We start from the raw sequence: 72,089 nt of genomic DNA on the forward strand, positions 1-72,089 counted from the left end.
ATGGGATGTGTTGTATTGTGTATGTCGTGATACAGACAATGTGATGTGTTGTATTGTGTCAGACAATGTGATGTGTTGTATTGTGTATGTCGTGATACAATGTGATGTGTTATATAGTGGAAAGCTATATGTAAATGTGAGTGAGTAGAGTGAGGGCTACTCCTGAGGTGACAGTAAGGAGTGTGCAGGCAGGTTGAGGCAGGAAATGCCAGGCAGTGTGTGTGAGTCTATAGCTGGGGCTAGGAGTCCTGCTTTTGTGAGTCTCCTGCTAGGAAGCCATGTTGTTTAGTGGCACCAAAAGTAGCCTGTGACTCAATCCTAAGGGAAAACTATGTTTGTAGAAAATTGCACGCAAATCCGTCCAGGCGTTTTAGCGTGATTGAGGAACAAACATCCAAACTCACAAACATCCAAACACACAAACCTTCACACTTATAATATTAGTAGGATATATATATATATATATATATATATATATATATACACACACACACACACACACACACAATATATGAAAACCAGACAGAAGCTAATTTATAGGGAGTACCTCAAGACTGAGGGAACTATTATTTGGGGATGGGGGGGTGGGGGGTAATATTTTCCCTATCTTTATTGACAATAGTTGATATGAATAGTTCCTACAGCCTTATTACTACTAATAGTTATAAATAAATAGCATGTTATTTACAATAACTATTAATAATAAGGCTGTAGGAACTATCATAAGGGTGGTATGTATAAAAAGGAACTATTCATATAAACTATTGCTACTAAAAGGTAGGGGAACGATTCCCCTCCCATCCCTATATAATAGCTCCCCTAGAGTTTTTAACAATAAGTCCGCCTTATAAATAGCCCCCCTCCCCATATAAAATACCCTGGGGACTTACTAATACTAATCCCCGTTAATAAATATTTGCCACCCTCATCAGTAATAAAGCCTTTTAACTTGTCAGAAAACAATAAACCTTTTACTTACCTCACCACGCTCCCCCACTGAGCCCTGATGCTGAACAATCTCCCTGTATGTGACCTCTGCAGCAGATCCTGTGCACGGGGCGCGATGACATCCCTAGATTGCGCCCTGAGCACAGGACCTGCTTCGGTGGCTTCAATGTAGCGATCTATGTTAGCGCAGAGACTACAGCTCCCTAGTCTATCAAAGATGGCCATAGCACGCGAATACACTTGTAACTATGACTCCCCTGATGCGGATCAGACCAATAGTCTGTTGCTGTGGATCCTGGGGGCCCTGGGCATTTACCTAGTTTGCCCTCCCTTACGCCAGCCCTGCCCATTGATAGCACATTTGTGTTTTAAAAAAGCTGCATAACTCTTAATGTACATACAGAACTCAAGTTCTATATTAGACACTGAACATGGCTAATGATATGGAGATTTGAGGAAAATTGATTACCACAACAATAAGTAGATTTAATTAGTATAGATACTAGCAAAAGTACCATGGGAATAACTCAAGGCAGGTCTCATGCTTGGCTCACATCTGCGTTTGGTAATCCGTTCCGGCAGTCCGCATGGGGACCCCCTGAACGCATTTGCAAGGGGTGTGCAGTGAAAGTACACAGATCCCCATAGACTATAATGGGGTCCATGTGCTGCCTGCACGAATCATGTGAACTGTAAAGTAGATTTGATAACTATTTTCCTGTCCGCATGTTCCCTGTGGAGATCTGGCGGCAAGCACACAGACCCCATTACAGTCTATGGGGATCCGTGTGCTTTCACTGCACACTGCTTGCAAATGCGCTCAGTATACTGTTCGGGAGGTCCCCATGCGGACTCCCCCGAACAGAATATCAAGGAAGAAGTGAACGAGGCCTCATACATATTGCATAATGCGCAAATATAATATAGCACCATGCATCCCTGGGATACAGCGAGTTTGGGTATCCAAACCTACAGGTAGAACAGAAATTGCAGCCATAAAATGGACACTAAAATGTAGAAGCATTATGCCATTTGATCTAATCCTTAAGACTACATGGACCTCGTGCACTAAAATATCTGTGCCAACCTTGTGGCACTTATGGAACCATTATTCTTCCCTAGAATCAATACTGCCAGGGTAAAATACCTTATAATATGGCATTTAAAGCACAGACTCTACAGAGATGTATTAAGACACCTTTGTATACATAGATCTATCCATCCATAGATTGTAAAAGTATTCACACATTGTGCATTTGCTGCAGGAATAGGCTCAGAATGGCACAAATCGTGCTCTCCTCCAGCAGTGCCATACCACTCAAATTCGAACACATTTCTCCCCTAGTAGAAATAATACCGGCCCAAAATAATGCACTACAGAGCAATACCTGGCAGCAAGTGGAGACTTGTTCAATGAGGTCTTTGTAACACTAGTAGTAATTGTGACACTTGAACAGAGTTTTAACACAAACTGGAGTAAAATAGTGTAGCTGCAATATATTGCACTATCACGGATAAAGCATATGACTTCTAGGACAACAGATTTATAAAAAAAAAAAGTTACAGATTTTCATTTTAAAAGTTTATTTAATAAGTCGACTAATATAAATGCAGACGCTGCAACTGTAAAACCAGGACGTACCTCACAGATACTTAAACCATTGAACATCTGCTACATGATGCAGCAAACCATTTTAACATAACAGGATTAAAGGCAACAATTAAAATATGTACAGGTCCAGATACAATTTCATACAGTTTAATAAAAGTGTTTAAAAAAAAAAAAAAAAAAGTAGTAGAATTTGCCATGGGCCACATCCAACTCAGTCATGTTTACTTGAATAGGTCTGAGCAGCAGTGCCTAGTTAAGCCCATGGGCAAGAGATGTGCCGTGTCTGCAGGAAGATCTCTTTGATAGTCTCATAACCCCATGAGTGTCATTGTGACAAAGCATCAAAAACAGGCTATGGCTACTCTCACATCTGCACTGGGTGTCAGTCTGGCTCAGATCCATCAGGAATCACCAAAGAGTGCTTGCAAGCCCAACTTTGCAGATGAGGACTTCAGTTAAAAAGAAAAGGACACCCAAAGAACCCCATCATAGTCAGGTAGGTCTTTCAGGCTCTGCTTTTGTCCACTTTTTTGGGTCAGTTGTCAGTTTCTCCAAAAATAAAAGCAGACATGTGAACACAGCGTAACACTTAGCATATGTGCACACTTATAAAAGATCAATACCTCAGTATGCTCTTAGCAACTTATACAGTTGTTCCCATTGTCCTATCCCATAAAAACAAATAATTAACTCTTCATTGTTCACATCATTTGTCATTGTTTTGAAAAAATAAATATCTCCTTAAAATATCTTAAGAAAACTCGAAAAATACATTAAAAAAAAAAAAAAAATTAAATCCCAGCATGTAAGACACTTCCAATTAACACCTTGTCTTTGAAGGCATGCTCTATGTCGTGCTCCTCTATCTTTAAAGACACCTAGAGAAGCAAAGATACAAGAGTTAACCAATGTGGTCAGGGGGAAAAAGATACAAAACAGATTTTAAGTTTAGATTTAAAGGATGTTTCATCAGGGTGAAGCATATTAAACTAGTACCACAGTTAGATAATGTCAAGCTCATCTGAACATAATACCATCTCACCTATGAAAATTCACTCCTCCATTGCAGAGATATTCATTTATATTACAATCTGCAAATGAGCAATCTGATGCATAAAGGGCAGCTCCACTGATCCAAACTGCTATACCCTGCACCGCACTGCTCCAATACGCTGATGCAAATGTGAACACATGGCCTTGTGAGATTTCAGAATTGCTCCCTGATCCTGTCAGGGTTGGTTCACATCTTAATTGGTAATCCGTTCAGGGAAGTCCGCATGGGAACCCCCCCAAACGGAATACCAAACGCAATTGCAAGCGCTGTGCAGTAAAAGCACACGGATCCCAAAAGACTATAATGGGGTCCATGTGCTTGTTGCCAGATCTTGGCACAGAACATGCAGACAGGAAAGTAGTTCACAACTTTCCTGTCCGCATGATTCGCGCGGGCATCGTTATAGTCTATGGGGTCCGTGTGCTTTTACTGCACAGCAATTGCGCTTGGTATTCCGTTCGGGAGGGGGTTCCCCATGCGGACTCCCCAAACGGATTACCAAACGCAGATGTGTACGCAGGGTCACTCAAAGGAGGGAAGAGAGAAATTACAGCATTCCTGGGCAGCCTGGGGTGTGGTAGTTTGGAGCAAAGAAGCCATAATATGTGCTCCAGAATGTTCATTTCCGTATCGAGAAATAGATTAATATCTTGGCAATGGAGACAAATTTTTATGGCAAAGGAATTGCCACATTCAGATAAGGTGTGTTACAGGTTTGCATCACCCTGATAAGAGACTCCCTTTAAGAAATATACAGATACAGTTATGAAGTGATCTTATGTGAAAAAAACAACAAACTTTCTATGGATTTATTGCCATCTGAAATACCTTTGTGAGGCGGGCTTCTTTCGCTTTCTTGAGACCCATTATTCCTCTAGTCTCTAAAAGCTGGCAGAGGGACAGGCATTCTGACTGCCCAACCACAGCCATCTGCTGTTTCCGGCACACCTTGCTGTAAGTGTCATAAAGCTGCAAGACAAAAATACAGTCTGGATAAGTACAAACTGGAGAAGATAAAAAAAAAAAAAAAAAAATACACCCATTTCTCTGTGTAATGTAAGATATTGTACATTTTACTCACCTTTCCCATTGTCACCTCCTTGATTTTGCTCTGCTGTGTAAGTAATAAGAGGGAGCACACTACAAGTTTTTGCTGCAGAGGAAAGGTCTCATCCCCTCCATTATTTCCTGACATTTTATCTCCATACACATCAGAGATAACTCTGGAGATGTGTGGCAAGCTAACCTTCTTGGGCACAGGTGCAGACACTGCTTCTTTAACTGGTGAAGCACCTATAAAACAAAATAAGAAGCCAATGTTTCAAAAGTGGAAGTTTCAATCACAAATCTATGGAGCACCATTTATCCCAGACTGCAGTTTTACAACTACACCCATGCAGATGACAAGCATGTCACTAAAAAACAAGAGGAGGAACTGGGAAAGATTTAAGCAGCTGCAAAATCCATAAAGAAATCAAATGAAGATAACCATCTACTTACATTCAGTTTGTGGCTTCAGGACAGTCTGACTCCTTACATCTGATTCTACTATTTCTACAGCACGCCTGCAAGTGAGAAGCCATACTTAATAAATGTGAACACATTTAAAAATACTTTATTAAACACACAAAGACATTGCACTTTCAGTATCCACTCCCTCAGTACAGCCAGCGTGTGCATCCAATCAAGAAAAGCAATTACCTGCAGATGTCCAAAGCTTTCCGAGCATCTCCAGAAACTGCAGAGACTTTTCTGGCACAAAACTGAATGGCAGCATTATCTAGAACTGGGTCACCAGCGACCTGCAGAAGAATAGGCAGAATATTCAATAAGTCACCTTTTCAGAATAGACTGGAGTGAGTGAAACAAAGAGTAAGTTTTTACTGCACATCTGCAGTGGACATTTAATGGAAAAGTCCCCAATGAGGACAATAAATGGAGTGATAGGCCGCCTTATACCAACAGAGGCCAAAAGAGCATTCTGGGAATATACTTCAGAGTTTATAGGTTTTTAGTATTGCAAGGAATAGCGTGGTAGACTGGAGTATTACATACATGCTAACACTAGGTTCACACGTGGGTTCGGGTTTCCGCTCTTTGGGTCCGCTTGAGGATCCAAAGAATGGAAACCTAATCCGCTTAAAAGATTACTTGCGGACCCCATAGACTATAATGGGGTCTGCTGGGTTGTCGCCTGAAAAACGCAGAAAAATACAGAGAAAATTCCTGCTTGCAGGACTTTTCTCTCTGCCGTTTTTAAGCAGATTCAGGGATGGAAATCCCAAACACAGAACAGAGTTTGTTTTTTAAAACATGGGGCCTATGGGTGACATGTTACTTGATGGCATCCAGAAAACATACATCTCAGCTTTCCATCATGAAATAGATTTGACTACAAACTGCAAAAAAAGATGTTCAATAAAGATGGGCTGTAAATAGTAAGCAAAGGGCTCACCCACCATATGAATATAAGAAATGGGTGGAAGGATTAGCAGTGTTTCCTGTCACAGTAACCCCCCTGTACTTCTAGGTACATGGCTGAGCTACATTGCTGAGAAGACATCCTAAAGGAAGGTTGCCGAGTTTACAGATATTGCCATTACAGGGGAATATTTGGTAATAAGTGACAGCTAAGAATTATTCATTCACATTTCTATAAGGCTCGTGCAAATATGTGAACAAAAATAAATAAAACAGGTACCAACAATATGCAATGAAAACCAGACAAGGTTTGGCACAATGTATTCAGTCATATTAAAGTCAAAATTACACATGACCCTTTAAAGTTTCTTACCTGTGCAAGTCTGTCTTGCAATATTGTAGCTATCTGGTCTTTTGAATAGGGAGGGAAATTCAGTAACTGTGGCTTGCAATTGGGCCGTGCTTGCAGTCTAGGCAAAATGCGGTCAGTCAAGTCCAAGGCGTTTGCAATCCCTGTGAAGTAAATACAAGTGATCAAATTTCAGAGTTTAAAAGGGGAACATCGCATGCAAGTATTTTGAGGAATGAGGTTTGGAACCCTACAAAGGGTTATACAGGAAACTTGGGAAGCTCAGGATTGCCTGGGTTGTGTGTAAAACCAGGCAAACCATGTGGACCAGCAAGTCTTAACACGGCAAAGAAAAGGGAAGCGGAACTGTGCAATGTACAATGGAACACCGGGGAAAGAAAAATAGGATTTTTTTTAATTTTTTTAAACTCACAAGGGCCACCCTATGCTTCCAATGATTTCTGGATAACCCCTTTAAAAGCACTACTTACCAATAAGTACAACCCTGGAGTTAGTAAGCCATGGCCACTCAAATATGGTGTATAAGACATCATGTCCTTTGGTGTCCAGTTGATCCATCTCATCTAACACTAAAAGGCTGCAAAAGGGAGAAAATTAAAATGATCAGAATCCTATTTTACATGAAAAATATCATTTATCAGAAGGATTTATATATAAAAAATGCAGAAGAGACTGAATAAATAGGAGTCAAATATAACTAGTAAACATACATCATAGGTCCTTTGGATGTGACCAGTTTCTCTAGTTGTCTGACAAAATCTTTTCCAGAAAGGGAAGGCTTTCCATTGACAGAGATTTCTTCTGCAATGGCAGGGAAGATAGCCTGCGAGTTACGTATGGACATGCAATTGATATAAACAGCCTTGCAGTCCTCCAAAATCTCCTGAAACACAAATCATTAAGAATAAGAAAGCAAGTAGGGCAAACTCAGAGCACACCCACTACAAGTTACTTCCCTGGTCTAACCCGAGGCTGTTCACCCATTTTATGAGTTACAACACAAAACCACATAATATATCCTTGACAAAAAAAAAATAATCGTAAAGGGAGAGCGAAAATATGGTTGTACAAACCTTGTTCTCATGGAGTAGCTTGTTCAAGCAGGCAGTTTTGCCTGTTCCTGGAGCACCAGATATGTAGAGGCTGCCAGGCTTCTGAGAAGATACATGGGTCTTCAAGAAGGAGAGTATTGTTGAAGTCTCCTTCTCACGTGCTAGAAGACGTTCAGGCACAGCCGTGTTCAGGGCACTTTTGGCTTGCTGATAGCAGGATGCTGTGAAAAGGAACACAGCAAGAATGTTAACATCTGAAGTTCACAATCATCTCATGTGAAGGGCAGCCACCCAAGATGTCGCCACAAGGGATGGCTAGGGCTAATGGTACATGGGCTTTTAAGGTCTGGAAAATAAGTTTTGTAAATCGGCCATATTTTATGACTGAAATATTTAAAGGGAACTGGACTCAAACCATTATAGTTAAGTTTCACAGTGAAGCAGTGACTCCCAGATAACTATCTGGTTCTCTGAACACAGTGCAGTCTGGGAATAAAGGCATATACACAGAGTAGATTTTCTGGACCAAAATTGCTGTGTGCAGCTAGACGAAATATAGCTTCTGTCCCTCTTCCAATTGAAAACACACGCATGCTCAACCAATTGTGTGTATTTGGGGATAAGAGAAATGGCAAATCCACCAATTTGAATAATAGCTAATGTGTAAGGTAAAAGCTTAATATTAAATAGGTCTCACCTTCCTGCTTAAACAGACGGGTACCCACACTCTTTCTCTCATGTGGCACACGATGGGAAGAGCTTGGGGTTTCCTGACCTCTTTTCTGAGGAGATAACACAGAGTCTTCTCTCTTTTTGACAGGAGATAAGGGAGTTGCAGCAGGTTGGTTCTCATCAAAAATAAGTCGCCTCCCCTTGGCTAGGCTCAGGGGACCATTTGCATTCCGACTTTGTTTGGGTGGGGAGCATTGAAGAGACTGTGGGATGTTACAAAGATTATCATCACCTAATAGAATAAAAGAAGAACTGTAAGATGCTGACCTAGAAAGCAATATTTTATACCTGTGGTCCAAAATATGTCGATTCTCAGCTGTACAAACCTAAAACTCCTCACTTTTGCGAGCTATAGCTTTGCAACAGTTGAAAAGCCACAAGCTGGAAACCACTGATCTCCCCTACCAGTAGAATGAAAGGTTCATACCAAGCCTCTTCCGAGGACTAAGCGGCAACTCCTTGGAAGCAGGTGGCAGTGTCACAGAAGCTGTAATTTCTGATTTGGGCCGAACACGCAGTCCTCCTTTGGCTTGAGTCTTGGCAGTCTTTGTCTTAGGAAACTGAATTGAGCTTTGAGACTGGGACCGTGTATTTGGCATTACTGGGGGGAAAAAAAACAAACATCTTTTACACAAATCAATGATTATTGGGGTTTCACAGAAAGTCACTGAAACTCAACAGCTGGCAAAGCACATGTTTTCTACACATCCCGCGTCAGTGGTGCGCTGTATTTAACAGTACAATGTCGAGGCCTCACTACTGTAATGAGCCCAGTCTTCCCATTAGCAGGCTTCTGGGAAGCTCACGATTAAGTCATCAACAGGGAGCAGTTATAGCTTAATGAATGAGACAGCGAGGGCAGCGTGCAGGTTAACCAGTTTAATCAGTATGGAGCTGAAAACAGCTGGCAAGTCTTAACCCTTACACATCCTAAAAGGAATCACTTTTTTTTTCTTTTTAATAAATAGAAATTAAGTTCCAAGATTTCATTTCAAAACACTTCAACCTCATAAGAATCAAGCCACTGCCTTTATTGAACTCCGTAACCACAAGATTACTGCTTAACTGCAGAGCTGCTGTATCTTGTCAGACCCAGAAGAAACCTGTTATTGGCTTGTCACTGCTGGGGTCATCCTTCCCCTGTAACCAGGGCTCCCATGGACGCCAGTTATACTAGAGAACTGCAGAATACATAATAAAGCTTAAATGTGTCTCATATGAGTCTTTTATAACCTCTTAAAGGAGGTTAACAAAAATATATATACACAAGTGGGGGGGGGGGAATCTGTATAGCAATCCTGTTCCCTCAAGTCTATAAATATTGGGGGAGATTTATTTTAAGCAAAACATGCTGATAATGCTTAAAAAAAAAAAAAAAAAAAAAAAAAAAAAAAAGAAAGAAATGGCCTAGTCGCATGTGCAGAAGTCGTAGTAGAAGCAGCATGCTACTCAGTTCGCTAGCGCCATAGGAAGACGGGACCCGAGGACACTGCAGGAAGAGGAGGCGTGGATGAAGAAGACGGAAGACCCTGAATGCCCACCCACTGTGCACGATGGGCAAGTTTATCACATTCTGTTTTAAGGTTTTATTTCAAAATGGGGGGGGGGGGGGGGAGTTTAATATAACATTTACGGTGCCTGAATAGCCTTTTTAAAGGCTATTCACGCATATGTGGCGCTCTATCAGCATGATTTTGCTGATAGAGCCCCTTTAAGCCAACTACTAAGAGGTGCAAACTGACTATAGACAGTCTAAGAAAGTGCCAGTTTTATTAGACATTTTAAAACTCTCTTTTAGGCCAGGGCCCATGTGGCGTAAATGCTGTGATTTGCCTGCCACGGAATAAGACGCGGCGTATTACAGTCAGAGCAAAGTGGATGTGATTTTAGCAAGTCCCACTGCGAGATAAAAACCGCGCTGCAGACACGCGACGATATCAAAATACGGCGCAATTTTGTACATCGCAGCTTGTAAATTATACCTACGGAAATGCCGGTGGCTTCCCCATAGATATAAATGAAAAAGTCTGCAGAGAAAACCTAAGCAAACTTTTGTCTAATGCGCTGCAGGAAGAACCATGAAGCGTTGCAGTCTCCGTTTTTCCTGCATCGCTTATTGGCTGCAGGGCACCACATGGGGCCTTAGTCTTAAACTGTATTAGTTAATCTGCCACATTGGGTATTAAGATGACAGACAAAATAGGAAATCTTTATTCTTCTCACTCTATTTTGATCGCAATTTGAAATTTAGCAGTGAGTTCCTGAATGGCCAATCCCTTCTGTACTGAACACACAGCTTTATGTTAGTTTAGTGCTGTATTCAGGAACTTAGTGCATCACAGCTCACAACTAAGATAGATAGATAGCCATTAAGGCCCTCCACGATTTTCAGATTTTAATTTTTAAAAAGATGTATTGGGGAATTTGATAAATGACATTAATTTTCCATTGATTAGTAAATTACAAAGTCTATTACCAGCAGAGCTTTTTTATTTATTTTAAATGGCTAAACTTCCTGTCGTATGACTGGGTGGGCGCCACTGGGGTGCATTCCAATGTAGACACAGGATGGAAGGGGGCATGCTCGAAAAACGTTAGAAAACACTGACTTGTGTATTTGTAGTCGGGGTGGATTGAAGTTTAATATATAGTAACCTGAAGCTCCTGTGACCCATCTACTACACACTGGAAAGTAAACTACCAAACCATATATATTGGACTGGCTCAGAACAGTACGCCGAGTATGACAAATTTTCTTTAGCATGTTTTTGGGGCTAGAGCTACAGAAAGATAGGCCATGACATATGTTTTCAGCACCAGTTTCCAATCACCTGCTTTAGACTCACATTGAAAACAACAGAATGCAGAATTGAGGTGCATAATTATATCTAATAAAGGAAACCATGTTGGAATCTGTATGAACAGGACCTAAGAGATAAGGAAGCCGCCATGGAAAACAAGAGTCAGATGAGAGTACATAATGGGGGCACGGCAGGCTGTACAATAACCAAGTGCATAAGGCCTAAAGAGCAGAAGTATTTGTCAATGTGATCAGAGTGCCATAAAGTCACAATCCCCATGTGTCCAGGGATATGGGAGAAAGATCTGTTTGGTGAGGGTCAGCTGATGAGGACGAGGGGGAGGGGCAAAAGGCACCAGCAAAGCCTTGCTAAACATATGGGGCCCTACATAAAATGGAGTCACTACAGCATGTGTATGTATATATAGCACTAGCTACAGAAATAATGTTACATGCACAATGCTTTGTACACAGGGTGCATGCAGGTAGGTGTGTATACATATATGTGTATATATAAATATATACACACACATACCCTGTGTAAATAGGCAACTACATATCATATATAAGACTTCCAAAGGAAACTTGATGAATTGTAAAGGATTATCCAGATACCCCAAACCCACACAAGATAAGATGAATCTGCTGATGCAGCGTATAGATAGTATATATTTGCTATACCACACATTAGGTTGCACCTGGTTGATTATCATCATTAACAATTTCCACAATACATTTACTCCTAGAGCTATAACAAACATGGAGCCTAAGTACAGCATAAGCATTATATTGTATATACTTACTGGAACTTGAGGGGGAAAAATAATTACTAGACGTAAGACCTGACGAAGCTTCCTCACAGAGCGCCAGCTGCACACTGAACTTCGCGCGCCAAACTCTTGCACCTGGTTGTAACTCGCGCTCAGAATCTGGCGCCAAGCTCTCCGATTGGATACCGTTCGAGCTCAGTAGCGCTATGATTGGCTGTTTGACAAGGGCGAGAGTTGGTTATTTTCCCGGAGACTGAGCCGAGTGACGTCACCAAACCGCCTACTGTAAGCCAATGAGATGGTGTCATTGGGCGGAAATGATGACGCCCCTTTTACCCTTAGAATTCGTTTTTTTAAATATCGCAGAAATAGAAGGCGGCCATTTCTTTGGTGGGCAGAAACCAGATCAGCGAAACTGATATGTTAAAACGAAATGTGATTAAACACAATTGGTGACTAGCAAAGGAAAAAATGCTGCTGTATAGAGGGGAGATGTCCATGGTCTACATACAAACGTTTAGTATTAGGTGACGTGGCTGGCAATGGGCACACATGAGAAAATGAGTTTTGAACTCAACCTGAGCTATGAGCTAAGATGAACATCACACACATTACTTACTTTACAAAGGACAAGTACACATTGGAGAACCATGTTCCCCCTTTTTTGATTCCCCAACTTTCAAAGGACTGTTCACACTGCAGTTTTTTTTTTGTTTTGTATTATAAGGCAAAGTTCACATCTACATCAGTTTCTGTGGGAGACGCTGTTATAATATTCACCTGAAAACAGCAAATGAAAAAGTCCTAAATACACAAGTTCTTTGCTGGTTCCAGACAAAACCAAAAGACCATATTATAGTCAACGGTGTCTGCTGGATTCCGTATATGTCTGCACTTGTAGCATAGATGTGATCTGTAGTCCTGCAAATGTCCAGTGTAGCTTCACCTATTATTATAACATCTATAAGGGAGGATTCACATCTGCGCCCGTTAACACTGTGTTCACACCAGTGTTTGGTCTCTGTCTGTCGGGTTTCCATCTTCTGCAGACAGAAGATGGAAACCCAACAGACGGTGTCCGACCGTGAGTGCCAGTGAGCGTTTTGGGCTCTCGCGGCAACATTTTTTTTTTTAAACGGACACAAAGTCCTGCACGTCCGAATTTGTGTCCAGTTAAAAAAAAAAAAAAAAAATTTTGGTACTATTCCGTTATCGGGCCAGCAGCAGCGCAGTTCAGCAGCAGCTTTCGGGACAGCAGTTCAGCAGCGGGAATTACAATGACATCCGAGGACTGCTGGCCCGATGCTTGTGCCCAGTAACCAGTACATCGATGACCCCCCTCCCCCATCCTTCTCCTCCTGCCAGTGCTGCCCCCCAGCTCTCCTTACATCTTCCCCGTACCCTCTCCCCGCCACACGACTAGGCCTCACCTCAGCGCTAGTACCGAGACCGAAAGGAAAGACACCGGGGCTCAATCCAGGCCCTGACAAGAAACACGCCGACTATAGGAACGGTGAGCTACAGCGAGCCGGAGGGACAAACTTTCTGCAGCGTCCGGCGGCTATCTAGTAGCATTCATTGCTCAAGATTTACGGTGAGGCCTATTACAGGGAGAGGGTACGGGGCAGATGTAAGAAGAGCTGGGGGGCAGCACTGGAAGGAAGAGGAGGATGAGGGCATCGATCGATGTACTGCCTACTACACACAAGCACGGCCTCTATCATCGGGCCAGCATCGGCTTAGTCATGTGGCGGGGAGAGGGTACGGGGTAGATGTAAGGAGAGCTGGGGGGCAGCACTGGAAGGAGGAGGAGATGGAGGGGGGGTCATTGATGTACTGGCTACTGGGCACAAGCATCGGGCCAGCAGTCCTCGGATGTCATTGTAATTCCCGCTGCTGAACTGAACTGCTGTCCCGAAAGCTGGTGCTGAAATGCGCTGCTGCTGGCCCGATAACGGAATAGTACCAAAATTTTTACCGCAGAGAGTACAAAACACTCACCGGCGGTCACAGCCGGACACTTTTCAAACCCATTCATTCTGCAGGTTTCCGTCTCCTGCACAGTTTTGGGCAGGAAATGGAAACCTCAAAGCGGAGACCCCGGGCGCAGATATGAACGAGCAATCTGGCCGGTTTCCGTCATCTTCCCCATGAAACTGGAAAGGAGATGAAAACCCGTTGGTCAGCTTTCAAACCCATGCACTTGAATGGGTTTGCAATGGTGACCGCCCATGTGCGTCTCATGCCTGTTTTTTTTGTTTGTTTTTTTTAACTGGAACTTCCACTAGAATCTTTGTTTTAGCAAATCCAAAAGAAAAATTGGCATTAAAAAACTAATCTTTATTGATATTTTTAATGGTAATATTTCCCTGGGTACAAAAATTTTTTTTTCATAAAGATAGTCTATTTTATGCACCATTTATTTCTAAACACCAAGGGGTATCTAGTAAGCGTCTAAGAGCCCCTCTATTCAGTGGGTGTTTAAAAAAAACAACTATAAGACATTGCCTGTAGATAGCATGGCTATAGTCAAGGACTATTGAGTGGGTGCTAGTTCAAATCCCCAATCTATCTGTTTTGAGGATTAGTTAGATACAATTAATCTCAGACTAATTGACTGCTGAGTTGTAATATATATGACTGCTTCTAGCTCTTAAGAATTCAAAGAAGCATAAAGTAACTTTGTATCAATATTGCCATGAGTTTGTTCATAGCAAATATATATCCAGTTACTATGCCTCTATATTGCATGCCAGCAGAACGATAGGTTAGCTGATGGCATGGTTAGGATTTAAAATAATAAGCAAATGTCTAATGAATAGGCGTCTCTACGCGTTTCCCCCCCTGTTTACGGGGTTCCTCAGGAGACCTTTTGTATAAATACACCCCACGGTTTTGATGCGATACCGCGTCGGTAATGAACTCCTATTCAACTGGGACTATCTGCAATAACATTCCCTACAGCAGATTCTACCGTCCCCCAGCTTACTGAGTCCTGCTAATCCTGCTCTAATAGCACAGCCTAGATGTTCATTAATGGCGGTTATAACCACCATTCTCCGTGCCTTGATGGTAGGCACGGATAATTTTTACCAGCCGAAGGCAGAGCGCCGCAGCGAGTCCCTTTATACCCAGGACAAGAGGTGCGTACTTACCCGCCTTCCCGCTCGTCTCCCATGACTGAGGGTGTGTCAGACTCCGCCCCCCGTCAGTGATTGGTTAGCGGGTAACTATGGTAACGGAGACGCTCATCTCCGTACCCGGCCAGATGATTGCCAGCCTGCAGCAAGTCGCACGTCTCCAGATCTTAACCTGTGTGTCCCTTAGTACAATCCAGCTCTGGGTGACGCTTCAGCAGCTTTAGAATAGACAGTAACACACCGTGGTCATGAAGATGTTACATTTAAACCCTACTTATAGGGTAAGAAGGCTGGTACCTATCATTTTCATAGATGACCCAATGTTGGACGCAAATGGAAAATATACCACATCTGCCCTGCAGTTTGTCAGAAGTGCAGGACTTCCTAGCTATTACATACAATTTTTAGTTAACCCCAAATTTGCTTATTGACTTTAAATAATTGTCCCCAACATTATCCGAAATTATATAACTTATCCAATAATCATCTTTCAGATGTTTCTAAACATGACCTACATAACCTGAATAACTGTCAAACTCTAAAAAAGCGTCTCACATCTACTTGTGCGATTTTATCACTACAGACCCACCCTATCCTTCAGATAACCCTCACATAAAGTAATATTAGAAAAATACACACATATCCCAGGTCACGAAGGTCTTACCGCACATACAGACCAAAAATCTAAGATTAACCCTGAACGCTAGCTTGTTATAAGTGTCCATTTTTGTTATTATTAGGGGGTACCCGCCATGCATAATAGAAGACCACCGCGGTATATCGGTAAAACGATCAGATATCGCAGAACCATATCTACCATGCACTATATTATGAAAAAATACCCCTAATACTTAATGACAGGAGCATATTAAATGAAGGACGCGTATGAAATGATCTCATTCAAGCCATCCGGCTTGACACATTGTAGGCGGTATGTCCATTTTGCCTCTTGTTTGTAAAAGTTTGCGATCAAAATCCCCCCCACGTATGGAGGGCTTTACCAGTTCTATTCCCTGAAAGGACAGAGCCCTGAGGTCCCCATTGTGTTCCTCCCACAGGTGTCTGCTTATTGGTTGATCCTCTTTTCGATTCACATAACCAATGTGTTTTTAACTGGACACAAACTTCTGCAAGTCCAACTTTGTGTCCGGCTAAAAAAAATTTCCCTACGGACAGGCAGAAGACGCACACAGACGTCACCTTTGCAAACCCATTCAAGTGAATGGGTTTGAAAGCTGACCACTGGGTTTCCGTCTCCTGTCCAGTTTCGCAGGGCAGAAGACAGAAACCCGCGCGGAATGTCTAAACCGGAGACCGGGCACAGATGTGAACCTGCCCTAACCGACATGTAAGGCTACAGTCACACCTGTGTTCAGTGACTGTTCAGGGATTCCATCCCCCCCTTCAGCTTGAAAAATGCAAGGAGAAAAGTTCCTCAAGCAGGACTTTTCGCTCTGCATTTTCTGCGCAGAAACCTGACAGCACCCATTATAGTCTATGGGGTCTGCACCTAACCGCTTTTTAAGCAGATAAAGTATCCGTTTTTCAGCTCCCCCAATGGACTTGAGAAACGGAAACACAAACGCAAGTGTGAACATAGCGTTAACATGCTCTTTGCAGTCCCTTGCTAATGCCCCCACACTACAATGCTGAAAAGTGTATAAAAGAATACAATTATATATACTTATTAAATAATACTCACCTCATTACCCCTAAGGGCTAGTTCACACGTAAAAACCTCCTGGCTTATTTTGGTCCTGAAAAAAACCGCTTCCTAATTAGGAAGCTTTTTTTTTACATTGCCAGGCTTTTTTTGGAGCTTTTTTTTTGTAAAAACTGCTTCCAAAAAAAGCCAGGCTGTTTTCCCCTCCCATAGAAGTGAATGGGCTAAAAAAAAAACGCTAGCGGTTTTTTCCGCGTGGTTTTTTGCAAAAAACAGCTAGCGGTTTTTTGCAAAAAACCGCGCTGAAAAAAACCTGCGCTGTTTTTGCCTCCCATTCACTTCTATTGCTTTCTTCAGGCGGAAAACGCCTGAAGAAAGGTCATGTCGCTTCTTTTTTCTGCTAGCTGAAAAATAACTAGCAGAAAAAAAAAGCTAGTGGAAAAAAAAGCTAGCGGAAAAAAAAAGCTAGCTGTTCACATAGGGCTCCATTGTAAAGGGGCTGATTTTGAAGCGAAATCCGCTATCAAAAAACCCCTTTGCCCACGTGTGAACTAGCCCTTAGACCACTTTTGTCAGCACCTAAGTCATCAGTAGGCAAAATATAATGACATCACTAAATTGCCCCTGCCTGATTCCAAACTGTCATGAGCAGAAAAACTCCTCCTCCATGATCCATCACTGTACCCAAACCATCCTGAAGCCGGAACATAAATCTTTCTCGCTGGCATGGTACCTAAAATCCAGATACAGGTCCGATAGGATGTAAAGGTCACTTGACTGAGAAAAGCTAGTCAGACACTTTTGGTAGTGACATATCCAGGAGCACCAGAACCAGATACAGTTACATAGGTTGGAAGAAGAAAAATATACACTATACGGTTAACGGAAGGTTAAACTAGATTAAAAAAAAAAACAATTCTAACACGGCACTGATTCTTGCACGATAAGTCATAAGGATCAGCGCTGCAAAACAGAATCCCATTTACTTCAATGGGTTCCGTTTAGCACGCATAACACTTTGAAATCAATGGGTTAAAAAGCCCCCCATTGATTTCAATGTGATACTCGCACTAAACAGAACCCATTGAAGTCAGTGGGATTCTGTTTTGCAGTGCTGATCCTTACACGAGTTATCGTGCAAGAATCAGTACTGCGTTACATCGTGTGCATGCACCCTTACCGTGTAACTTTTATGTGCTTTTTGGCTATTGATTAAGGTAGGGGTGTGTGTGTGTGTGTGTGTGTGTGTGTGTGTGTATTTAGTGAACATATACTTTGTTAACCTATCTAGCTTTCTTTTAATAGAAAACAGGCCGTAAAGTTCCCACTAGCAATGTTCTAATCATTGCCACTGAGGGTTTGTTCCATACACCGGTACTTAAAGGGGCTCTATCATTGGGAAAAAAGTCATTTTTAGATAAGCACATCCTTGCATAGCCTTTAGAAAGTTCATTAACATATTAATAAAAATGGACTTATTCCAAGTCTACTGAGGCGATTAGCATACAAAAGGTAGGTGTGGAATAGCCTTTCTAAAGGCTATGCAAGGATGTGCTTACCTAAAGATGACTTCCCAATGATAGAGCCCCTTTAACACAGTATGTAAACTTCACTGAAATACACTAAATTATTAGTCAAAATCTAGCTAAAATAAATCATATATAAAGTCATTGTGTTACTCCTCCACCTTTTTAGTGTGTTAAAAAAAAAAAATTTGGTCAAGCTAGAAGGGACTAAGCGCATAAAGTGTGAACGGACCCTAATAATCATTTCTACTCAGTGAACCAGTATGTAGAGGTGTAGCATTTTCCTTTATATGCGGAACATAAAGCTCAAATTCCCATCTGTTTTTTATAACTAGTCACATCTCAGGGTATTTCATAGCTAATACTGCAAGCTAGGATTTCTGAGAATCTTGGTTTTGGTGTCATACAAAAGCTATTTTTATTGGCAGTATAACACCAGAGATACAACTCCTTAAAGGGGTATTCCCATGACGCTTGTTCACTAACCTGCAGGCTGTTGTGCTCTCTTCACTTCCTGCTTTTCTCGGCACATAGGTGGGCGGGGTTTCACTTGCACGGGATTGGTTGAAAATGAATTACCACAGTGTGAAGCTGATGTAGCAGAGCTGGATTTGAGTCCGTTTGCATTACATACAGCCCTTATCAGCCAAATTCAATTAAACCCACTACTTAGACACAAACAGCTCAGAACTGCTCCCAGACCCTCCCTCTCCCCCTTGTCACTTGACAAATGAGCAGATAATCCCAAGCGCCATAGAAACAGAGTGTAAACAATGAAGTGAATAAATTAAGATAGTGGCCAAACAAAGCAGTTTTGATAAAGCAATGAATTTAAGAAAAGTCTTAAATCCACATAAACTAGCAGTATAGATAGGATCCTTGTTATGGGACAACCCCTTTAAAGTAACCCCTACAACTGTATATACTTGCACTACAAACATGTATGGACATTCCTGCTAACCGCTCAGTTAGAGGACTGCTACAGAGAATTTTACAGTATGTTTTCTATTAAGAAAAAGTTTGGCTAAGTACATAAACAAATGTTCACCAAATGCACCCCTCTTCCTACACAATAGCAAAAAAATAAAAAATATATAAAATAAAAAAGGAGTTAAACGTCATATGCCCAATCCTTGTTGTCCTTGACCTCTGCCCACAGAGACGGCTGATATATATAGACGTAAATCTAATACTGTACACGTCCATGGCCGTAATACAGCTGTGTGCATCAGTCAGGTATTTAGAGGCAAGGACAAGAAAGATTCATGTCATGCATGATCAGGAACATTACACAGAATCCCAACCTTGGCTCTATATATCGAGGCCTTCACAAAATGAGATCATGGACGTATATTTATCTACTGTAAAAGGCATATGTAGCTATAGCTACTCAAAATGTCTTCCTTTTACATCTATAGTTTCATATACACAGCCTGATCTGTGGAGGTTGTTCATGTACAGCACATAAATGTCTATAAATATACAGCTTCTTATATATGCAGATGTCAATGAATTTAGGTGTTGGAAAAAAGAAATCAGATAACACCAAGGTAAATATTAGTACACATCCACATTTAACCCTTTCTTCAGTACCAGTGAGGATAAGGCCTTAGTGAATGGGCTAGGTAAATGCTGACTTGGGACATCTGTGGCCCGAATTCCTAGCTGTATGCCCCACCTAGATACCATACAATGTCATTAACGTGGGCAAAACGCATGCAATGAAAAACTGGCTTCCAAGTCTTGTAAGGGCAATAAATTACATGTACTTTTTGATGTCTCATTAATTTGGCCACACAGAAAAATGAAGCAACAATGTCACAGATCTGTGATTTAAGCAAACCATATAAAATATGTTCACTATGAATGGTTACTATAATATTTTTTTGTGAATCAGTCCACTACAAACTGTTTTTCCACCTTCAGATTTCCTTTTTTCTCTACGAGCGCTCCCATTGAAGTGAATGGGAAGCGCTCGCATGTGCGGCTCGGAATGAGCCGAGCGCTTATGCCGTGTGACGGGGCCCATAGAGAAAAAAGCACCCCATTCATTTCAATGGGGAGTGCTCGTATGCCGGCTCCCATTGAAATGAATGGGATCTGCTTTATGCGCGCTGATTCTGAACGTGTTTTAACGTTCAGAATCAGTCAGCATATCCGAAGTGTGAATGCACCCGAAGAAAGCAAAGCCATGTTAAAATTCAACTGTTGAAGCCGCCCATTACCCTTATAAACATCTGATCACAGTAATGTAATGTGGGGTGGTATTCAACATCTTCCCTGTTTTAGAGACTGTTGCATATTAGCTGTATGACATTAGCCAGTATTGATCATCATTTATATTCACATCTCAGTTACACAGACAAGTAAAGGTGAAACATTCCAATAAGAGATAATACATTATTTTATATAGATATATTTATATTTTAGTATTATTCAACCATTTTCTCATAGTCCTATTTTACAACATACAAAATAGACTTCAGTATCTATAAGTTCAGATTATTTCAGAGTAAAATATACATTAGAAAAGAATAAGTACCAAATTTGCTCAATGTTTACCCCTTTCTTGCCAATAAGGAAGCAAGGCATTGTGGGCCAGAGCAGTGCATCCTGGGTAATGTATGCACACCACTCTAGGCTTCACAGTAGTGGAGTGTGCATACTGTTAATGCTCTACAGACCACCGCTTTGTGTCCTATTAGCAGCCTATAAAGGTGGAGTAGTGTATAAGCAAGGGGTCTCCGCTCATACCCCAGACTGCAGCTCACAGGCTTGGCTCTTTGGAATATTTTATCTTTAGGCTGCAGGTGGAAACAGGTATATAAAAGAGTTTTCCCAGGTTTTTACACTAAAGACCTGTTCTTAATCTGGAAGTGCACAGTGGTCCAAAATCTGTTGACTTTGGTTGCCCTTCAAATGTTTTGGGGGATCTCCTGACTCTTCGACAATGACAGATATTAGGGGGAATGAGGTTTGGGCAGTTGGATTTCGACTGCCCAATCCTTTTGTTCTCATGGATATAAGTTGCTCTCAGAGTACTCTGACAGCAGCCTCTATTGAAAACACATGCACACTTGGTCATGCCCAACATGCATGTGTATTGGGGCATTGCGGAGGACAAGCGTTCAGTCAATAGTCGTCAAGTGTATGGCCAGCCTTACACCAGGTTCACACCACGGAAAGTGAAGAGTCACCCACTTCAGATTCTACTCCAAGTTCCCGCCCTAAGCATCCCTTGGAAGAAAGCTGAAGCAGAGCTTTGGTGTTCCAGATGCAACGGGGCTAAATCAGCCTCAGTCTCGCGCAGCAGGTTCTACAGTTGTATCAATTGTGGAACCTGCAGCAAGATCAAGAAGGACACTTTTGGGTTTGTTTGATTTTTTTGCAGCTTCCTGAAAAAGCATCATCTGTTACTGCCTCCCATTGAGGAGATCAGGAAGCAGATTCTGGCCAGAATGTCTCGAAATCAGCCGAAAATTCAGTTGAGAGAACTTACACTTATGGCCCATGCACAAAACAGAGTGTGCATGCGAGTCAAGAGCCAATTTTATCACGGAATGCAGTCGGATGATAGAGTACATTCCAGTCTATGGGGCTTCCTGATCCATCCTGTTCCAATGGCATGGATGATTATAGAGTAGGTCCTATTCTACTCAATATTATCGGAACGGATCTGGATGCACCATATATGTGCAGGTTTCACTGAATGCACTAGGATATCACTCAGAGAGTGATCTGACTGCATTTTATTATAAATTCAGACCACAACTCAATGCACACTTGATCGTGTGCATGGTCCCTTAGACTGACAAGGTTTAACTGATGCAAGTACAACCTTCAAGACATTCACTATTCAGTGCAATGACAGCAAATGCACCTTTACTTTGCAGATTAGTGAGGGGGGGTTAACGTAGGTACAAACCCTCACAATCATAATTTGATGGCCTAGCCTAAGACTAGATTGTGAATGTTAACAATTGCTTCAGAGGTTAATCTCTGTGACCACTGACCCTTTTTGTTCATACTTCATAAGGAGCACAGTTGTGTTATATTCCCTGTGATCGTATGGATCAATACAGGAAATGACCAAGGGAAGACCTGCCATTATTGACCAGGCAACGACCAATGCTCCTAAATGGTTAGAAATTTATGTGACCACAAATGTACAGTACATTATCTATCCAAGTTCTTGATATTGCTTTACTTCTGCATCAGCAACCAGATTTCACTAAAGAGTAATTCCCTTTCCTCTAGATCAGGGGTAGGGAACCTTTGGCTCTCCAGCTGCTGTGAAACTACAACTCCCAGCATGCTCCATTCACTTCCATGGGAGTTCCCAGAACAGCAGAGCCAGTATGCATGCTGGGAGTTGTAGTTTTGCAACAGCTGGAGAGCCGTACGTTCCCTACCCCTGCTCTACAGAGAAATCCATTCAATTTAAGGGGTAGGTAAAAAGAATGGAGACTCCTATGCTAATACTGGAATCTGTAGCTGTAAACCACTGCTGAAAATATTCCAAGAGTCAAGCCCCTGTGCAGCAAATCACTGGCACAAAATGTAAACCCCCGATATAAGGCAAATGAATCCCCACAAACCCAAGCAGCACTGGGGGTGTTGGCAGTCATAAACATGCTGCAGCGTAGTGTCGCCAATATCTCCATACACAGATGATAAACATGCTGCAACAGAAAATGACAGTGAATGTCTCTACACGGTGCACTGTATAACAATGCAGAGGTCCTCTGCACCGGTGCTATATGTGCTTTTCTAACTACACGCTAAAAACGTCCAATATCCAGAGTGTGGTCAATTATAAACCTTAGTGTTGTCAGAGTTCATCTACGCATAACCAGGAAGGAAACCGGTAACAAGAGCGCGTTCCTGATACATACGGCTGGCAAGGGATTAATAGTACAGTCACGGTTATTTCAGTAATTGAAAGCATAGGAGAAAAAGACATGGGGCATTTAGGATACAGGTATAAAACATAGGGTAAGATCAAAAAGAAAAGGTGAGGGAAAGGGGATTCCAGTGACCTAAAAATGAAAAACCACTTATGAACAACCCTCTTTTCAACATCTGCATAGACAGTGAAGTGCATAACCACCATAAAATAAAAAATAAAAAAAATTGTTCCCATCACCGTATTAAGCACAAACAACCTCCACTAAAACAAGCCACACTTCTTAGACTCTTTGTAATCCGGTAATTCCAATGCGTTCCTCGGTCACCACGCATGTGTCTTCTCCAGCCATGTTGTACAATTAGCGTTGCTGAAGATTGCAATTTGCATTAAACATGCTCCCAGTTTCAACCACTTGAGGTCAACATCCCGAGTCCGAAACTCCAGTGTCCTGACCCTGCAGCAGCCTGGAAACGGTTGTGCCAGGTCTCTTTGGGTAACAGTTACAAAGTGCATTCTGTGGAGTACGAGGCCTGGGAGTCCTGGGCAACGTCCAGGGAATTTTTATTCAATAGGTTAAGTAATCCTATAGTATATAACAACTGTTCTCCCTTATAGTGTCTACATTGTGGAGTTTTACTTACCCCCAAAAAAAAACCTCTCCTACAAACATAATAAACTATTCAGTTTCTCATGGCATTAGCAAAATTAATCATCTGACAAGTCTGACCAATATAGAATGGAAGGGGCAGGATCACAAGTTTTCTGAATAGACCCAGGAGTTCGAACCACACAATGCCCACTCCCGTGCAAGGTGTGGAGAGGGCGGTGTCAGTGGCAAGGATATGGAATGCATAGACAGGCAGCAGGGGGGCACCCAACTCCTTTTTGTTCACAAATGTTGTCATGCGGGAGCGACCCCACTCTTGTTACAGGTGGGTGGAGAGAAGGAGAGCTGGGGTGAAAAGTCCTGGCAGCAGATACCAATATCATCTCACCTCGGAATGGGTGGCAATGGAGGAGCTCCACGGGTTGCTGAAAAGACAAAAAGTTATACTTGTCAAAGGAAATTTACAACTTCCAGCTCCCATATGTTGATAGAGGGAAGTCCCTCACTCAGAGGGATACCATATATTGTTTAAAAGCAGTTCTTACGATATTTTTTGAAGCAGATTATGTGATGTTTTCTGCCTCACAATAAAACGGAAATCTGCCTCCCATTACATTCAATGGGAAACCTTGGCAGATTTTCTTTCAAGCAAAGTCTTGAAACATCAAATACCAAAAATAACCAAAAACACAAAACTCAGTGTGTGCGCACACTGTAGTTGTTCTTATAGAAATCAATGGACTGTCTGTGAGCAAGGCTATGTGCACACTTTGTCAAGTAACCTTAATGCCTAAAGCTGACCAGGCCTTACCTCTGATTGTTTTACTGGGGTAGATTTTCTGAAAGGGCCTGTAGTCTTCTGGAGCAGGAAACTCATCCACCGAATGGAAGGAATATTTTGATTCAAATTCATCTGTAAAACAATTTCCCAATGACTTGTACATAAATTACATATGATACAATGCACACTGTATATAATATAAAAGAAGGGTTCCACCAGGAGCATTCAAGTAAAGTACTTAGTTTCAACTAAACGTGGTCAGATTTCCTATTTCTATAGGTTCTCCCAGTCATCTCCACTTAACGTCTCAAGCATACAACTCTATTACAACAGAGCAGTAATAGGGCTGGCACAGAGACATCTAATGCCTCTACTCTACCTTCGTATGCCCCTGATTTCTTAAGAGTGTAAAAGGTTTTTCTGTGGCATGCATAGAGGTATTCTCACCCACAAGAATATCTATGAGTCTGAATGAGCAGTTATTGCCATGTATACAGGTAGTGTGGCTCTGCAGGAAGTATACGCTACTTCAATACTGCTCCCTACAGGCTTCACACACACACAGCTCTGCGTGTACAAGAGCCCTAAACTGGACATTAGACACTACATAGATCAAAACTACAGAGCAATAGTACACGTGTGTTGCAAAGAGAAGCTGTTTAATGGCTTCCAAATTTTCCACACTTAGAAACTTGTATATATAGTAATGATGATTCCTCATAGAACTACAAGCGAGTTAGTGCTAAACAACGCACGTACACTTATTCATTCTGAAATATTCACTGCTCCAGTTTTGCCAATACATCCTAAGAAACAAGCTCACAGCATGAACCAGTCATGAGTCACATTTACTTCATTACCATCACTACCAGTAGTACAGCTATGAGCTATGTAGTACAGCTCCCCCTGCTGGTTAATGTGTTCCTAGCATACACCAAAACTTTTCCAATGCATAGGGAAACCTGATATTGCAAAGGCAAAGTGAAAGTACAAACAAAGCAGCTGCACAGGTCAGAGCCCCTGCCCAAACGCAATGGTCACACAATTTTGTAGGTAATACTGGAGATGCACGTGCAAAATCATGCTCCCATGTGTTTAGAAAGCGTGAGAGGGATTTCACCAGTGTGCACCTGCCACTTTGTTGTACATTTCAACAACGATTAGAAGTCATGTGGGTGCTTATGGGAGACCACAGCAAGTTCACACAAAATAGGGTTGAAATAAGACACAAGATCAAGGCATAGGCAAAGATCTGAAATCTGTGCTTGGTACCGTATTTTTGGACTATAAGAGTGCATTTACACTAAGTATACGCTGAGCTGATTCTGAACGTAAAACACGTTCAGAATCAGTGCGTACAAAGCAGTTCCCATTCATTTCAATGGGAGCCGGCATACGTGCGCTCCCCATTGAAACAGCGCCGCACCTACCATGAGGCAACCTGAAGCGACCGCTCCAGGCGGCGCTATGCCAGGGCCCCAGGGAGGGCGGCATTTTTGCATACCTAAGCCAGTCCAGGACAAGCTGTCCTGGACTGGCTTAGCACCGAGCGGTGGATTGGGGAGGCTGCTGGAGCAGCGCTGCTCCAGCGGCCTCCCCTCACGCTAAGGCAGAGAGCAGGTCCTCTCCCTGCCTGCGAACGCCGCCCCCTTTGCTCCGCCACGCCCCCTCCGCTCCGACCCCTCCTCCCGGGAAGGGGGGGGGGGGGGGCAGCTTTCTGTCGTCCGCCTCGGGCAGCGAACAAGGAAGGTTCACCCCTGCATTGAAATGAATGGGTTGCTTTTTTCCCTATTGGTTTCAACGTGATATGCGCGTAATACATTGAAAGCATGGGGGGAGGGGGGGGGGGGGAGCCTCCCATTGATTTCAATTGGGAGTGCACGTATGCCTGCTCCCCTTCAAGTCAATGGGTGCTGCTTTTTACGCGCTCATTCTGAACGTGTTTTTACGATCAGAATGAGCGCAGCGTTTCATCGTGTGAAGGCTCCCTTAGACGCACTTTTTTTCCCCCAAATTTCGGAGGAAAATGAGGGTGCGTCTTATAGTCCGAATGTGGAGGGGGGGGGAGCGGAATTGCAGCATGGCCGCGCGCTACTGCCACCGCTGGTTTTCTGCAGCAGCACGAGTGTGGCAATACTGCAGGCCCTGTGCCGGTGGCTAACACACTCCCCGGCATCCGCTGTTCTATCATAGCGGATGCTGGGTCCGGAGCGAAGGCTCCCCTCCCCCCAAAAAAAGTTTAAAGTTAGCCTTGGGGCTGGTCCCCAACGGCCCCATACCTTTAAAGTTGCAGGCCAGCTCCTGCGCGGCGAGCTTGCAGGAGCCGACCCAGGCCTGTCATCGCTATATTACTATTGCGGCTGGTCTATGACCCTCCGCAATAGTAATGTATAGAATCTCCCATAGACGGCAATACACTAGTATTGCCGTCTATGGGACTTGCAATCAAATGATTGCAGGTTCAAGCCTCCTAAGGGGCACTCATAAAATAGTAAAAAAAAAGAAAAAAAACCTTTAAAAAAATATAATAAAAAATAAAATAAATAAAAGTTCACCTCCTTTCCCTAGAATACATATAAAAGTATAACATTACTGTGAAACATATATACATTAGGTATCCCTGTGTCCGAAAATGCCCGGTCTACTAATATTTTTCCTGTACAGTGAACGTCAAAATCAATAGTGCCAAACCGCCGGGATTTCTCACCGTTTTGCTTCTGATTTAAATAAAAGGTGATCTGAGCAATAGACATTTCCCAAAATGGTATAACTAAAAAGTACACCTGGCCCCACAAAAAAAACCGCTCTATGCGTCCCCGTACAGCTGCAGGGTCACCTGTCAATGTGCCCTTGCAAAACTACAACTCCCATATATTAAATATTTTACCTTTTTTTTTTTTTTGCTTGAAAATTTTTTTCCCCTATTTTTCTCCTCTAAAACCTAGGTGCGTCTTATAGTCCAGTGCGTCTTATAGTCCAAACTAGTCACAAACTCTGCAGCTTATCAGCCAAGGGACCAGGTGTCGAACCCCTGCCAGTCTATACTCCTAAACCTAGGTCAGCAATTTATAAGACACCAGTAACATTTCTGGTAATGCACGAGAGTAGACCAGTCCAAAAGGGAATATAAATATTATATCATCACTGTAAACAGGATTGACAATAATGTATAGCCAGCGCCAATCCAAAAGTGAGATCCTAGCAGGAGGATCACTTAAACATTTTATCCTACAGAGCAAGTAGGAAGTAAAAATGCAAACAGAGCAGATCATACCTGCAAATGATCTCCCAACAGAGATAGAGTCTCGATGTCCATTTCTAACAGGTGGGGGTGGTGGAGGTGGTCCAGAAGGAGTTCGAGAAGGAGGAGGGGGCGGCTTAGCCCGATTTTGTGTTGCATCACTTGTGCCATGCATTCGGTAAGGTGGGGGAGGAGGGGGAGCATCACGACCCCCATTGCGTACTACTGGAGGTGGTGGTGGTGGTGCTGAAAAAGGAATACATGTTAGCAATGCAAATCAGCAACATTACTCAAAAAGTTTTAGGAACAAAAACTTTCCAGTACAAAAACAAAACAAAAAACAAAACACTTGCTGAGTAACGCCGGCATTGCCTCACCTGCTCCTCGAGAAGGGGGGTCTCTTGCAGGGGGTGGTGGTCTGTTACCACCCGGAGACAGATTTGCTGAAGGTGGTGGAGGAGGGGCCAATCCTCGCACTGGTGCAGGTTGCTTACGATGGAGAGAGTTGTGCCGTTGTGGTAGATCTGGAGGCGGCTCATTTATAGGACTTGGTGGCCCATTAACAGAAGGAGGAGGTTGCCTGTAAGGTGGTGGTGGAGGAGGCTGTCCCTGAGAATTAGGGGTCCTCATGTTAATAGGAGAGGGAGGAGGCTTTACAGGAGGAGCAGCAGGGGCCCGATGACCTGGGGTTGGTGGTAAAGGTTTATCCCTACTGTAGGGTTTGGCGTTCTGAGCAGGAGAAGGTGTTGAACTAGCATGTCGTCGCCCAGGAGGTGGAGGAGGAGGGGCAGAGGAACTGTGCTTCATTCCTGGACTAGTGGTATTAGGGGGCCGTGTGAGATCTGGCAAGGATGGCCTGTGAGCTCGTCCAATTTCTGGAGGGGAAGAACGGTTGTTACTGCTGTCAGAGTCATCCTGGGGTACCCCTCCTGAAACAGGGGGACGGGGAGCAGCTGACCTTGTTGAGGAACCCTGAAGAGGAGACCGACCAGATGGGCTTTCTATTATTAAAAATAAAATAAATAAAAGAGGATTTAAAACAAATAATAATTACAAACTCCGGAAACATCTATACAAAAATCATACAGTTCTGAGTATACGAGGACAAGTCACTTCTGAAGTCTGCCAGATCAGTCCAGAAACATTTAGACCAGCAACAAGAGCTTTGATAGAAACGAACAGTAACAAAAATCAATCATCATGTACCTGAGTTATCTTTGGCCCCCACTGGCCTCAGTTTGGGAACACCTCCTTGGAAGAGGCCTCCTTTCGGTTGCAATGCTCCTCCACCAGGTGGTCCAAACCCAGGACCACCACCACCAGAACTTTTAGCTTCTGTAAAACATTACAGCAGTTGTATGACTTTGTAAGATGCAACACAAGGCAATGGAGTAAATTTAATTAGTGTAAATTTAGAAAAGTAATCTGAAACTGCACCAGATTTATCACAGTGGCCGATGCTGGATGTATCCTTTACACTCTCTAAGCTTTGTTTATACCACCTTTAAATTAGCTTACTTTGAGTCAGAATTTTTACATCAATTTTTGGGGCATCATGACAAATTAAGGTTACACCACCATTTTCAGAGAATCTACATCCATGTGTATAACAATTCACTGACGGGTAATTTACTCAGTATTATAAGTATCACAGAAAGAGTAAATCTAAAATATAACTTTTAATGATATTTAAGATAAAAAAACAAAAAGAAAAAACCCCAAATGTGTAATAAAAATGTGAGACAAAGTGTGTATCTATATATATATATGCACCCAGTCTGATGGTATCCGGGTGTACTGATGCACTTCTCTCACACAGTCACCAATGGTCAAAATTTAAATCACCCAATATTGGATGATATATCGTGCATGGGGAGGTGGGTGTAACCCACTAGCAAACACCTAGTATATGCTTGGCTAGAGCACCAAGATGTCCTCCCCAATATTGTCAATTCTGGGATATATGGTATAAAGCACTGCAGTCAAAAGCACACATATGATATCCAATTGTACAGGGACACACTGTCTATAGTTCCCCAATCAAGCTAGCAATGCTCTATACTGACGGTGTTATCTGTCTATTAAACACGCTGGACTTGCATGACTGTGTATATGGCAAAGCCTAGTGTTTGATATCTGGCATGCCCGCAGACATTACATGCTTATCTGCCCATTAAAACTATCCCTGAATTCTTCTAATAGATAAGTTGGAGAGGAACAAAAGGTGCAATAGCAAATGGTCTATGTGATGCTATATCAGTCTATCCCCATGCACGAAAAACAACTCCTCTACGATATACATAGCTCCTCAGGAGGATGATAAATAGAGAACCTATGATGATTGCAGTTACAACTGCACTTCCTGCACCCTTGATGGTAGGGTGCAGTACTAAAAAGCTCTGCCCCATGTGTATAACAAGTTGAGTTTTTTCCTAAACTATACGTGCCACATTATACCAAAGATGCGCCATGTTTACATCAGTATCTAGATGTAACCACAGTAATAAATCTGAGCCAATAGAGGGCGCATGCTCATAAAACAGTTAGGGGGTATTTACACATTTTCGACAGATCTGTCCAAATCAGTGGCAGATCCTGGCCAGATTCTGATGGTATCTCAGATCATCATACAGATAAAATGCAGTCTCGTCTTTCATATGACACCAAAATCACTGTTCTAAGTAACTCTGTTGTCCTACTTTATTAGAGGCCGTACTCTCTATACAAAAGGAGAATCCAATCAGAGAAACAAAGCAAAAAATATATAGGGAACAGAAGTGAATTTCAGCACAGGCTTTCACAGAAAAGTGAAAGCCAAAATCTGAGAGTAATTACAATATTAACCCCTTCCCGCCGATGGCATTTTTTGATTTTCGTTTTTGACTCCCCTCCTTCAAAACCCCATAACTTTTTTATTTCTCCGCTCCCAGAGCCATATGAGGTCTTAATTTTTGCGGGACAAATTTTTCTTCATGATGCTACCATTAATTATTCTATATAATGTACTGGGAAGCAGGAAAAAAATTCAGAATGGGGTGGATTTGAAGAAAAAATGCATTTCTGCGACTTTCTTACGGGCTTTGGTTTTACGGCGTACAAAATGACATGTCCCCTATATTCTGTGTTTCGGTACGGTTCCAGGGATACCAAATTTATATGGTTTTATTTACATTTTGACCCCTAAAAAAAATTCCAAAACTGTTAATTTTTTTTCTAAAAGTCGCCATATTCCGACGGCCATAACTTTTTTATACGTAAGGGTCATTCCATATCAAGTGATCCAAATAGGAATATTTTTTTTACCTGACGTCTTTAGATTTTTTTTATTTTTATTTTTTATGAAGTACAACTTAAGCTAATTACAAATAAAAAGTTTTGAATTTTTTTCTTCATCAGTTAATTTTTTATAGACTTCTAAAGTTTTAAAAAAGTGTGAATTTTGGCCTGGTATGGCTTTACATTTTTTAACATATCTTGGGCTAGAATTAAGATAAATAGGTGGGAGAGGCATCATTTTTCTCAGAGCGGTACCGGCTTTCATTTGATATGTCACAAGACGATATTTCTTTATATTTTGTTTTGGAGAAATCAAATTCAAAATTTTGATGCGCAATTGTGAAAAAAGCGTATGTTTTAAAATTGTGAAAAAATGCATTTGTGTTACTTGTGTTCTTGGTTATATTTGTACAGGTTTTCAACTTGGGACCAAATTGGGATCAATTATTTTTTTTTTTATTTTTATTTTTTTTAAGCCTTGAATCATCTGATTTTATGTTTGTGTGAGCTTCTTCCTTTTTTCTTTTCAAATTACAACTTGCTGAATTCAATATTTATATGCAACAATAAAAAAACATAAAAAACAAATACTGTAAGTGCCAGAACAAATACATCTTATCATCAGAACACAACTTGTTCAGCATTTTCAACCTGAATGCATTGAACAAACCAAAAGAAAAAAAGCTGCTCATATCCTCAAGTGCGATTTTCTAAATAGTCTCATCCTAATTATATGTTAACAAGAGTACAAGAACCAATATTTAGGCTATTCACGCATATGTGGGGCTCATACAGCAAAATTTTGCTGATAGAGCCCCTTTAAACACACACACCAATATTGTACACAGACTCCCTTGATGCCTGTGTAGAGACTACTGTTTGATCAAGAGTGAACATGGCCAGGCCTGTTAGGACATGAAAGTTCTGAAGCTCTGTCTGACTTCCTGACTCTGCGGTGGACAGATACTTCACATGACTGACAGAGTTGCTGGCCTGTCATCTGCTCTGCATTCACTGTCTACCCCTGTTCATTCTCAGGTTGAGCACTAACAAAGCTTTCTCCTCTGTCCTCTCCTGCTTCTAAGCTGTAACATAATAAAATAATACAGTGATATCTAAAAATAATGGATTATTTGGTAAATTATATGTTGCACACCTAATGAGTTGACACTGGTGTGGTTGGGGGGTATTAACGTTCATCTGTAATCATAAGGGACATGCATCAAACATGGAGATTAGGACCTCCCTTCTTCTTGTTATCTGAGGTGCACTACAATAAGTGTCCTTCCATACTACCTAGTAATTGTACATTAGCATCAAGTCCTCAGTCATTCCTTACATCAGTGACTGCATCAACATATACTGAGCAATGCAATATGAGAACATAACAACATGACTTCTGTATTACCGTATTTTTCGGACTAGAAGACGCACTTTTTTTCCCCAAAATTTGGGGGGAAAAGAAGGGTGCATCTTATAGTCTGAATGTGGCGCCTGGCACCCGCTGTAATAGAGAGGCGGAAGCCGGCAAGTGATAGACGCCGGGGCCTGAGACATCGCGGCGCTTCTCTGCCCTGCATGAAGCCAGCAGCTGCAGGGGCGATGCTATTCCGCTCCTCCGTCCCCCCGCCGCTGGCTTCATGCAGGGCAGGGCAGCGATGTCTCAGGCCCCGGCACCTGTGATGGAGTCTATCCCTCCCCGGCATCCGCCTCTCTAGTACAGCGGATGCCGGGTCTGCAGTCTGTATCAGCGGCCTCTTCTCCCCCGGGGCCGGTCCCCACCGGCCCCGTACCTGTAAAGTTGCAGGCCAGCTCCTGCGCGGCGATATCGCAGGAGCCGACCTGTTCGGGTGACAGCCGGGAGCCTAATGAGGCTCCCAGGCCTGTCACTGCTGTATATTAGTATTGCTAAAGCTTTAAAAATATATAATAAAAATATGAAATAAAAATATGAAATAAATAAAAGTTCTGAATCACCTCCTGTCCCTAGAATCCTATTAATATTATAAATGTGAAAGTTTGTGAGTTTGGATGTTTGTGGGTTTGTGTGTTTGGATGTTTGGATGTTTGTTCCTCAATCACGCAAAACCCGCTCGACCGATTTGGCTGAAAGTTTCCACAAACATAGTTAATACACTCGATTGCGCAATAGGCTACTTTTCGTCACAACAGCGCACATATGTTTGTGCCAGGACCCCCACAAAATCCAAACTCACACCACCATCTCTGCAATCTCACACACTTTGGACCATAGCAAGCCACAAAATTCATATTGCCCTCTGGAGCCTAGCCCCTAACCCCACACAATCAGGTGTTTATCAGAATCAAAAGAGTGAAAAAACAGCGGTTTGGCACTTTCGACTATTTTTCCCCGCTACGGCGTTTACCGAACAGGAAAAATATTTTTATAGATTTGTAGAGCGGGCGATTTCGGACGCGGGGATACCTAACATGTATATGTTTCACAGTTTTTAACTACTTTTATATGTGTTCTACGGAAAGGGGGGTGATTTGAACTTTTAATTCTTTTTATATTTTTTTATATTTTTTTTTTTTACTTTTTTTTTTATTTTTTTTTTTGCATTTATTAGACCCCCTAGGGGTGTTGAACCCCAGGGGGTCTGATCACTAATGCAATGCATTACAATGCTAATGCATTGCAAAAAAGCATCCTTTCTTTTGCAGGCTGCATAGACCAGCCTGCAAAAGAGAGGATTTGCAGACAAGCCTGGGAGCCTGTACAAGGCTCCCGGCTGTCATGGCAACGGGACGTCAGCCCTGGAGCATGCTCCAGGAGCCGGCGATCCTGGCCAAAATGGCGCCGGAGGCGCCTTTGATCGCAGCGCCAGAGGGGTTAATGCCTCCGATCGGTCCGGGACCGAGGCATTAAAGACGGTTGTCTACTGCTTAAAGCAGTAGACACCTGGCGGCTATGGCGGTCGCCATAGTTACAGACCCGACATGCACCGTACTATTACGGCGCATGTCGGAAGGGGTTAAAGCAGTTACACCATAGAGAATAATTATGCTTTATGATCAATAGGGGTCTGACAGCTAAGACTCCACCAATTCTGAGAACCCACTGGTCAAGTATTCTATGGATAACTGATAAACACTTTTTAAGGCATAACCCCTTTAAGTCATATGTGTCTCATGTGGATGTAGCTTTGGCATGTGCTCCGTTTTCAACATGAAAAATATCTACAGTACATAACACTAAAAAACTAACAGTCATTTGAATTGCGTCTATCCAATAGTATTAGAACCCATGAAGTCATATTACAGCTTGGTGTAAAGGCCATTTATTGTGGCCATTGTACTGCCATATTTTAAGAACAAACACAGATCTCTAAAAAATTCACATTAGTCAGACATGCACCATTCAGATATTTATCCTTTATCCTGTGGAGAGGGGATAAATATTCTTTGAGGCATAAAATGATTGTGCATTTTGAAATCCAATTGCTCATTCGTCATCTCTCCCCACACCAGCCATCAGTGGAGAGTTGGGAGTGCCGCCATATTCATTAGAGTTTGCCCTGCATTGACAGGTTTGTTCAATTGAGTTCACCAAGTAAGGCCAATATGCCTGACCATTATGCCACAGGATAAAAGGTAAAATGTCTCATCTTAGTCCAGCTCCTCTCTGAATGAAAGTAATGATAGTCATGCATGTATGATGCACTCCATTCAACTATATAGGATGGCCAGAGATAGCTGACAAACAGTGCTCCATTATCTCCAGCAATTCCATACTGCAGAATGCAGAGAGGAGCAATACCCTGGCTTGCAGTGGGGTCCTAGCAGTCAGATGCCCCCGATTTGGACACTTATTCAATAGCCTGTGAATAAAGAATAAGTGTCTATAGTGAAACAACTGCTTTAAAGTGGACCTTTCAAGGTCCGGGGCACAGGCAGTTCTATATACTGCTGGAAAGCCAACAGTGCGCTGAATTCAGCGCACTGTCGGCTTTCCCGATCTGTGCCCCGAGTAAAGAGCCCGGTCCTGGTACCGTAGTGCTTTACAGTCAGAAGGGCGTTCCTGACAGTCAGATACATCCTTTTGTACAAGCAGCACCAATAGCGCTGTATAGTATGAGCGGGGAGGAACGCCCCCTCCCCTCCTGATAATACTTGTCTATGAACGAGCACTGTGAGCAGAAGGAGGGGGCTTTCCTCCCCGCTCTCACAGTACAGTGTGATAGGCGTTGCTTTGAAGAAGGACGTACCTGACTGACTGTCAGGAACGCCCTTCTGACTGTAAAGAGCTATGGTACCGATAGCTCTTTACCCGGGGCAAAGATCAGGAAAGCCGACAGTGTGCTGAATTCAGCTCACTGTCGGCTTTCCAGCAGTAAATAGAACTGCCTGTGCCCCGGAGCATGAAAGGTCCTCTTTAAAAAGTCTTCCATCACCAAATTCACTTTTAAATAACTTAAATGCTATTGTAGTGGCTGTTAACGACAAATGTATGGCACATGGTCATAATCAGTTTAAGATTCTAAACATGATAAATATTAGATACTATTTATCTACTACTACACCACTTCAGTGAACAGTTTATTTTGCCTGTCAGCCCAAAAATGGTTCAGCCGCAGACGACCGCCTGAAGACACTCCCTTCCGACTAGGCCCATTCATTTGGGCCTAATCTGGAGCGGAGTTACGCGACTGGATGCAGATGCACTGTACCGGCATCCAGTCACAGCTACCCGTATATTGGACCAGAATCTGAGGCGGCCTCCAGGTCACATTCCGATCCAAAATACCCCGTGTGAACCCGGCCTAACTGTAACAGGCATCCTATTAGATGCTGCCTCCATCAGAATATAATAGCTATTCACACATGGCAGAAGCACTGATGGGGGGGTTCATTAGGCTCTTCTGCTGCCATGATACCCCACCAGCACCCTACAACTGCGATGCGGATGTGCCAAGTGCGGTGGTAGTGCCTCTGTCATTATCTTTGGTCCCAGCAAATATTCCCAGAAGCACCTGCAGTGGATTGTCTCATGGAAGTAACTACACACCTATCTATACTAAGACAGTACTTAAATGAACATACAAATATGTCCAAATTCAGGAAAGGGTTAAACCATCCCTTTTAATGTTTTTTTCCTCAATAATTCTGTACTATAAGTTACATGAGGAAAGTACAGAGTTCAGTAAAATGTACTACACACACATTTTCTATCAGTCAATATTTATACAGAAAGGGAGTGGATAGAGATTACATGAACATTTCCTGCTCCTCACAATTCTTACATACTGGTCACACAATACGTACTTTCCAAAACTGGGGCACTCCGGTCATTCACTGCAGTGGTCTTCTTTAGTTTGGCTCCTTTACAGATATCATTGAGAAGAGCTCCACGGCCTCTCTGCTCATCACGGGAAAGCTTTGGGGGCTCTGTGTTAGCCTATGGGCAAAGACCAAGGACAGAATTGTACAGTGTCAATAGTAACACACTTTATCCTCATATTCTATCAAAGTGATGACATGCAGCTTGCCAGATAAATCAGGAGTTCCTGAATACTGGTAAAATACCTGCCAAGGCATGGAGAATGTCCAATGTGATATAATCAATCCTAAGATAACCAAATTGTAAGTTTCCATTAGTGGAAAGGACATAAGATGCAACGGACATCAAGAAATGAGGCGAGGCAAGCTTCTAATACAAAACCTTCAGTAAATACCCTGCATACATCTTCTTTTCCACCTTCATTTATTTATTTTGTAGGGGGTGGTACAATAAGTGTAAAAAAAAAATCCACTTTACAGTATTGGTCTAATTTGCAAATTGACATCAATAAGAGAGTCAGACCTGCATCAATCAGGAGAACGGGGGAATTCTGTTCCTATTTCTGAATAGAGCAGAGGTCCGGCAGCACACACAGCTATATTCTTTTCAGTTAGCGCGGACACAGCTACCCCCAGAACTCCCATTAAAATTAAAGGAGTGTTGTGCAGACCAGCCTAACCACCACTCTATCCACAACGGGGGACAAAATACCCCCATTCTCCTAATTGGTGGGGGTCTGAGAAGGGAATATCTCCGGGGCCACAAGGTGGCTCAGTGGTTAGCACTGCAGCCTTGCAGCGCTGGAGTCCTGATGTTCAAATCCTGCCAAGGGCATAAAACCATCTGCAAGGAGTTTGTATGTTCTCCCCGTGTTTGCATGGATTTCCATCCCATATTCCAAAGACATACTGATAGGGAAAAATGTACATTGTGAGCTCTATGTGGGGCTCACAATCTGCATTAAAAAAAAAAAAAAAAAAAGAAGGGACTATCTCCTTTAAGCCAGAGCAGGTTTACCTTCATTAAAGCAAGTCTGGATTAGTGCCAGAACAAGGCCTTTAGAAAGAATATGTCAGTCTCTTGATCTTTATCCCATTTACTAAGAGTTCCAATAACGGCCATATTTGTAGACACACGGGTTTTATGATTGGAGTAGCACAGAGGTTAGCACTACCAGTAAGCAGTCCTAGATACTGAGGTCATGGCAGCTTTGTTATATGCACCTACCTGGGAGAAGGTCGGAGGGGGAGGAGGTCCTGGTGGGGGTGGTGGAGGGGGAGGGATAGGCATCTTTCCGGAAAATAACGGATCTTTGCTGACTTCTGCAACCAGCCCCTACATGGGGTGGGAACCACACGAATCCTGAATTGAAGAAGAAGTATAGTCACATGAAAATTGAGATCATACTACTGTAGAGAGAAGAAAGGCAGGATATACAAGGATATAACAGTCTATATTCTGTGAATGGAGTAGACACAGCAGCTATGCAAAGATGTAAGAATACATGTCCTGTATATACAAAAATGCAATTTTGCAGTGCACTATAACTTAACCTTTCAAGCTCCTCTGTAGTTTTCCATGGTCCCCAATCACTTGCCATTGAGAATCTGATGCCAGATTTTACACAAAGTGATAGAAAACCATGGTGACCTGAAGCAAGGAAGTATTAAGATTCAAAAGGGGTTAGCCAGTTTCTGGGGGAAAAAAAGAAAAAAAAAAATTGTAAAATTAAAAAGAAAATGAACAAAAAATACCCATTTCTTCTACCTTTTACCAATCCAGCGCAGAAGCTCCGCCTGACTTATGTGGTAGACAGGACCACTGCAGATCAACCACGAAAACCATGATGCCAATGATACAACATTGGACAGCCAAGGCTGCTGATTGGCGGCAGAGGTCACATGTCAGACACCACAAGAGCTGCAATGGAGGAGATGAATTGTATTTTTTCTATTAATATTTGTGGCTGTTTTGGGGGGGGGGTTTTTTTTTAGAAACTGAAAAATCAGATTACCATAGAGAAAAATTCCTCTATGTAAGGGCATACGCAGATCATTAAAAAAAAAATCTGGAGTGTCTGTTCTAACAGTAAACAGGAAATGGTGGGAAAAAAATTAGAAAGGAGAATTCTTTCCCAATAAGATGTGAACTTTAGCACATGTAATGACAAGTATCTCTATTACTGCTTGGAGGAAGTGCCTGAAAGGCATCAATGAAACCGCGATGTACACAAGCATATTACAACGCTGTTTTATCTCCTATTCCTCTTATAGCTCCCATTGCAAACACTGTCCTTTTAGCCAAAGCTTCACTCCCGGTAACTCCCAGCGCACTAGGCATCTTCTGACTAGTAAACGGATGACTAGTTTAACAGAAATATTTGTTTCAGTAAACACTAGTGCCCCCCTTCCTTGGAACGTGTCCTTTGTACTTCCTCCATTATGCCTCCTGGATATGAAAAGTATTTGACAACTGGGTGTTACCATTTCCGGTTTCAGTGAGCATGAAACTGCCCAATCAGTACAGACTGACAAGAGGAACAGTAAGAGGGACAATACCGCTCAGTTGTCATTTAATTCTAACATTTCCAGCAGGGATAACTGAGGAATGGCACAGATGATCTAGAATTATTTAACGGAGAATACAACAAAGTGCTGAAATTGACATTTCAGAAGTCGAGATAAGACATCTATAAGAAGGTGCGAGTACAATCTGAGCTGGTGGCCATTACTATGATGATGTGGCAATGACTAATTTATGTTTTTCTTTTTTGCCACCCATATTTTGTACACGTGGATTATGTAGATCCGATTATCTTTAGTGCATATAATTATTAATTCCGTACCAATGTCTGCTATTGTAAAGGGCATAGCGTGCACTCGCCTCCAAAATAACACAAGTATCAAAGGTAAAAGAAAGCAGTGTAGGGTGGCAGGAAAAAAATGAAACGGTTATTAATAGCTACCCACTTATGTTCTGTTCACACATGTACTTCAGTAATGAGCATCATCACTCCTATAAGAACAACAGAAACCTCAGAAGAATCTCAATAGATATTACTATAAAAATCTATAGGGTCTTGCAGCAGTTTAAAAGGGTTTTTGGGGCTAAAAATATTGATGACGTATCCTAAGAATAGGTGATGAATATCAGATTAGTGGGGGTCTGACACCCGACATAGTCATAGATCTGCTGTTCTCAGCAGTGGATACACAGAACGGAGAAGGCAGCAGACAGCTCTGTTCTGTGTAGTGGTCAGACGGGGCAGATCAACTTGCATTTCTTTGAATAGGACCTAAGCTAGAGACAGTGCTATTCTTAATGTTTCAGCTGCTGAAAACAGCCAATTGTGGGGGCGCTGGGTCTTTCGATCAGACAAATTGGATATTAGGGACCTATGGTTAGAATAGGTCATCAATATTTTTAGTTCAGAAAACCCATTTAAGATGTCCAAACACCATCAGCAGTGCTTTTTTGGCTAACAGTTATACTTACAGGCTCCCCCATACACACTCAGGTTGTCCTAATTCGCACACCAAGCATGTATGAGGAAGTCTGAAAGAATAAACTGTCTGCACACGAGCATCGGCAATGGCTACTGAAGTCGTATGAGCGCCTTTTGGCCACGCTAAGGTGGCGGTGGCTCTGGTGATCACGTTATTGCTAGGTTAATGTGGCATTTTCCCGCTTTCCCCCCAGAATGAGTATATGAAGTACCAAACATGACAGTTTTGTCACCTTGTACTGGTAAAGTGTCTTCTATATATGTTTAGTAAACAGTAAAAACCAGGAATGAGAAGAGAACGTGCAAAGAAGTTGACTATAAAAGGGGATGGATTAAGGGCCTCACCTTAAATACACAGATCTGGAACATGGCCTGAAAGCAGACAATAAATGGAAGAACCAAGTGAACAGCTAAAAGGGCAAGCAACATCTACTAAGATAATAGTTTCAAGTGACATATTTAATGGTTTACAGGGAGAATTAATGAATTTACATACATGTCCAATTTCTTATGAAAACACAGTGTTTTACATTACCTACAAAGTGGATGGGATTTTGGCCAATCCTATCCAGATTTTGCAGAAAAAAAAAAAATCCATAGCAGAAATGGTGTGAATACGAAAACGTGTGAATGATTGTAAGTTGTAGCGTGTCAAATATAACTACTGGAACACTGGTGTGCTCTGTATAGGTATAATAAGGACCCACATTGTGGAAAAGCTGATTTTTTTGTTAGAGATTTTGAGAACCTTTTTCAGCTAAAGCCAGGGAGTATCAAAGTCCTCAAATAGTTGCCTTTTTGGCCATCTAACTGTTATAAGCCGATGGCTGGTGTAACACTGGAAGGAATGTATATCTCACCCAGGTTGCTCAGATGGGTGTGATGATGGAAATCCAGAGAGTTTGTATGTAATTTTAATGATAGAATCCCTTTAAGTGCTGTGCACTGGGCTGGATTTTTAGGGAAAGGCAGGTAGGCTGGTAGTGGGACTTGCCATTCCAGTCCCTCCAGTCCTCACCTTGTGGACACTCCTGAAGAAACGCAGCTGTCTGGGATTGTCCTTATTAGTGGGGAATAAGAAGTCTGGGGTTTATTTTATGCTTTCTTCTGTGCTGCATATACCAATGTGTTTTTGGAGTGAATCAGCCACGGTGTCCGTCTCGTGCAGCACGCTCTGGACTGGGCCCATTCATTTGGGCCTAATCCTGAGCGGAAAGCCGCGACAAGATGCCGTGCAGTGCTCCAGCATCCCGTCGCAGCAGCCGAGACGGAGTGTGCACACGCGGAATTGTGTGTGAACTAAGCCATATCAGAGCTGTACATTGGAGGATACTACCAGCATATAGTAGCTGTGGCATGAACAATGAAAAAGATACATTACATGAGATGTGCTGTAGTTATCATAGATGGACAGTGGTATTCAGACCACAAGAAGAAAATTCCCTTCGCCATATTGGCAGCTGTTGCCCATGGTTAGGGATAAACCTCAAAGCTTAAAGTCGTTTGATTTTCTGGCAATATTTGTGCCATCAATGCTTTTTGGAATATATTTTATTAAATTTGGGCTCCTTTTTGTGAAATCCTGTGCTTATTCTTTCTCTGTATACTGCTTTTACTATGTGTACGTATGGTCTGACTCTTGCACAAGGCAGGGAATCCTATGGATATTATACAACCTATTTCCATTGAGATCAATTGAAAACACAGTTGGGATTGGAAGCCGCTGGATATAAAGTTGCCAGTCCCATCTGTTTGCTCACCTTATGGTTCCTCTGAAAATTTTCTGAATAGAACTGCAGTTTTGGGGTCACATGAGAACCTCAGCCCCTCTGTACACCTAGTGAAAGCAGTGAACAGATTCAGCTCAATACATGGGAAAGCATAATAGAAAGATTTTACAGAAATGATCCAAAATTAATTAATAAAAGTATATTACGAAATGTATTAGTGACACAGTACTGACAGTTAAAGAGGACCTTTCATGTCCTCGGGGCACATGCGGTTTTATATACTGCTAGAAGGCTAACAGTGTGTTGAATTCAGTACACAGTCGGCTCTCCCGTTATTTGCCCTGGGGAAAGAGATATCGATGCTGTTAGTTTCAGAACCGATCTCTGCCCACAGTCAGAAGGTATTACTGTAAGTCTAGCGTCATCGTTGTGAGGAACGCCTTCCCTCACTGTACTCATCCATAGCCCTGTATATTCAATATAGTGCATTTCTTACGTTGTCGCTGAGCTATGAGGAACGACACCTCTCCCCAGCACAAGGGGGGGTACAGGGTTCCTCAAAGCCCAGCGATAATGCTAGACTGTCAGGAACACCCTCCTGGCAGTGATCGGGGCTGAAATTAAGCCTGTAGGAACAAAACGGGAATGCCAACATCGCACTTAATTCAGCGCACTGTCATCTTTCTAGCGGTATATAAAACCTCATGTGCATGAGGTCATGAAACATCCTCTTTAAGTTGGTCAAAAGACTAGTTGATCTTTGAAGACTTCTAGCACCCTGCTGTGTTTTGCAGAGGACCTGCTTATACATAAAGTATATCCACCTCGGGGAATGCACTAGTAAACTTATTTCCCAGATGACCCCTCTAAAGACATACAATTCAACAAAAACTGGGAATTTAGAGGTACCCAAAGATAACAAACCCATGAAATGCAGACAGTATCTAGAACAGCAAAGAGGGAGATACTGGAAGTACAAGGAAAATGTGACATCTTAAACAGTAATGAATGCAAGCCTGACTGATCCAAGGTTACTACTGTACTCAGCGATTCCTAGGAGGCTCTCCAACCATCCATATAATACTATAGTACTGACAACATTGTAATACAATAAGTAACCCAGGATTGTGCCAGGACACTTTTACTTTGGTCATTGCACATACCATCCTAGGGATTCACTTCCTGCACATCAAACACTCGACCCGTATACAGATAGAACAGTCATGCCAGTCATTGCTGTCATATTACAGATACCAGGCTGTGTACATTACTACATAACTATCGCCTCCATCTCTTCACTATTTCCTGTATTGTGACCTCCCCGTTCAGGAAAAGAAATTCCACAAAAGTGTATCACACCTTCCCAACCAAGCCGGATATCCATTATAAGAAACCACAAGTGTGTAGATGGGAAATTCCCTTTCATTTTATCTTTGCCCTTACCTTAAAGAGGTTGTTCAAGCAAAAATGGACAACGCTTTACAAGAAAAAAAAAAAAAAAAAAAAAAAAGCATACACTCTGCCCTTGCTGGTCCAGTGTCCACTCCATGCTGCTCAAGCAGCGTCTTCTGGTCACATGACCGCTGAGGCCAATCAGTGAAGGGCCTTCAATATCACTACCTGTGACATCATGGGTCCTCTTCCTGAGGCCAATCATCGGCTTCAGCGGAACCCCAGAGTAGACCCGGTGGACGCCGATGGAGCACAAGAACCGTCCTGCTGGATCTTGCTGCGGATGATTCAGTCGCAGATTCCACGGCTCAAGACCCTCTGCCAATTGAGCCCATTCATCTGAGTTTGATGCCAGCAGTGCCACAATGGAAGGCCGATGCCCTGCACTGGTGTTTTGTCGTAGCTAGACCGCAGTGGAATTTCTCTTCATTTTCCGCCACATGAACATACACCTTAGTGCTGCAGTTTTTGAAAGAAAGTAGCCATGTTTTTCTAAACTCCTTTAACAAACTGCCAAAAAAGGAGAATTTGAGGACTAAAGTCGACCATATAGAATGGGTGAACATCAGCCGAAACCACTCACTTCAGTGGAACGGCCTACCATATAATGTCTACAGCAGCATCCCAACTCTGTCCAAATGTAGACACCAGGGGAAAAGGATTGTACCTAAGTCTTTGTTCTCATTGGGCATAAAGTTATCCTATTTCCTGCCCCCATTTCAGGTCTATGGAAGGGGTTTTGAAGAACAGCCATCAGTCGACCATATATCTATCCTGGATGGCTGTCTTTATATTTACCAATGTCTATTTTAGACAGGTTCCTTTAAATACAGAAGCCATTAGAATGTCCCTGGGGCAGCAGTCAGCGGTGGATCCAAAGATGCAGCAGCTCAGATTTTTTCTGGACAATCCACATTTTTAAAGGTTTTGTACTTTCCTTCCAGTAAGTTATGTAGCAGAGCTATGCAGTCACACCCGGAGGCTCTGCTCCCCTATCATACCTTACTAGAAGGCTGGGTGAGGTAGCAATGCAAAAACACTACTCTCCTCATTAAACACAGCCGAACAATAACTCCTAGAATGTCTTAATGCAAGTTTTTCATTCACCACAGAAGTAAATGGAAAATTGCTTGCCAACGGCTTATCCCCTATGGAATTTGAGAATCATATAGGGTAGAAGTTGCTACCAAGCGCACATTTTCATAGCCATTGCGGCATGAGCTGGCCCCATGCAATGCTGTGTCTGGGACAGTCACCTAATGTCAGATGTCACACGTGTGACTAAGCCAGAGCAGAATACATCTGCATGTACATATCTATAAAGCAATAGGAATGATGTTACTTGGTCACAATCGTCGGCACACTGACTACTGCTGACAACTCAGAGAATCATCTTCCTGGATTTCTCTACCCACGAAGGGCAATTCCATCTTTAGTCATCTTCTGACATACCTCTGTATCATCCGCTGGTATATGCACCTTTACCCACAAAAAGAAACCAAGCAGGGCGGGTGGTGGGATTTAGTAAAGCACCCTACCCTGTCCTGCTTTGGAATGACCATGTGTTCAGTGGAAGGGCTTTTATCCCTTCTGTGGATTGGGGAGGGGGTGCCGTTTCTAGATTCTGCACTTCTAATTCGTTTTCTGTCAAATCTGCTAAGTGTTCTTCTGGCAGAAGTGTGAACACAACCATAAACTCCCTAGAGCTAATTATATACTACACTTATCTATTCTCAACAACCCTCTGTGAACTAAACAGCTCCTGACCAATACATTTTACCTATGCTAATACCTTGTTGTCAAGTGTCAAAAACTGACAATTTATGCTGATGACGTACTTCGCTTCCAGGGGATTGTCTACATCATGTGCAATTGTAGCAAACACTCAGCTATAAGCAGGACAAGGCCACAATGCAGCAGGGCCAAAACTACTTGTCCACAGCCTGACCAACTACTTCATAAATGGCTGCCTGCCATGGTTAGATGCAGTAAAGATCCTCTAATTCCTATAAAAGAAAATATGCAATAAACTATACATCCAATTATACAACATTAATCTACCATATCATTAAAATCATTTTAATTTAGCTTTTTGGTTTGTTTTTTTTACCCACTCCAACAACCTAGTTTTTTTAGCCTTTAGCTCAGGTATCGGCAACCTACAGAATGCTGGGAGTTGTAGTTGACCACAGCTGGACTGTCACAGGTTTCCAAAACCTGCTCTAGATGTAAAAAAGAAGATTTCCATTCAATCACAGCAAGCAAAAATAATGCAAAATAAATAAATAAAAGTATTAAAAAGTTGCAGAAATTACATAGTGATCAAGTGTTACTTCTATAAAAGGTTAAGGCTCCACATTAGTGGAAAAGCTGCTTTTTTTGTTGTTTCAGAATTGTGTATTTGTTTTTTTTCGCCAAAACCAAGAGTGTATTGAGCGCGAATAAGAGCACGAAGATATAATATGTAAGAGCTTCTTTTATATATCCTATTCCTTTCAAAGTAAAAAATAAAAATAAAAAAGTTTTTCTGCAACTTGGGGCCTTATCCAATGAATACCCCCCCAAGATATTTGAGTCTTTCTATTACTATTGTGCTGTTCCTCAGTTATTCCTCTTAGAAACCTAGGAGTAAGTTTACCAGGTGTTACCGTTCTCTTGCCAAAGGGGTGTGTCCTGACAAATCTGATACTGTCAGCACCGACTGGACATAGTCAGGGTGTTAATAACATACTCTCGGCTGGTCACACCCAGATGTCCACTTACTGAGCGAGGATTACGCGCCCCCCATGTTAGTAATATCTGACAAGGGATTTAGCCAATATTTCAGGGTATTGATCTCTGAACATCCATCTGATCAAGGGAACTCTCCATATCCATAGACAGATGTATAGGACAAGTAAATCTATAGTGTAGTCAGGCTAGACTGCTGGCTGTCACACCTGTATACAGACGTGTCATGAGGCCAGCACAGATGTCACATACAATAGAGATCATACAGAGGAGCAAGGGGTTTCCTAATTCAAAAAACATCTATGAAAAAAAAATAGTAACTTGTCTCCAGAAATGGCTGATAACAGCGAGCAATAAATCGGATTAGAGTACATAGAAAATACACTAAGTAGTATTGTAATATAATGCAGTGCACCACCACAGGTCTCAGCAGCCAATCACATGTAAGTGGGACCTCCATATATTTATTAGAAACAAGAAGCGAAAGGAAGGGTTTGAAGTGGAAGCACAAGTGCCAGCACACCCCTCCTGACAGAGCACGCTGGGACTTGTAGTTCCTCAGCACACGGCTGCCAGTGACTGCAGTTCTAGTCACCTGTGCCATCCAGGTGCCGTGATTTCCAGGGCAGCGCTGCTTGTCATCCACAATGTGTATGCCCACAGCCTAGACACGTCCCACACTGCAATTCACTGCACTGCTGCCTTAAACAGCGCTTCCCTCCCGCTGGCCGCCTGACAACAGGCCTGCGGCTCTCCGTACACCACCTCTCTGCCCCCTTACCCTCTCTCCGCTGCTCCCTCCGGTTTCCGGTCTCCCCGGTCTCCGACAACCCGGAAATACAACCAACAGCTCCCTCCACTAGCACAAAATGGAGTCACCGCAAGGGGCGTGGCGCACCACTGAGTGACGCCATCACGTCGCACGCTTGCGGGAAATGAGAGAGGCCATGTTGGGAAGGTCAGCGTTATGTTACCTGACGGCGGCCATATTGGGAAGGTCAACTTTGCTGCCTTGGTGAAGATACAACATAAGTGACAATAGAGAAATCCCTACAGTGAATTCTTGATAGTGAAAATCTGTATAGAAAATATGTAACGTATGCATTAATCCTTAGACAGTATAGATGAATGTGGGCCACCGTGTAACTGACATATTTCTCTATTGTCACTAGTGGAAAAAGGAACTCATTGAAGTCAATGGGAGGCTTTTTTTTCCACGTGGATTTTCAGCGCCAAGATCCTCGCCAAAAAACTGTGTGTGAATGGACCCTAAGGTTGATTAAACTCCTTAGCACCCGTAACCATCACTATCAAGAATTCACTGTAGGGATGAGGTACTGGGCCAAAAGATTGCATCGGTGTCCACAAGACTTTTAGTTACATCTCTGATCAGGAGCCTCTTAAGTCGCTGGAGTGGGATTGGTGACATCACTCACATACCTCACCGATTCCTCTCCAGAAATCTCTGATAACATTCATTGGTCTCAAGGGTCATGTGAAGGCTCATGGCATCCTGCAAAGTGGCCTGGCACTACACCATTTTCCCAAAATATTATCCAAATCAGATTTAAGTGTCATAAAGATTTCATTTTTTTGTTTTTCTATTTAACTCATGGTCTTGTGCCTAAGAGTTCTTTGAATCACTGAAATCAACCCCAAACACCTATGATAATTTGTTTTACAGGTTTTGATAATTAGTCTAGCCCTATTAACCCCTTCCCGCTGATGACATTTTTCAATTTTTGTTTTTGACTAAATGCCTTCCAAACCTTTATTTTTCCATTTACAGAGCCATATAATGGCTTAAAGAGGTTGTCCAGGCATTTTTTTAATGCCTGGATAACTGGGGGAGGTGAAAAAAAAAATACTCACCTGTCCCCGATGCCCTGGTGTTCTCTCAGCGTGTTCTGGTCCTTATGCTTTGGCAGCTTCTCTCAGATCTCTTCCTGAATTACGCTGTAGCCACTGATTGGCCTCAGTGTTCACGTGATTACTGGGTCCAATATTTGCCTTAGCAGGCCTTAGGGTCAGTTCACACGTGAAAACCGCCTAGCTTATTTGTGCGAGGTAAAAAACCTCGAGGAGTTTTTTTGACGCTGTTTTTTGCATTCCATGCGGTTTTTGACGAGGTTTTTGACGCGGTTTTCGCTAGCGGTTTTCGCTAGGGTTTTTTTTTCCTATATGTGCTATAGAAACTGCAGGCGAAAACCGCGTGTTTTTTTGCAAAAAACCACGCGGTTTTGTGTGTAAAAAACCGCGCGGTTTTTTACCGCGCGGTTTTCGCCTCCCATTCACTTCTATGCAATTCTTCAGGCGTTTTCCGCCTGAAGAAAGGTCATGTTGCTTCTTCAGGCGGAAAACGCTAGGAGGAAAAAAAAAGCTAGTGGTCTACATAGACCACCATGTTAAAGGAGAGGTTTTTGAAGCGAATTCCGCTGTCAAAAACCTCCCCTTTGCCCACGTGTGAACTAGTCCTTAGGAAGAGACCTGTGATGTCACAGGTGTGTCTGGGACTTCCACTACATGTCAGCACAGCACCGAGAAGACTGGACTGTGCAGGGAGGCACTTAGCACCGTGGAAAGGTGAGTATGAAGGTTTTATTTTATTTTTTACACTGTGCCTGGCCGATTTATGTTTAATTAATGTTTATTGAGAATGTTTTTAATCTGTAAAGCTCTGCGGAATATGATGGCAGTATACAAGTAAGCATTAAACCATAGACACGCACAAAAAGAAACAAAGAATGAAAATTTTATTGTAATATATAAGATAAAAACAACATACATACAAGTAGAAAGTAAATGAGTAGATAGACATGTGTGGTGGATGTGTTTGGAGCGAAAGCAAACTGGAATCCAGCGCAGGGATGGGAGATGGGTGGCAAGTAAGTAAATAGTCACCCACTATTTGCCACTTCTGCTGTAGGACCAGTCAAACAAGAGTAATAGGACTGCAGATTTGTAGTACAGTTGGGACGATCACATTTACAATGTGACAACATGCTGTGATGTTGTTATAAGTATGTTCTGTATGTTCTGTTCTGCTTACTTATTCTGCTTTGTCTACCTAGCAACAGTGAGGTAGTAATGGAGGAGGAGCTGAGCTTAGGGGGAGGAGTTATTAGACAGGGAGCCATGATGGAGCATGGAATAAAGTGCTCTGATCTATAAAAGTCACCATCTCATAGTGGACTTATTCCAGAAGACCTGCATCCTCACTACAACATAGATCTCAATAGTTCGCTAAAGCAGGGGAAGGTAGTTCAGAAAGAAAAGATGAGCTAGGGCTGGAGGAATTTGAATCCCCAGATATTTTATCGAGGTAGGTTGGCACTTGAAGGGGAATTGAGCTGCTAAATGAGCAGCCTCAGATGGGGGCAAACTGATGTTTAGAACCTCACGCATGGACAGGTTAATTTTAAAATTACTCAATTACTCATTGGAACTCGTTCAGAATTGCTGGGAACATGATGCATTGCTGAGTAACGTAGAGGCAGGGGCGCAACTACCGTGGTAGCAGCGGAGGCAGCTGCCACAGCGACCGGGACACTAGGGGGCCCAGTGACAGCTGCTACCACTGCGTTTTGTTTTGTTGTTTTTTTAAATAGACCGTTACCTGCTGGAGTATCTCCAACACGTAACGGGCCCTATTTACTGTAGCGCTGGGGGCTGCCCGAAGATGGAGAGGAGCTTCCTCCTCCACAGTCCATCTTTTAACAGTAGTAAAGTCAGCAATTGCTGCCTTTACTACTGTACCCAAGCAGGGGCCGCCTGCTGTCCAGACCCCTGCCTCCCAGCACTTGCATAGTGACAGTGGGCAGGAGAAACTTCTATCTCCTGCCTGCTGTTCCTAGGCCCTGTGATGGCATCTATACTAGTAGATTGAAGGACCTGAGACATGACGTGATCTATTAGCATAGACTCAGTGTCTTTTGTGGGCGGAGCTACCCGGATTGAACAGGTCAGTGTACAATGGGGGAATGGGTTATAGGCTGTGAGGAAGAGGGGTACATGGGTGTGCAGTCTGTGTGTGAGAAAGTCTGCACCCCCATTCCCCCCTTACTCATACACAGCCTGCACACCTATGTACCCCTCATACTCACATTCTGCACCCCCCATTCTGCACTATGTGAGCAAGAGGAGGGAATGGGTGGTGTAGGCTGTGTGTGAGCAAAGAGGGTGACCTGGGGGCGCAGGTTGTGTGTGAGAAAGAAGGGGGAATGGGGGTGCAGGCTGTGGGTGAGCAAGAGTGTGGTGGAATGGGAGGTTCCCCCCTCTAGATCACCCATGTCAAAAGTTTGCCACGGGGCCCCACCATTCCTAGTTAAACCACTGCGTAGAGGAACAGGATGTCGGCATATACCACTACCTTAACCTTGCTTGGAGGATGTGTACACTATAGGGCTATCGTCAGGTGTTCCATTACCAGAGCATATAAAAAGGGGGATAGAGGACACCCCTCTCTAGTACCCTGTCCGAACCAAAAAAGGCATAGAGAGGATACCGTTGGCTTGAACACTGGCAGAGCCGTCCCCATACAGAGACAGTACTCTTCCAAGGAAGCCCCAATGCACACGTTCAAAGGCCTTCTCGCTGTGAGTGGAGAATAGGCATAGGAGCAACCACCCTCATGCACTGCTGAGATCACCAGGAGAATCTACAATACGTTATCCCGTGCCTCGCAACATTGAAAGAAACCAACCTGGGCGTGTGGACTAGGCCTGGCATAAAAGGAGATAGCCAATTGGCCAGCATCTTGGAAAATACTTTAAAGGGACTCTATGAGCAAAATTATGCTAATAGAGCCCCACATATGCGTGAATAGCCTTTAAAAAGGCTATTCAGGCACCGTAAATGTTATATTAAACCCCGGCCCCGTTTTTAAATAAAAGCATTAAAACATATATGCTAATCTTACCGAACGTGCACCATGGTCGGGGATGCACAATGTGACATCAGCTTCGGGCACGCCTGCCTCTTCTGTCTTCTTGTAGTAACGCCCTCTGGTTCCGTGTCTTCTTCCGGCTTCTTCTCTTCAAATCCCGCACCTGCGTAGTAGCGCTTCCTCTGGAGCGCTACTGTGCAGGCTCACTCGCGAACTGCCATTAAGTAAAATGGCGAGTGAGCCTGCGCAGTAGCGCCCCGGAGGGAAGCGCTACTATGCAGGTGCGGGATTTGAAGAGAAGAAGCCGGAAGAAGACACGGAACCAGAGGGCGTTACTACAAGAAGACAGAAGAGGCAGGCATTCCTGAAGCTGATGTCACATCGTGCATCCCCGCCCATGGTGCACGTTGGGTAAGATTAGCATATATGTTTTAATGCTTTTATTTAAAAACGGGACCGGGATTTAATATAACATTTACGGTGCCTGAATAGCCTTTTTAAAGGCTATTCACGTATATGTGGGGCTCTATTAGCATAATTTTGCTGATAGAGGCCCTTTAACGGCAATATTGGTGAGAGAGAAAGGCCTATAGCTGAGAAACAGGTTGGATCTTTACCAGGCTTCAGGAGAACAGTAACTAGGGCAGAGAGGGACTGGTGTCCAAAACGAGTGTCACCATCGCTATTGAAAACTTGCTTGATAGAAGGTACAGGGAGGTCTTGGAAGTGTTTACAAAAGAAAAGAGGAAACCCATCATAGCGGGGGGATTTGCCTGATGGGGACGATTGAATGACCATGGAAAACTCCTCCTTTGTGATGGGCTTGTCGAGGGAAGCCTTATCGGAGTCCAAAATATTCAGGAGGGTGGTTTCAGAAATGTAGGCCCCAATCTTAGACTGCAGAGATCTTGGGTTTAGGCCTGCATACTGACCCTATATATTACATATATCCTGGTAGTAGGCCCTAAACGACTTAGCAATATCAGCAGGGTTGTGGATGTCTCTACCCAGCCCACTATGCAAATGAGAAATATCTGTAGCAAGGGCATTCTGGGAAAGGGCCATTGGCCTTGTTAAAGTTAAAATTAATTATACCAGAAAACTGGGAGGTATGTATGTCATTGTATACAAGATTACATCCTTCTAGGCAAAACATGGTACCACTGATGATCCACTGCTATCTTGCACACCTCCACACTGTGTATTCTGTGTCCTCTGCAAATCACTGGGGGTGCAAATAAAAAAAAAATCTGCACATATACCAGTGAAGACTATGCAGTGAACTGGTTTTAGAGGTAGATTGTTAGAACCAACATCTGTACAAGCTCATTTTTTACAAGTCCTCTTCACATATTGTGATATGGTTTTTCCTCCCTTAAATCTAATACATGCAGCGTTGCTGATAGCACCTGGAGTGATGTTGCTGATCAGCAGAATATCTGCAGTGTTATCTGCACGGTAGCTGTAGCTTTATGTGTAAAGTTCTCTTCTTCCTGCTGTTCATCCATATTTAAGATGGCCTCCCCTGCAGTTTTATGGCAATTAGCTGTATAATCTGATTTCTTTCTTTCTCACCATGCAGATTTTTTTTGGCTAACAGGTCCCCAGAGCATGTGGCACTGAAATGCAGGCTTTTACAGGAAAGTTGAAAGTTTTGCCTAAGTGAAAATCCTTGTCTCAGTGTCAAGAATATTAAAGGGGTGTTTGATAACCTTTTTTTTAGTATTTAAAGAGGACCTTTCCTGTCCTCGTGCATGTGGTTTTATATTTATATTTTATATTTAATTGTTCAAAAGTACCAAATGCAGAGGCCTTTACCATTTAGTACAAGCTCTGTAAAGCCCCATTTACACGACTGTAATTTGTGGGTCCGCAATTGTGGATCCACAGAGTTTTAAGGTTAAATTGCCTTGTTGGCACTCCGTGATAATTTATTGTGTCTTGGGTTGCAGTTTGGGCACTCGTTCGCAAAAAAGGTTTGCTGGTAACAGTCTGTTAAATAAGCAGCAGTGGACAGTCAGGCCCCCAAATGAAGTGGAGCCCACTGGTGGACCAGTCTAATCCTCTGTTCAATTACAAACCTACAAGGCTGGCTTCATGATTACAAGGGATGGTTGTTGAGGGGGCAACATACTCTTCTTGTTTTGTACTTGATCCAAATAGACTGAATATACTGTACTGTGTGTGTGTGTGTATATATATATATATATATATATATATATATATATATACAGTACAGACCAAAAGTTTGGACACACCTTCATATTCAAAGAGTTTTCTGTATTTTCATGACTATGAAAATTGTAGATTCACGCTAAAGGCATCAAAACTATGAATTAACACATGTGGAATTATATAGTTAACAAAAAAGTGTGAAACAACTGAAAATATGTCTTATATTCTAGGTTCTTCAAAGTAGCCACCTTTTGCTTTGATTACTGCTTTGCACACTCTTGGCATTCTCTTCACGAGCTTCAAGAGGTAGTCACCGGAAATGGTTTTCACTTCACAGGTGTGCCCTGTAAGGTTTAATAAGTGGGATGTCTTGCCTTATAAATGGGGTTGGGACCATCAGTTGTGTTGTGCAGAAGTCAGGTGGATACACAGCTGATAGTCCTACTGAATAGACTGTTAGAATTTGTATTATGGCAAGAAAAAAAACAGCTAAGTAAAGAAAAACAAGTGGCCATCATTACTTTAAGAAATGAAGGCCAGTCAGTCCGAAAATTTGGGAAAACTTTGAAAGTGTCCCCAAGTGCAGTTGCAAAAACCATCAAGCGCTACAAAGAAACTGGCTCACATGAGGACCTCCCCAGGAAAGGAAGACCAAGAGTCACATCTGCTGCGGAGGATAAGTTCATCTGAGTCACCAGCCTCAGAAATCGCAGGTTAACAGCAGCTCAGATTAGAGACCAGGTCAATGCCACACAGAGTTCTAGCAGCAGACACAACTCTACAACAACTTTTAAGAGCAGTGGCGTAACTAGCAATGGCAGGGCCCTGTGGCGAACTTTTGACATGGGCCCCCCCTGACCGATGCTGAAGACCTTGACCAACTGACCCCTAACCGAACCCCGCGCGCGCATTTCTGCGCACACTATAATACCCCATATTGGCCCCTGCACGCAGTATTCTGTCCCTTAGTGGCCCCAGTAAACAGTATGATGTCCCCATACTGGCCCCAGTACTCAGTATTGTGTCCCCATACTGGCCCCAGTACACAGTATTATGTCCCATTGTTGCCCCTTCACACAGTATTATGTCCCCATACTGGCCCCAGTACACAGTATTATGTCCCATTGTTGCCCCTTCACACAGTATTATGTCCCCATACTGGCCCCAGTACACAGTATTATGTCCCCATACTGGCCCCAGTACACAGTATTATGTCCCATTGCGGACACACATGAACAATTATTATCCTCTGGGGTCTTTTCAGACCCCAGAGTATAATAATCGTAGACCCAGAGGGATACAAACTTAAAGGGGTTGTCCCATCACAAGGATCCTATCTATACTGCTTGTTAATGTGGATGTAAGACTTTTCCTAAATACAATGCTTCAGCAAAACTGCTTTGTTTGTCCACTATCTTACTTTATTCAATTTTTTGTGGCCACAGCCCTGACCTAGCTGCTCCTGAGTCAAATGATGTATCTGCTGCTCTCAGGGGGGAGGGAGGAGGGGCTAAGTGCAGGGAGTGAGCCTGTGTATCTAGCTATTCCTGTGTCTACACCATGTGACCTAGGTCCTGCACTCAGATAGGGGAGAGTAGCTGCTTTCATTTCTTCTGTTCTCCCAGTTATCAGGCTAATTCAATTGTGTTCATTATGGCAGAGACACGCAGTCTCTGTATGTAACACAGAATGGAGTTGCTGCTGCCTGTACTTCATAGTCCAATGTGGGTGGGCGGAGCTACACACAAATTTGAGGGCGGAGCTAAACGGCAGGTTGCCCGTGAAACCCCGCCCACCAAATGATGCAAGAAACCAGGAAGAAAGAAGATTTTACAAGAGTGAAGACTGCTGAGTATGTGAGGTGGGAATACCCCTTTAAACTACTGTTACTTACCTATCTCCTGACTCCTGAGCATTCTCTGTCGCTGTCGGCCATCTTCCAGGATGTCATGTGACCGGGCCCTGCGTCGCAGGTCATATGACATCACACAAGTAGGCCGGAGCCTGGAGAGGTAAGTAACACAGTTTTTTTATGTTATTTTACCTCTCCCGGGCCTCCGAGCGTTATACTCGAGGGTCCGAAAAGACCTCCAAGTATAATAGTGCTTGTGGGGCCCGAGCCGTAACCTACCGATCCCGGCCCCTGCTAGGATCGGTAAGTATATAGGGCTCATTACCGGCTGGAGTAACTCCAGCTGGAAACAGCCTATAAAAAAAAAAAAAACGCAGTGGTAGCGGCTGTCGCCGGGCCCCTAATGTCCTGGGCCCTGTGGCAGCTGCTACACGGTAGTTACGCCCCTGGTTAAGAGGTGACGAGGTGACTTTATGCAGCAGGCCTTCATGGTAAAATAGCTGCTGGAAAACCACTGCTAAGGACAGGCAACAAGCAGAAGAGACTTGTTTGGGCTAAAGAACACAAGGAATGGACATTAGACCAGAGGAATCTGTGCTTTGGTCTGATGAGTCCAAATTTAAGATCTTTGGTCCCAACCACCGTGTCTTTGTGTGACACAGAAAAGGTGAACGGATGGACTCTAAATGCCTGGTTCCCACTGTGAAGCATGGAGGAGGAGGTGTGATGGTGTGGGGGTGCTTAGCTGGTGAAACTTTTGGGGATTTATTCAACATTGAAGGCATACTGAACCAACATGTTACCACAGGATCTTGCAGCGGCATGCTATTCCATCCGGTTTGTGTTTAGTTGGACCATCATTTATTTTTCAACAGGACAATGACCCCAAACACCTCCAGGCTGTGTAAGTGCTATTTGACCAAGAAGGAGAGTGATGGGGTGCTACGCCAGATGAATTGGCTTCCACAGTCACCAGACCTGAACCCAATCGAGATGGTTTTTGGTGAGCTAGACCGCAGAGTGAAGGCAAAAGGGCCAACAAGTGCTAAGCATTAGAGATGAGCGAACACTAAAATGTTCGAGGTTCGAAATTCGATTCGAACAGCCGCTCAATGTTCGTGTGTTCGAACGGGTTTCGAACCCCATTATAGTCTATGGGGAACATATACTCGTTAAGGAGGAAACCCAAATCCGTGTCTGGAGGGTCACGAAGTCCACTATGACACCCCAGGAAATGATGCCAACACCTCTGGAATGACACTGGGACAGCAGGGGAAGCATGTCTGGGGGCATCTAACACACCAAAGACCCTCTATTACCCCAACATCACAGCCTAACAACTACACACTTTACACACTCAATACCACCTCTCTGACAGTAGGAAAACACCTTGAAACATGTGTATTTGGCACTTGCAGTGAGGAGAGCTTGTCACCAGCAGTGAATTTGGCCCTTGTAGTAAGTTGAGGTTGGCACCAACATTTGTTTTCAAAATCAGGGTGGATTGAGCCTCTAACCAGCAGAGTTTGGGCAAATTCATGGTGGAGGGAGCCTCTAAACAGCCCAGTTTGGGCAAATTCATGGTGGAGGGAGCCTCTAAAAAAAACCAGTTTGGACCAATTAATGGTGGAGGGAGCCTCTAAACAGCCAAGTTTTGGGAAATTCATGGTGGAGGGAGCCTCTAAAAAACCCAGTTTGGACCAATTCATGGTGGAGGGAGCCTCTAAACAGCCCAGTTTGGGCAAATTCAAGGTGGAGGGAGCCTCTAAACAGCCAAGTTTTGGGAAATTCATGGTGGAGGGAGCCTCTAAAAAACCCAGTTTGGACCAATTCATGGTGGAGGGAGCCTCTAAACAGCCCAGTTTGGGCAAATTCATGGTGGAGGGAGCCTCTAAAAAACCCAGTTTGGACCAATTCATGGTGGAGGGAGCCTCTAAACAGCCCAGTTTGGGCAAATTCATGGTGGAGGGAGCCTCTAAAAACCCCAGTTTGGACCAATTCATGGTGGAGGGAGCCTCTAACCAGCCCAGTTTGGACCAATTAATGGTGGAGGGAGCCTCTAAACAGCCAAGTTTTGGGAAATTCATGGTGGAGGGAGCCTCTAAAAAACCCAGTTTGGACCAATTCATGGTGGAGAGAGCCTCTAAACAGCCCAGTTTGGGCAAATTCATGGTGGAGGGAGCCTCTAAAAACCCCAGTTTGGACCAATTCATGGTGGAGGGAGCCTCTAAAAACCCCAGTTTGGACCAATTCATGGTGGAGGGAGCCTCTAAACAGCCCAGTTTGGGCAAATTCATGGTGGAGGGAGCCTCTAAAAACCCCAGTTTGGACCAATTCATGGTGGAGGAAGCCTCTAAAACCCCAGTTTGGACCAATTCATGATGGAGGGAGTTTCTAAACAGCCCAGTTTGGGCAAATTCATGGTGGAGGGAGCCTCTAACCAGCCCAGTTTGGACCAATTAATGGTGGAGGGAGCCTCTAAACAGCCCAGTTTGGGCAAATTCATGGTGGAGGGAGCCTCTAAAAACCCAGTTTGGACCAATTCATGGTGGAGGGAGCCTCTAAACAGCCCAGTTTGGGCAAATTCATGGTGGAGGGAGCCTCTAAAAACCCCAGTTTGGACCAATTAATGGTGGAGGGAGCCTCTAAACAGCCAAGTTTTGGGAAATTCATGGTGGAGGGAGCCTCTAAAAAACCCAGTTTGGACCAATTCATGGTGGAGGGAGCCTCTAAACAACCCAGTTTGGGCAAATTCATGGTGGAGGGAGCCTCTAAACAGCCAAGTTTTGGGAAATTCATGGTGGAGGGAGCCTCTAAAAAACCCAGTTTGGACCAATTCATGGTGGAGGGAGCCTCTAAACAGCCCAGTTTGGGCAAATTCATGGTGGAGGGAGCCTCTAAAAACCTCAGTTTGGACCAATTCATGGTGGAGGGAGCCTCTAAAACCCCAGTTTGGACCAATTCATGATGGAGGGAGCCTCTAAACAGCCCAGTTTGGGCAAATTCATGGTGGAGGGAGCCTCTAACCAGCCCAGTTTGGACCAATTAATGGTGGAGGGAGCCTCTAAAAAACCCAGTTTGGGCAAATTCATGGTGGAGGGAGCCTCTAACCAGCAGAGTTGGGGGAAATCAGGGTGGAGGGAGCCTCTAACCAGCAGAGTTGGTGGAAATCAGGGTGGAGGGAGCCTCTAACCAGCAGAGTTGTGGGAAAGCAGGGTGGAGGGAGCCTCTAACCAGCAGAGTTGGGGGAAATCAGGGTGGAGGGAGCCTCTAACCAGCAGAGTTGGTGGAAATCAGGGTGGAGGGAGCCTCTAACCAGCAGAGTTGTGGGAAATCAGGGTGGAGGGAGCCTCTAACCAGCATAGTTGTGGGAAAGCAGGGTGGAGGGAGCCTCTAACCAGCAGAGTTGTGGGAAAGCAGGGTGGAGGGAGCCTAGTATTAGCAGAATTGTGCAACGCTTATGGTGGATGAATATGAGGATGCGGAGGAATTGGAGAGGTTGAGTACAGACATGCAGTTTCATGTTGGGGTGCTTTACACAGGTGGGCACAAAAATGAAGGCTCTATCCAGTGGTGGTTCATTTTTATCAAAGTGAGCCGGTCGGCACTCTCAGCTGACAGACGGGTGCGCTTGTCAGTGATGATGCCATCGGCTGCACTGAACACCCTCTCAGATAGGACGCTGGCGGCAGGACAGGACAGCACCTCCAAGGCATATAGGGCAAGTTCAAGCCACAGGTCCAACTTCGACACCCAATACGTGTAGGGCGCAGAGGGGTCGGAGAGGACAGGGCTGTGGTCGGAAAGGTATTCCCGCAACATGCGCCTATACTTCTCACGCCTGGTGACACTAGGACCCTCCGTGGCGGCACTTTGGCGAGGGGGTGCCATCAAGGTGTCCCAGACCTTAGACAGTGTGCCCCTCGTTTGTGTGGACCGGTGAGAACTTGGTCGCCTACTGGAGGAACTGCCCTCCCTGCCGCCAACGTCACATGCTGGAAACATCTCCATCATATTCTGCACCAATTGCCTGTGGCAAGCATTGATGCGATTGGCCCTCCCCTCTACCGGAATAAAAGACAAGATGTTGTTTTTATACCGGGGGTCAAGGATAGCAAAGATCCAGTACTGGTTGTCCTCCATGATTTTGACAATACGCTTGTCGGTTGTAAAGCACCCCAACATGAACTCAGCCATGTCTGCCACAGTGTTAGTTGGCATGACTCCTCTGGCCCCACCGGAAAGTTCAATCTCCATTTCCTCCTCATCCTCCATGTCTACCCATCCGCGCTGCAACAATGGGACGATTCGAAGTTGCCCGGAAGCCTCCTGTATCACCATCACATCATCGGACAACTCTTCTTCCTCCTCCCCTCCTCCTTCTCCTCCTCCTCCTCCATTAAACGCGATGAAGCGGACAGATGTGTGGACCTACTCTCCAGCTGTGACGGATCGGATGCTATCCCTGACTCCTCTGTGTGATCTGAGTTATCCCTGATGTCAATCAGGGATTCTCTCAGAACACACAAGAGCGGGATTGTAAGGCTCACCATCGCATCCTCAGAGCTCACCCTCCTTGTGGACTCCTCAAAGACCCGTAGGATGTCACAAAGGTCTCTCATCCATGGCCACTCATGGATGTGAAACTGAGGCAGCTGACTTTGTGGCACCCTAGGGTTTTGTAGCTGGTATTCCATCAAAGGTCTCTGCTGCTCAACCACTCTATTCAACATCTGAAACGTTGAGTTCCAGCGTGTGGGGACGTCGCACAAAAGCCGGTGTTGTGGCACATGCAGGCGTTGCTGGAGAGATTTTAAGCTAGCAGCGGCTACTGTCGACTTGCGAAAGTGGGCGCACATGCGCCGCACTTTCACCAGTAGCTCTGGAACATTGGGGTAGCTCTTTAGGAAACGTTGCACCACTAGGTTGAAGACGTGGGCCAGGCATGGAACATGTTGGAGTCCGGCAAGCTCCAGAGCTGCTACCAGGTTCCGGCTGTTATCACAAACGACCATGCCTGGGCCCAGGTGCAGCGGCTCAAACCATATTGCCGTCTCATCGAGGAGGGCATCCCTCACCTCGGAGGCAGTGTGCTGTCTGTCCCCCAAGCTGATCAGCTTCAGCACAGCCTGCTGACGTCTACCAACGCCAGTGCTGCAACGTTTCCAACTCGTAGCTGGGGTCAATCTAACAGCGAAGGAGGAGGCGGTGGCGGAGGAGGTGGCGGAGGAGGAGGCGGTGGAGGAGGAGGGGGGTGTTCTTCTCGTGTCCCTGCCAGGAATGTTAGGCGGGGAGACGAGGTACACCGGGCCAGTTTGGGAAGCAGTCCCAGCCTCAACTACATTCACCCAGTGTGCCGTCAGTGAAATGTAGCGTCCCTGTCCGCATGCACTTGTCCACGCGTCGGTGGTCAAGTGGACCTTTGTGCAAAGCGCGGAACTAAGGGCCCGCCTGATGTTGAGTGACACGTGCTGGTGCAAGGCGGGAACGGCACACCGGGAGAAGTAGTGACGGCTAGGGACGGCATAGCGAGGTGCCGCAGTTGCCATCAGGTCCAGGAAGGCGGGAGTTTCAACAAGCCGGAACGCCAACATCTCCTGGGCCAGCAGTTTAGCGATGTTGGCGTTCAAGGCTTGCGCGTGTGGGTGGTTAGCAGTGTATTTCTGCCGCCGCTCCAATGTCTGAGAGATGGTGGGTTGTTGTAAAGAAGCGCCTGATGGTGCCTTTGATGGTGCAGGAGAAGGAGATAAGACAGGAACAGGGGAGGATGAGGAAGAAGTCAACAAAGTGGCGGAGGCAGATGAAGTGGTGTCCTGGCTCGTCCTCTGGAGTGCATCGCCAGCACAGTCAGCAGTGGCAGTGGCAGAGGCAGTGGCAGTGGCGTGAACGGCAGGCGGCCTTTGTCCTGCCGTTGCTGCCTGCCACTGATTCCAGTGCTTGGATTCCAAATGACGGCGCATTGAAGTGGTGGACAGGTTGCTCTTCTCAGAGCCTCTAATCAATTTCGAGAGGCAAATTGTGCAGACAACACTATATCTGTCCTCGGCGCATTCCTTGAAAAAACTCCACACCTTCGAGAAACGTGCCCTCGAGGTGGGAGTTTTTCGGGGCTGGGTACGAACTGGAACATCTTGGGAGATTCCGGGTGTGGCCTGGCTTCGCCTAAGCTGCTGACCTCTGCCTCTAGCTACCCTTTTTGGTGATGCACCTGCCTCAACATCCACACTACTTTCCCCGCTTGACATCCCCCCTGTCCAGGTCGGGTCAGTGTCCTCATCATCCACCACTTCCTCTTCCAACTCCTGTCTCATCTCCTCCTCCCGCACAATGCGCCGGTCAACTGGATGCCCTGACGGCAACTGCGTCACATCATCGTCGATGAGGGTGGGTTGCTGGTCATCCACCACCAAATCGAACGGAGATGGAGGAGACTCTAGTGTTTGAGCATCTGGACACAGATGCTCCTCTGTTAGGTTCGTGGAATCGTGACGTGGAGGGGCAGGTTGAGGGACAATGAAAGGAGCGGAGAACAGCTCTGGGGAGCAGGGACAGTTGGGGTTATTGTTCTGTGAAGCTTGGGAATTTTGGGAGGAAGGAGGACAAGACTGTTGGGTAATAGGAGGAGAGGAGGCAGAGTCTGACTGGCTGCTGGACAATGTGCTGTAAGCGTTCTCTGACAGCCATTGCAAGACCTGTTCCTGGTTCTCGAGCCTACTAAGGTTTGTACCCTGCAGTTTAGTTAATGTGGCAAGCAACCCTGGCACTGTGGAGTGGCGCAATGCTTGCTGCCCCACAGGAGTAGGCACGGGATGCCCTGTGGCTTCACTGCTACCTTGCTCCCCAGAACCATTCCCCCGACCTCGCCCACGGCCTCGTCCACGTCCCTTTCCGGGAGCCTTGCGCATTTTGAATTCCCAGTTAGAAACTGGCACTATATACCAGTAGCAAAAATTGTGGGTGCACGTAACCCCAATATATTCTTTGAATTACCAGTCAGAAACTGGCACTATATGGCAGTAGCAAGAAATGAGGGTATTTGTAACCCCAATATATTCTTTGAATTACCAGTCAGAAACTGGCACTATATGGCAGTAGCAAGAAATGAGGGTATTTGTAACCCCAATATATTCTTTGAATTCCCAGTCAGACAATGGCACTATATACCAGTAGCAAAAAATGAGGGTATTTGTAACCCCAATATATTCTTTGAATTCCCAGTCAGACAATGGCACTATATACCAGTAGCAAAAATTGTGGGTGCACGTAACCACAATATATTCTTTGAATTACCAGTCAGAAACTGGCACTATATGGCAGTAGCAAGAAATGAGGGTATTTATAACCCCAATATATTCTTTGAATTACCAGTCAGAAACTGGCACTATATACCAGTAGCAAGAAATGAGGGTATTTGTAACCCCAATATATTCTTTGAATTCCCAGTCAGACAATGGCACTATATACCAGTAGCAAAAATTGTGGGTGCACGTAACCCCAATATATTCTTTGAATTACCAGTCAGAAACTGGCACTATATGGCAGTAGCAAGAAATGAGGGTATTTGTAACCCCAATATATTCTTTGAATTCCCAGTCAGACAATGGCACTATATACCAGTAGCAAAAATTGTGGGTGCACGTAACCCCAATATATTCTTTGAATTACCAGTCAGAAACTGGCACTATATGGCAGTAGCAAGAAATGAGGGTATTTATAACCCCAATATATTCTTTGAATTAACAGTCAGAAACTGGCACTATATACCAGTAGCAAGAAATGAGGGTATTTGTAACCCCAATATATTCTTTGAATTCCCAGTGAGACAATGGCACTATATGGCTGTAGCAAAAATAGTGGGTGTATATAGCCCCAATTCTATTGCTAGGGGACTTGCAGTGTATTTCTGGGGTGAAGGTGGGGGGGCACACCGTTGGAACGGGTATCGGGGGTATATATCGGGTATACGGGAATACACTGTCAGTGTATTCCATTCAGGATCCTGGGAAAGCTGGGTTGCGGCGATTGAGCCCGTCAGTGCCACGTTACACTGACAAGCTTCTCCCTGGAATTTAGCTCTTACAGTCCTATGAAAAAGTTTGGGCACCCCTATTAATCTTAATCATTTTTAGTTCTAAATATTTTGGTATTTGCAACAGCCATTTCAGTTTGATATATCTAATAACTGATGGACACAGTAATATTTCAGGATTGAAATGAGGTTTATTGTACTAACAGAAAATGCGCAATATGCATTAAACCAAAATTTGACCGGTGCAAAAGTATGGGCACCTCAACAGAAAAGTGACATTAATATTTAGTAGATCCTCCTTTTGCAAAGATAACAGCCTCTAGTCGCTTCCTGTAGCTTTTAATCAGTTCCTGGATCCTGGATAAAGGTATTTTGGACAAACAATTCAAGTTCAGTTAAGTTAGATGGTCGCCGAGCATGGACAGCCCGCTTCAAATCATCCCACAGATGTTCAATGATATTCAGGTCTGGGGACTGGGATGGCCATTCCAGAACATTGTAATTGTTCCTCTGCATGAATGCCTGAGGATTTGGAGCGGTGTTTTGGATCATTGTCTTGCTGAAATATCCATCCCCGGCGTAACTTCAACTTCGTCACTGATTCTTGAACATTATTCTCAAGAATCTGCTGATACTGAGTGGAATCCATGCGACCCTCAACTTTAACAAGATTCCCGGTGCCGGCATTGGCCACACAGCCCCAAAGCATGATGGAACCTCCACCAAATTTTACAGTGGGTAGCATGTGTTTTTCTTGGAATGCTGTTTCTTTTTGGACGCCATGCATAACGCCTTTTTTTTATAACCAAACAACTCAATTTTTGTTTCCAAAATGAAGCTGCCTTGTCCAAATGTGCTTTTTCATACCTCAGGCAACTCTATTTGTGGCGTACGTGCAGAAACGGCTTCTTTCTCATCACTCTCCCATACAGCTTCTATTTGTGCAAAGTGCGCTGTATAGTTGACCGATGCACAGTGACACCATCTGCAGCAAGATGATGCTGCAGCTCTTTGGAGGTGGTCTGTGGATTGTCCTTGACTGTTCTCACCATTCTTCTTCTCTGCCTTTCTGATATTTTTCTTGGCCTGCCACTTCTGGGCTTAACAAGAACTGTCCCTGTGGTCTTCCATTTCCTTACTATGTTCCTCACAGTGGAAACTGACAGGTTAAATCTCTGAGACAACGTTTTGTATCCTTCCCCTGAACAACTATGTTGAACAATCTTTGTTTTCAGATCATTTGAGAGCGGGCTGTCCATGTTCGGCGACCATCAAACTTAACTGAACTTGAATTGTTTTGTAGAAAGAAATGGTCCAAAATACCTTTATCCAGGATCCAGGAACTGATTAAAAGCTACAGGAAGCGACTAGAGGCTGTTATCTTTGCAAAAGGAGGATGTACTAAATATTAATGTCACTTTTCTGTTGAGGTGCCCATATTTTTGCACCGGTCAAATTTTGGTTTAATGCATATTGCGCATTTTCTGTTAGTACAATAAACCTCATTTCAATCCTGAAATATTACTGTGTCCATCAGTTATTAGATATATCAAACTGAAATGGCTGTTGCAAACACCAAAATATTTAGAACTAAAAATGATTAAGATTAATAGGGGTGCCCAAACTTTTTCATAGGACTGTATAAGAGCTGTTGGTTGTCTTCTCCTTCCTATCCTAGCCTGTCCCTGCCTACCCAGAATCTAAGCCCTAGCTAACTGGACGGAAACCTCCGTCCCCGGTGAATTGCAAGCTCAGAATGACGCAAAGCTGGGCGTCGCTGTTCTTTTAAATTAGAGGTCACATGTTTTCGGCAGCCAATGGGTTTTGCCTACTTTTTTCAACGTCACCGGTGTCATAGTTCCTGTCCCACCTACCCTGCGCTGTTATTGGAGCAAAAAAGGCGCCAGGGAAGGTGGGAGGGGAATCGAGTAATGGCGCACTTTACCACGCGGTGTTCGATTCGATTCGAACATGCCGAACAGCCTAATATCCGATCGAACATGAGTTCGATAGAACACTGTTCGCTCATCTCTACTAAGCATCTCTGGGAACTCCGTCAAGACTCTTGGAAGACTATTTCAGGTGATTACCTCTTGAAGCTCATCAAGAGAATGCCAAGAGTGTGCAAAGCAGGAATCAAAGCAAAAGGTGGCTACTTTGAAGAATCTAGAATATAAGACAGATTTTCAGTTGTTTCACACTTTTTTTGTTACGTCTATAATTCAACATGTGTTAATTAATAACTGTGATGCCTTCAGTGTGAATCTACAATTTTCATAGCCATGAAAATACAGAAAACTCTTTGAATGAGAAAGTGTGTCCAAACTTTTGGTCTGTACTTATATATAGGAGGCCTAGCAGGATCGTGGAGAGGTAAGTAACATGTTTTTTATGTTTCTCACCTCTCCCGTTCCGCCAATCATTATACTCGGGGGTCCGAAAAGACACCCGAGTATATATACTATACATATAAATATATATATATATATATATATATATATATATATATATATATATATATATAGTATGACTGGCCTAACATGTTAGATGATATTGTCTGAATCTGATGAGCTTGTTGAGATCAACTGATTATGCTTGGGGGTATCCAATAAGTTTGTTCTTGAAGGAGATAATCTGCTGCCAGTTAGCCTAACCACACCGTGTTTGACATTGCAGCATCAACATTGTACCATAAATCTGATCCTTCACTTCAGGGATTGTGTGCACACCTGGAAAAGTCAGAACCTACTATGTGGGGAAAAGAAAAGGGCAGAGAGAATGTAGCTATGGGCATTATTCTGTCCATATATCATAGCACTTCATCCATAGCCAACAGTGGAGCAGATCAGAATGGCAACTTGAAGGGAACCTGTCACCTAGATTTGGGGTGCAAAACCACCAACAGCTCCTTAGAAAGTCTGTGATTAAAAAAAAAAAATGTTAAAAAAATGTTATTCTACATTTTTGTGACAGTCCAAAAATATGGACAAAGAAATGGTTGCAGATTTTGCTGAGGTTTTTTGAGCCAAAGCCAAGAATGGCTACAAAAGGAATGGGAAATATATAGGATGTTCTTATACTTCTGCCTGCTGCTCAATCCACTCCTGAATTTGGCTAAAAAAAACTGCAACAAAATCTGCACCAAAAAAGCGGTGTTTCCCGCAACGTGAGGCCTTAGCCTTAAGGAACTTTCCATCATCTGATCTACTGAAAGGCTAGTTTGACCCTAAAATCAAGTCAGAATCTGCATGAAGTTTGTACTTTTATGACTTCCATGCACATGTGTGTTTGTGGGTCTACCTTTGAGATTCTGATTTCTTCATACAAGACCATATATCATAACAGCATCCTGTATAATAATCCTTCCCCCTACGCCCAACAGCAGCACAACTGGGGGTAATCCTGCCCCTATGAGCTGTTAGGACAGGTGGAATATTTAATTACCTAACAGCAATCAACCCCTATAAGAGGTCAGAGGACCAACTCCCCTTTGTGTTTTTTTCTGTCCTGTGGGACAGGACAGGTGGATGGGGGAGAGGTGCTCTGGCCTCTTACAGGGGTCCCCTCTCCCCCCCCCTAAGTTTTTTACCTTGCTGTGTGGTCCGGATGAGTCTCTCCCCCTGCTCCGGTCCGGGTCCCCGCTGGAGCGTGTGCAGCGGCATCGCGGACGTCGGATACTGCAGGTGCCGGCAGGTAGGAACTTTCGTCGGCCGGCAGGGCCTGGGAACTAGTTTTTTGGTTCCCGGGTTCCGCCCGAGCCAGGGACCGTTTCCGGGGAAACCACGCATGCGCAGACCGTGCGGCCAGAGTTACATGCCGGGGCTGTCGGATGACAGTGAAGATCAGCAGGTAAGCCACTGCTGGTGAGGTAGCCCCCCCCCCCTAGTGCTCAGGGAGGGGGGGTGAATAACTTTAAGGCTAATAGGAGAAAGTAGCTCGGACCCAGGTGGCAGGGGCGTGGCTCCGCCCACTGTCCCTCCCCCAGCCGGCCTATTTAAACCCCCCTCCACCACAAGATGGTACCTGTCGCTCCGGTTACAGGTACTTCTGAAGCATTGCTGCCTCAGGATTCAAAGCAGGTACAGGTACTGCCAGGGATGCAGAGCGCCTCCCTCTGAGGCTACCCCGATCAGAGAGATGGTCTCCTGGGTTAAGGACTTCGTTTCCAAGTCCATGAGAAAGGTGGACGAGACCATTTCCCACCTCGCCAAGAGGCCCCGGCTGGAGGCTTCGGAGTCCTCCCTCCCGCCTCTTGAGAGGCTTCACATCGGGGAGGTTGAGTCCTCTGAGGAGGACCCTGTGGAGGTGGAGAAGGAGGTGTTTCCCCTCGACAAGATGGGCAGACTTTTCAGAGTCCTCAGATCATGTGATCGGGAGGCAGGGGAAGTGAGAGTGGAAGCGACCCGAGAAAGCATTTACACCTTCCGCTAGATTCAGGGCACTCTTCCCTATGTCAGAGTCCCAGCAAGGTGTCTGGGGACCACCGCCTAAAGTTGACGTGGCAGTGGCCAAACTATCCCGCCAGACAGTCCTGCCAGCCGAGGACGGCTCAAGCCTGCAGGACCCGTTGGACCGCCGTGTAGAGGGGTCCCTGAGGCGGGCATACTCTGTCGCCTCGTCACAGGCCTCCGTGGCCATATCGGCTAATGAGGTGGTCTCTGCCCTACAGGCCGAACTATCTTCCCTTGCTAGGGACATAGACACGGGGGTCCACCGGGACGACCTCCTATCGGCTATGACCGATATTAATTTACTGGTGGACCACTTGGCTGAATCCTCCAGGTCGCAACTAAAACTCGCCTCCAAATCTATGGCCCTCACCACTGTGGCCAGGCGACCGTTGTGGGTTAAACCATGGAGGGTGGACAACGCCTCCAGACTAGGGCTTTGTACCCTGCCCTTTGAGCCAGGTAGGCTTTTTGGTATAGCCCTGGACAAAATCATGGAGGATCTGGCGGACACTAAAACCAAAAATCTGCCGCAGCCGCCTGAAAGGAGAAGAACTGCCTTTCGGGGCCGAGGATCCTCCACCAGAGGCTTCAGGGGGCGTGGACGCTCCACTCCCCAGGGCAGAGGTAGAGGACGTGGCACTTTCCGCGATCGTAAGAAGGATCCCTGACCCATCAGTGGTCTGCCATCCTGGGAGAAATCGGGCCCGTCCATCTAGGGCCCCGACGCAAAGGTCCCAGGGTCATTTGCTACATCAAGGCTCCACCGGCCGAGAGAACATCTTGCCCTTTTTAGGGCCCCAAACAACTTCATCTTTGAATACCCATCCAGAAGGATCTCTCTCTAGACTTCTTGGTTTCCAGAATCCTGGGCGAAGGACTCAGGTTCATCTTCGACCTAGACCGCTCCCGCCACGGGATGCGGTTTCCTTAAGGGACCTTCAGGCCAGGTATACTCGCAGGTTCTCTCATAGCTCGGCCCAGGACCTTAGATCAAAGGGACGAACACCCAGATGGAAAACCTTGTCCTCAAATTTCCACCCTCCCAGACGGCAGAACTTCAGCCCCCCTATTTCCAGGGGAGTAGTATCCACGGGTCTTCCCCCAGCCCCCTAGTAAGGCTGGGGAGCCCTTTAATGGGACAGAGGGCTTCTCTAAGCCAGGATCAAGGAAGATCTAGGATTTTTTACGATTCCATCAAATCTAATCCAGTTCCGGGGATTCACCAGGGACTCTCCTACCTGGAGGCACCTTCTCTATGTCAAGAAGCTGCGAGTCCGGAATCGCTGTCCCTAGGGACTAAAAAAGCCTATCCAGTGAACCATCAGTGCCCAGCCATGATTGGCCTGGCAGACCCATCTTCGCGATGGCAGGTCCTCGGTCAGGTTTACCTAGACCCTGTTGACCACAGATGCCTCCCTGTCCAGGGGAGCTCATCTGGGGGAGACCCTGGTACAGAGCACCTGGCGTTACCTGAAGAGAACGCGCTTACCCAGCTGGCGAGAGATTACTAGAGCTCAAGTGAAGCTTCTGATGTGGACTGTACAGTTTCGGGCGTAAAGGACCAGGACGGACAGCCTGATCATAGCCAATTACGGTCATTCCAGACGGAAGATGAGAGCCCTCTCCACATTACCAGACGCCAGGATCCTCATCTATTCGGATCTATGAATCTCCCAGCGGCCAGCGGTTCAGATTCCAGGTTACAGTCTGCGGGACTGACTCACCAGAATGTGGATGACCTTAGCCAGGTCATCCCCCGACCAGGGTGCTCTCCACTTTCCTATCAAAGGATGAGGTCTCCCCGAGGTGGATCTGATGGCCACCTCAAACAGCGCCGCAATAGAGGAACGTTGCTCCCCAGTTCGGGAAGACAATCCTCCGGCGCTGTATGCCCTGTCAATACCGGGGAGGTTCAGACGGAAGTGCGTCTACCCTCATCAACTGAGGATTCGGAAGGTATTGACAAAACGCAGGCAGAACCAGAGCTTGGCAAGGAGCTCGCCATTCTGGTTAGAAAGGGCATGGTTCACCGTCTTCACTCTCATGAGACGGAGGAACACCTGGAGGCTTCCACCAGTGTAAACTCTGGTAATCCGGAACAGTCGGCCCTATCAAGGCCTGAACAGATGCAACCTCACTGCCTGGAGGGTAGCCAGCCTTTAGCTGGCAAAAGAGGATTATCCCAGGGAGTGCTAAGAACTTTGGCGCACTCAAGAGCGGAGTCAACTAACCAGAGCTACCGGAGGGTCGCCCGAATCTTTCAGAACTGGTGTTCGAGTAACCAGCGCGACCCTGATAGGAATGCAGTCTTGGAGTTCCTACAAGACGGCCTGGAGAAGGGGCTAGCACCTGCTACCTTGAAAGTCCAAGTCTCAGCTCTGTCCGCTCTCCTGGAGACCCGGCTAGCACTAGATCCTCTGATTAAACAATTTCTAAGAGGGGCTAGTAGACTTCGTCCTCAGGTGCAGTCTCCGGTCCCGAGCTGGGACCTGGCCGCAGTTCTGCAGGGGCTCTGTGCGCCCCCCTTCGAGCCCCTAGCTGAAGTGGATTTGAAGTACCTAGCATACAAGATAACTTTCCTGTTGGCAATAACCTCCGCCAAGAGGGTCCGTGAGCTACAAGCCCTAGCGGCTTCTGAGCCATTTATAACCTTCTTTCCAGACAGAGTGCAACTAAGGTTCGTCCCAGGATTCTTGCCAAAGGTACCCACACCTCAGAACATTAACCAGGCAATCGTCTTACCAGCGTTTTTCCCCTCTCCCACCTCTGAGTGGGAAGAAAGGATGCACAAGTTGGACTTGCTGAGAGCGTTGCAGATTTATCTTGAGCGGACTGCGTCCTTTCGGAAGTCGGAGAATTTGCTGATCAATCCCACACCAAGGGGACCAAAGCATCCAAACCAACTCTATCAAGATGGATTAGAGAAGCCATTATCTGCTCCCTACGTGCTCAGGACCTCCCGGTACCAGACCTTATCCGTGCCCATGCCACCCGAGCAGTGGCGACATCATGGGACGTTTTCTTTCCTTGGAACAGATATGTGCAGCGGCTTCTTGGAGTTCTCAGCTAACTTTCGCCAAACATTATAGACTTGAGTGGCGAACAAGGGAGTCCACAGCATTTGGACATTCAGTATTGGCATCAGCTTGCCAGGATCACCCGCCCTAGGGTAAAGCGATACTTGCTAAATCCCCAGTTGTGCTGCTGTTGGGCGTAGGGGGAACGAAAGATTGTGAATGACAATCTGTTTTCCCTTAGCCCAAACAGCAGCACAAGGCTCCCTCCCTATGCTGTATTTGTACTATTTGTTTGTACTATGTCATATTACTCCTGTTAAATAGATGTCTAAAACTTTTTACTTGCTACTAACACAAAGGGGAGTTGGTCCTCTGACCTCTTATAGGGGTTGATTGCTGTTAGGTAATTAAATATTCCACCTGTCCTAACAGCTCATAGGGGCAGGATTACCCCCAGTTGTGCTGCTGTTTGGGCTAAGGAAAAACAGATTGTCATTCACAATCTTTCGTTATCCTTTACATTGTGTGTACCCAAGATGGAGACATGAGATAGTAAGGCAACCTGAGGGCAGGAGCAGATATGCGTGTATACATTCTGTTTGTACAGCAGTGTATTATATTTGTGCTATACAAATATAAAGGAGGTTAACTCAATAAAGAATTACTTAACTTGCTTTGACTGTAACAACTTGGCTGTGTGTTCAGGAAATAACATACTTCTCTTCTCTTCCTGTGTCATAAACATAGTTTTAAATAAAAAGCCCCAGTTTGTGGGATTATCATAGATATGACATTGCTAGATCAAGTTGCCTATGTAGTAGCCATTGTTATCCAGCAGTCAGTGTCAGTAGTATAGGGGGCAGAATAGGGTGGCATACTGTGAAATTTTGTCTGGTGTTAACCCCCCATCATATTTGTTAGAGAACCAGAGCAGCATGCAGCAGTATTTATTTCCTGGTAAAATGACAGATACCATGACAGAACCCGACCAATCTCATTATAGGTGAATGGTGTCCATTGGCATCAGTCATGTGATGGGTAGCCTGAATTCCGATTCTACACTCCTATGACGGAAAAGAAAAACAAAATACCAAGTATGCTGGTGTGAACTTAGCCTAAATTAATGGGATCTGGCCTATACCCATAATCCCCGTCTGAACAGAGCCTTATTGACTTGTCACAAGTGCAAACAAATAGGAAACAAGCATTCTTTTAAAATACACCTTTACTATTAGGATTCATCACATTGAAATCCAAATGAAAGGGCTTGTCTTCTGAGCACCACTCCTGTCTACATGTCCTACTATCAGTCAGAGCAGAGATCTACTGCACACAGTGACTGCCCATCGGCTGGATTCAGATCCTTATCTGAATGGCTGCCATGTAACGCTATATTTCAGCTGAACCAGACCTGCAATGATTAGCTGGTCGGTTTTATTATACAGTTTTTCATGTTGAGACAAGCCCTTTAAGCCTATAGGTGCAAAGCCAGCATAGCTTTGAGATTTTCAAGCTTAAACCCAAAGCAGCATGGCACTCTGGAGAGTGCTGGGGGCCACTTTATTCCACACCCTCAATGTAAGGTATCAGAAAATAGCATTATATTACTGCAAATGACCAAAGACTAACATTTTCTAATATCAGAACCTCCCACTCCTGTTTTCAAGATTTCTCTCAAGGCACCACTGTGGAATGCGCTACTCCGGACAATCACATTAACACCTAACTTCCATAGTTTCAACACATCCTAAAGACACATCTCTTTAGGCAGGCCTATCTCATTTTGTAATCTAACACCTATGCACTTATTCTTCCCAAACTAACTCTCCTTTGCCCCCCCCTCCCCCCAGAGTATAATAATTGTTCATGGGGGTTCATTATGGGGCATAATATTGTATGCAGGGGCCACTATGGGGCATAATAGTATGTGCAGGGGCCACTATGGGGCATAATACTGTGTACTGGTGCCACTGTGGCGCACAATACTGTGTACTGGGGCAACTATGGGGCACAATACTGCGTGCAGAGGCCACTATGGGGCATAATAGAGCATGCAGGA

General features: G+C 44.3%; 2 protein-coding genes across 4 annotated transcripts; both read right to left on the reverse strand.

The window, feature by feature from the left end:
• Positions 1-3,351: 3,351 nt before the first annotated feature.
• CDC6 (cell division cycle 6) lies at positions 3,352-8,788 on the reverse strand. The gene is made up of 11 exons (XM_075278693.1): positions 8,617-8,788; positions 8,155-8,421; positions 7,479-7,678; positions 7,116-7,288; positions 6,876-6,982; positions 6,409-6,548; positions 5,316-5,416; positions 5,115-5,179; positions 4,696-4,907; positions 4,443-4,583; positions 3,352-3,438 (listed from the first exon to the last, which is right to left on the reverse strand). The coding sequence occupies exons 1-11, from the start codon at positions 8,786-8,788 to the stop codon at positions 3,352-3,354; spliced, it is 1,665 nt and encodes a 554-aa protein (XP_075134794.1).
• Positions 8,789-20,510: 11,722 nt separating this feature from the next.
• Positions 20,511-46,503, reverse strand: WIPF2 (WAS/WASL interacting protein family member 2). 3 transcript variants are annotated; one of them, XM_075278330.1, is made up of 10 exons: positions 46,403-46,493; positions 41,470-41,546; positions 40,055-40,081; positions 37,432-37,566; positions 36,189-36,321; positions 28,833-28,961; positions 28,004-28,627; positions 27,660-27,872; positions 24,416-24,517; positions 20,511-24,029 (listed from the first exon to the last, which is right to left on the reverse strand). In XM_075278330.1, the coding sequence occupies exons 4-10, from the start codon at positions 37,492-37,494 to the stop codon at positions 23,989-23,991; spliced, it is 1,305 nt and encodes a 434-aa protein (XP_075134431.1). In that variant the 5' UTR covers positions 37,495-37,566; positions 40,055-40,081; positions 41,470-41,546; positions 46,403-46,493; the 3' UTR covers positions 20,511-23,988. The 3 variants fall into 3 exon arrangements, with proteins under 3 accessions (XP_075134431.1, XP_075134432.1, XP_075134430.1); XM_075278331.1 differs by lacking the exon at positions 40,055-40,081; XM_075278329.1 differs by lacking the exons at positions 40,055-40,081; positions 41,470-41,546 and having other exon boundaries at positions 46,403-46,503.
• Between the last annotated feature and the right edge of the window lie 25,586 nt (positions 46,504-72,089).

The sequence above is a fragment of the Leptodactylus fuscus genome, chromosome 6 (genome assembly GCF_031893055.1).
Source record: "Leptodactylus fuscus isolate aLepFus1 chromosome 6, aLepFus1.hap2, whole genome shotgun sequence".
In the NCBI taxonomy this organism is placed as follows: Eukaryota; Metazoa; Chordata; class Amphibia; order Anura; family Leptodactylidae; genus Leptodactylus; species Leptodactylus fuscus.

Bases quoted from the DNA above. Each gene is read 5' to 3' on its own strand.
- CDC6 (XM_075278693.1), bottom strand. From the start codon at position 8,788: ATGCCAAATACACGGTCCCAGTCTCAAAGCTCAATTCAGTTTCCTAAG. The intron at 8,422-8,616 runs GTATGAACCTTT...TTATTCTATTAG, and splicing joins TAGTCCTCGGAAGAGGCTTG to GTGATGATAATCTTTGTAAC. The intron at 6,983-7,115 runs GTATGTTTACTA...TCCCTTTTGCAG, and splicing joins ACATCCAAAGGACCTATGAT to CCTTTTAGTGTTAGATGAGA.
- WIPF2 (XM_075278329.1), bottom strand. From the start codon at position 37,494: ATGCCTATCCCTCCCCCTCCACCACCCCCACCAGGACCTCCTCCCCCT. The intron at 28,962-36,188 runs GTACGTATTGTG...AATGTTTTACAG, and splicing joins GAGTGCCCCAGTTTTGGAAA to AAGCTAAAAGTTCTGGTGGT. The intron at 24,518-27,659 runs GTATGATCTGCT...ATTGTTTTACAG, and splicing joins TGTTGGGAGATCATTTGCAG to ATGAATTTGAATCAAAATAT.